At 42.7% G+C, this 72,089-nt stretch overlaps 1 protein-coding gene across 1 annotated transcript; it reads right to left on the bottom strand.

Moving 5' to 3' along the window:
• Window positions 1–32,679: 32,679 nt before the first annotated feature.
• On the bottom strand, window positions 32,680–71,282 carry LOC308331370 (uncharacterized protein). The gene is made up of 3 exons (XM_080786787.1): window positions 71,055–71,282; window positions 45,505–45,666; window positions 32,680–33,907 (listed from the first exon to the last, which is right to left on the bottom strand). The coding sequence occupies exons 1-3, from the start codon at window positions 71,167–71,169 to the stop codon at window positions 32,799–32,801; spliced, it is 1,386 nt and encodes a 461-aa protein (XP_080642913.1). The 5' UTR covers window positions 71,170–71,282; the 3' UTR covers window positions 32,680–32,798.
• Window positions 71,283–72,089: the final 807 nt, after the last annotated feature.

The following is a 72,089-nucleotide window of genomic DNA, read 5'->3' as shown; positions in this document are numbered from 1 at the left end:
AACAGTTTAAGCACCTTTTCCCTGAGAAAAATATTATCCCTAAGCAACATTACATGCTGCATATACCTGCTCAAATTATTTCTCTTGGCCCGTTGATGAGGCATATGTGCATGAGGTTTGAGTCAAAGCACTGTTTTTTCAAACAGTGGTCCTCTAAACTTAACTACAAAAATGTCTGTAAATCACTTGTAAACCATAATCAGCGTTATGAGTGTTGTCAAAATGCAATAGGCACTGAACATCCCATTTTTGTACACGAGAAGGAATTGGGCCCCGTCTCAGAAGTAAAAAATTTGGATTATATTAAAGTAAAAATTAGAGATTTTCTGGGGATTGATGGCCTACGACATGCAGTCAGCGTTAAGTGGCTTAGTCTTAACGGTAACAAGTACATCAGTGAAAAGTCTCTCATAATTGTAAGTGCAATTGAGACCATACCTGTCTTTGCTCTTACAAAAAAGATTTATTTGGTAGACAGTTCACTGTATTGTATGGAATATCAACTATATGAAACGCTTGGTTATAATAGAGATCTCTTGGCATATGAAGTTGCTGTGCCTAATCTTGCCCAGGCAACAGAGGTGATAGATGCTGAGAAGCTAATAGATTATACTTCATATTTTCCCATTAGTTTTAACAAAGGTGTGTATGTTTTGACAAAATATAACATTGATGATGTAATTGCATTGAGAAATGAAAATTAAGAACCCAGGAATGGGGGGATCCGCAGCCAAATCATTTTGGGGAACCTGCATGGCATACTACTGAATTCTAAGGCATTTAGTCAGGCTCATGTCGTAATGGGTTAATTACATGCCACTCATTATGAGCTGCATGGTGTAATTAACCCATTACGACATGAGCCTGACTAAATTCCTTAGAATTCAGTAGTATTCAAACATCATCATGCCATGGTCCCCCAAAATGATTTGGCTGCGGACCCCCCTCCCCATCTGAAGAGGATTTGTGAGAAGATTTGTGTTGAAATAATTAATGCTAATAGGACTGGTTGTTAAAGACAAGCTCCCAGTGTGAGCTTTGTCTGCCATGTATTAACCCATTTTGACCTGAGATCAGATTCTAGAAATGTCTTCTACATCCTGACAGGTTTCTGAAAAATGTTTCTATGTCAGTTGTTCTTCGATTTTTCAAAAATAGCAGATCTGCTATTTTTCAATAGCTAAAGCATAAGGTAATGCTAACACCAAAAGGGGTTCCCGCCCCAAAATGGGTTAATAGCCAACATGTATATGGATGAAGGGGTTAAAATGATTGTCATCTGTATGTTATTGTTTTGTTTTTTGTTTGTTTTTCAAGTTGGCTTTTCTGGAGCAGCATATCGCCTTGCTTCCCCAGGGCACCATCACCACACGGCAGCAGGTGCTGAAGATTCGGGCGTTTGCCAACATCATTACGCACATCTATGCAACATGGTGGCTGACCTGTGACCCGGCCGTAGATGCTGCATGGAATGACCTTACACTCTACCACAACCTGCACGCTTACAAGTCTGTTGACGAGGGCATTGCAACATCAGCCATGAAAGCACTGGAGAGGCACCTCTGGTACCTGACTCCTGAGATGCTGCCCCTGGCACTCTTCAGCACCAAGGTGCCAGCTGATGAGCGACGTGCACTTTCTGATGCCATCTTGGATCACAAGCCAGATGATCTTCCCATGCTAGTAGTGTGGTACGAGGCGTATTTCCGTAGGATTTTTTTGCTAAAAGTGATTTTTTTGCTTTTTTGGCTTTCATAGGGACCAAAAAGTCTGAAAATGATGGGGTTCAAATTTTCCCGACCCCCACCCCTTTTTTGGGGGGTCATATATTTTGGGACCTCCCATAATAGTACGCCAGACAATGAATGTCCGATTTTCATAATATTAGTGTTGTTTTATAGGTTTTTTTATATTCTGAGTTGATTTCTTACACTTTGAAAGTAGCCAGAATAATATTTTCTGACTTTTGGTTGGGGTCTTTCTTCACCCGGGACCCCCGGACTCATCTCAGTACTCATTACACATTACATTCCTCGCTCTGCTCCTGTTCCAGAACAATGTCAAATTAGATAATAATATAAGCATTACATTTTTTTGTAGCTGGTCACTGATTACAAAAATGAATGGTAGCTAATACCAGGGGTCTTCCACAGGGGGTCCGGGACCAGTTTTTACCCTATTAGTGTGGTACGAGGTGTATTTCCGTAGGATTTTTTTTTTGCTAAAAGTGCTTTTTTTGCTTTTTTGGCTTTCATAGGGACCAAACTGTCAGAAAATGATGGGGTTCAAATTTTCCCGACCCCCACCCCTTATTTGGGGGGGTCATATATTTTGGGACCTCCCATAATAGTACGCCAGACAATTAATGTCCGATTTTCATAATATTAGGGTTGTTTTATAGGTTTTTAAATATTCTGAGTTGATTTATTACACTTTGAAAGTAGCCAGAATAATCTTTTCTGACTTTAGGTTGGGGTCTTTCTTCACCGGGACCCCCCGGACTCATCTCAGTACTCATTACATTCCTCGCTCTGCTCCTGTTCCAGAACAATGTCAAATTAGATAATACTTAAAGCATTAAAAGCTTTTGTAGCTGGGCACTGATTACAAAAATGAGTAGTAGTTAATACCAGGGGTCTTCCACAGGGGGCCGGGACTAGTTTTTCCCCTATTCTTGCACCCATATATACAGATTTGCAAGTATTTCGAATAGTATTGGAATATCTTGCGTTTATGTAAAGTACTTTGATAGTTTATTAGTATTCTACCATTATTGTTGACAGATGTTACTGCAGGGAATAAAGGTATTGCAACTTCTCACTTTGGGCATGCAGAATGTGTCCATTTATTTCACACACTGCACTCACACTAACAACACAAAACACACACACACACACACACACACACACACACAACCACACACACACACCTATCCTCTTAAAGAGCCCATGGTCAATTATGCCTACAATACATTATTTGCAGGATCTATTCATCTTCGTCATCATCATCTTGAATGTCCTCCCTAATAGTGTTGACACAGTCTCCACCATAGCATTTGCAGAGAGGAGTGCAAGGCAGGTTATTGTTTGAGCAGCTGCACCGTCCCTTGCAACCTGCTTTGCAACCACATTTGATGAGCTCAAGTATTGCTTTTGGAGTAGGGAGGGCAAGACACCTGACTGGAACATTCCCTCCACTATCTGAATTCCATCCATTATGTTCGATTGGTGGAAGCTCAGGGCAATTTGGCAGGTATGAATGACTTATCCCGCATTGTGACGTAGTTGGCACAGAGGATATGTGGTAGCAGTGCAGCACGAGTTGGAGGTAGCATCTCACCCTCCAAGTTCTTTGACCGAAATAGTTCCAATCTGAGTAATGGCAAGGTTGTTGGACCTTTTGGACTATAAACACGGCATGCAAAATGCTCCAATGACTCCAATGGTGATGGAAGCTTGCCGTTAACAAGCTCAGGAGGAATGGAACCCATTCCAAGGTCCTTGAAGCAATTAATGGCAGGATCATCATCATCATCAAGCCTCAAGTAGGCATTGACCCATGTCTTCTTGGAGATTCCAACTAAGTTTCCTCCCCAGTCAGCACCAGAAAAATTGTGTAAGCCCAGGAAAATTGTGTAGGCCCAGGAAGAATGTCATTTCTTGCCCCATCTGACACAAGCGCTGATGAAACCAGACTCTTCAATGGTGTGTTGTCTTTGATCAGATTGCCTCCACAGTGCAACTCAATCAATTTACATTGCTTGAGAGCATTTTCTCTTGACCACAATGCAATCTCTCCTGAGAGCTGATAATGTTCTTTCCTTGAAGACCTGGAAGCTTTTGGGAAGCTGTTGAGGTACTGATTCACTAGACCAGAAAGATGAGGTGTGGTAGTGACTAGTCGGTCCAGAGCTGCTTCATCTCTACTGAGTCCAACCATCCACCCCATGTTCCTTTAGCTTCTTGATTTCCTGCTCAAGGGCTTGATCTGTGAAGAGATGAGTGAACGGTATCTCTGACTTGGCCAGTTGCCACCACAAATTCACCTGACTTCAGTGCGTTCCATGTTTCTGGGTCATCCTGTTCAAGAGCGTTCATTTGGGCAAGATAGTCGAGCATATTTAAGGAGATCACGAGCAAAGAAATACTTGATGAGTTCCTCTAAGGATGACAAGTAGCCCTCCCAGTCACCTGACCGACAACAGAAAGACAAAGAGAAAAGAGAAAGACAGCAGCAGCCTGGCTGATGTTGGCTGATCTTTATTTAGCAGCAATATTTGCTACACTTGGGTCTGAGGCACCTTACTTTGAAAATAGCTGATCTACAAGCTCAAACTACAACCTTGTAGATCAGCTATTGTTGGCTAAAGTTCTCCTTGGAAAAGGGATGCTATGGTTCAAGTGGTTTAATGTAAAAAAAGAAAAAAAGTTCCTATCCCACAATGATTTGGTGGGCCCCTGTATAGTAACTCTGAGGACCCCCTAGGGGTCATGGGCCCCCTGTGGAAGACCCCTCGTATTGGCTACTACCATTGTTTTATATCAGAGCCCAGCTACAAATACTTTTATGCTTCATTTATGATCTAATTTGACAATATTCTGGAGCAGGAGCAGAGCGAGGAATGTAATGAGAACTGGAATAGGCCCAGGGGTCAGTACGGGAGGTCCCAGGTGAGGAAACACCCCTACCAAAAGTCAAAAAAGATTCTTCTGACCACTTTAAAAGTTTAAGAAATCAACTCAGAATGTTTTAAAACATACAAAACTATTCTAATATTATGAAAATCGGACATTAACTGGCTGGCATACTGTTCTGGGAGGTCCCAAATAGATGACCCCCCCAGAAACGGGGTGGGGGTCGGGAAAATTTGAACCCCATCATTTTCTCATAGTTTGGACTCTATAGAACCAAGATCTGCAAAAAAAACAATTTTAGCACAAAAATCCTACGGGAGCTGTTTTTTTGACGCCTCGTACCACACTATAGCCCCATGAGCAGCGCTTTGGCACTGGTTTCGGCAAGCCAAAGTTTCCAGTCCTCTCACTGACCACCAGGTTGGCTGACCTTGCCAACCCAGACTGCTGGTTTGGTATGCACCAGCTGCAGATCGATCCAGCATTTATGTCACTCAATGTCTAGGATTGGGCTACCAGTGCATCATTCCAGGCAGGTGTGATGAATGTGCGTGCTATCAACGTCGTCAATGACTGCGCTGAGCGTGGGGTCAAACTCACAACAGACTTTGTGGCAGCAGCGAAGAGTGAGCAACATCTGCAGAATGTGCTGCAAGCAGTTGAGCATGATCGCTGTAAGCAGCCCAATCTTCGCTGCAAGCGCAAGCTGAACATGAACACAGTGAAGGACTAAGAGTCCATTTTTCAGTGATGATTTAAATGACAATGTAATGTTTATTGTTAAATAAACACATTTTTCTCTTTCCAATAACATCTTCTATTTGTTGTAATTTTGATAAATGGACACAGAAAATGGGAGTCCAAAAAGTACAGAAAATGGCACTTTTACTCAAATTTGACATGCTGCGTTGGACCAGTAAATCTGAATGAATTTTCCCCAAACTTTGCAAAGATCATTTTTATAGCCATTGTAACAAAATTCCAAAAGAACAGATTGATATTTGGTCGTTAAATATTTTGCATTTAATTTAAAAAAAAAAAATGCACTTTTACCCAAATTTGACATGCTGCATTGGACCTGTAAATCACCATATATTGAAAAAATATTTTGCACATGTTCTTACAACATGAAGTGGCATCTTTTTAGCCTGGTTTCCAGCCCATAGACCCCGCCCACTCGACTGAGCGCACTGGTTCTTTGGTCTGGTGTTGTTGTGAGAAGCTGCAGTTTATCCCGTCCGAAAAAGCAGTCCATCCAATGAGCGCAGGGGCTGGAGGTGGGTCTAAAAAAGAACCAATCAGCGCCGAGGCCCCTTTTCAAGGCACGTCATCAATCTGCGCGACACAGCTCAGCCAGTTCACTTTTCAGTTCACAACATTGCAACAACAATGGCTGAGGCTGAGGCTCTAGATTTAGACACTGCTATCGACGCGGTTTTTAAACGATTAAATTTGACAATAACTTTAAAACCCGAACAATACTCTGCTTTGAAGGCGTTCATTGAAAAGAGAGATGTTTTTTGCATTCTTCCGACGTCGTTTGGTAAGTCTCTCATTTACCAACTCGTCCCTCTCATTCTGGAGGAGATGGGTCTGGGGAAGAAACTGCTCATCGTTATCTCTCCATTGCTCGCTTTAATGGAGGACCAGATCAAGGAAGCGGCTCGGTTTGGATTAACGGCGATGCAGCTCGGTGTCCATGACGACACAGACATTTCAAACGGGCAATGCTCGCTTGTTTTTGGCACCCCCGAGGCATGGATTCTGAAGGAGAAATGGAGGAACATGCTCAACACCGACATCTACAAAGAGAAGCTATTCGTCATTGTTGTGGACGAAGTCCATATGACATACAAATGGTAAGTAACATGGACATTTACAGTGTAGTGTCGTTTCTGGGCAATAATTCTGTACTATATCATGCATGTGTAATTTGGGTCAACTACATTTCTGTGCTAAGTCAATCCTCATGGAGTCTGTCTGACTACAGGTGTGAAAGGGATCACACAGTCAAGTACCCTGGCTCTGCTAGGTGTGGGAGAAGTTTAGCATTCTTTTGTTTCACGGAGAGACCACTTGTTTACCAAGTGGCAGTATGTTGATGTAGCCATTTGACATGTAAAGTTGCAAACCCCACCCAGACTTCAACCGTTTGATGTGAATAGTATATCTTGTCATGTTGTCAAGGAAAGAGGGAGGCTTATAAGCTAACTATTCGAATTTTCGATGATCAATTGCACAATATCTGCACATTTATCTAACTACTGCATCTGCATGTCTATTTGCTAAAGGGGAGAGGGGAAGAATGGAGATCCAGCCTTCAGAGAGGCCTTTGGAAGACTTGAAGAACTCCGGTCTCTTACCAAAGAAGGTATGTTAACACCATGTAAAACATGTCTAGAATCAATAGCTATGTATTTCAGTCGCTGCTGCCTTAATATGTATCTGATTGAGAAGTATTTATTAACAGTATTGCACAATGGATTCATTTCAACATGAAAGCACAAGACTTGTATACAAAAACTGTTAGTGTGGACGACACACTGGTAAAGCATTACACAATTTATCAGAACATTTAGAGACATAGCCTACAAATAAACACTTCTATATAGCTATATATAGAAAAAAAGAAAATCGTCATATAAGCAGGTAAAAAGGAGAAAAAACCCCCAATATACAGTAAGGTGGTGGGGGGTGGAATACCTACCTAGCTCTGGTCCATAGCCTTAAGGACTTCTCTATCCTTAGGCTATGGACGAGAGCTACTACCTACTCAATGTCAACTAATTTGTTAGATTACATGGCCTGCCCTATATATAATGGAACAAATAATACTGTTTATAATACTGTTTATATTCTCATGTATTGTCTGTTAAGAAGCAGAAGCTATTGAAGCAGCAGCTATTGTTGCAGATCTACAAGCTTTTGAGCTTGTCTATAGCGTATTTTCACAATGTTTGCCTCCTTATGTAAGCCTCTGTGGAGTGGACCAAGATATATTATATATTATATATATTATACTAACACTTGAGTGTACTTGTATTAGAGGCTAAAACAATGTTCTTTTCTGATTTTTGTCAGGTACACCAGTGCTGGCATTAACGGCATCTGCAGATTTGGAGTCCCGGCGTCACGTCAGAGAGAAACTCAACATGACAGGAGTAAAAGAAGTGGCTGTTAGCCCAAATCGGCCAAATATCAGACTAGGACTTTCTCGTGTGCCAGCAAAAACGAACCTTAAGTGCCTTCATTGGGTGGTAAAGGAGGTGTTGGATAAAGGACAGTCGATGTCACCAATCATTATTTACTGCCGGACACTGAAAGCCATTGGTAAAGTTTATGGTTACCTCAGAAAAGAGCTCGGAGACAATGCTTGGGTTGACAAAGACAAACAGCCAGATAACCTTATACCTGAAATATTCCACACTAATACACCGGAAGAAAACAAAAAAAGAGTGTTATCATCTTTGAATGGTGACGGGAACTGTAGAGTTGTTGTTGCCACAACTTCATTAGGAATGGGTTTGAACTTCCCCAATATTTCACCTGTTGTGATGTTTGGTGCCCCAGAAGATGCTGAAGATCTGGTCCAGCAAATAGGCAGAGCAGGCAGAAATGGTTGTAATGCACATGCAGTACTTTACTGTACCAAGCAGCACGTTCATGTTGACCAATCGGTCAGAGAAATTGTTAATTTAAAACGTGATCAATGTATTCGTAAAGCACTGTATGGCTACTTTGAAAACAATGCAACCAACATTGAGCCTGGCCATATGTGTTGTACACATTGTCATGCTACTTGTAAATGTACCTCAGGGGAATGTCCAGTGCCTCAGCCTATCTATGAAACACCTGTACAAATAATTGCCACTCCTACAAAGAGTAGACGGGTAGAGCCAGCTGAAAAAACCTTGATCAGGGACTTGTTAGAGGACTTCATGTCATCACTAGTCAAAGACACAAGTCTGTACACTGACAAAGCAGCATGCACTGGTTTCAGTAAAGAACTGATAGAGGATGTCTTAGAACAATGTCCGTATATCTTTGATATTGAGTACATAAAGGACAACCTTCCAGTTTTTAAATTGCAGCATGCCGAAGCGATATTAGAGATAATTGCTGATGTTTTTGGTGACATAGACATAGATCAGGTCAGTGTCCAGGAGGAGAGTGTTTTTGAGCCTGAGCTCGATTTCATGGGTTACTTTGACAGTGCAGATGATGTTCCTGAGATGCTTGACTACAACTATGACTCTGATGGTTAGTGTATATAAAGTTTCCCTCACTTATTTGTATAGTTTATTATCTGCTTTAATTGGATGTTTCTGAGATTCCCAGTGACTATTGACACAAAAAAGGTTTAGTAAATGTTCTCAATATAAATCAATGTCAGAGCTGCTGAAAACTGATTTGTATATACCCGTATGCAGTTTAATAAATGATGAAGAAAATGGATTGCTGTAGATATGCCTGCATTTATTGATCATTGCTGAAGACAAGGTTTCTGCAAGACAGTGACAAATTTACATATATATGAATTAAAACATTTGGATGATTCTTTGTTTCTTTTGAATAAATAATTCAATAATAATTTTGAATATAATGAGAGCGCCCATCACTTCACACAAGTGTTTTTTTTTTACTCATCTTAGATGTGTACCATGCTAAATTCATTTAGCTTGCTCTTCATCCAGTCCCATAACTCACTGTAATTTAACTTAGCAAATAGATTTTTCTGGAACGCAGGGAAGGCTGTGTGCCCTCTACCAGGACACTTACTGAAAAGCCTTGTCTCCTTGAAAACCTTGACCAGTTCTAAGATGTCTTCATCCTCTCTGGAATTTTTGTGATAACCAGACGGGTCAGAGAGACCTAATTCTTGGTCTACTTGTTGCATTAGGTCTCTCAGTACTGCAAGGGACTTACTGATCCGTAAGGCAGTGACCTCAGTCATGTTTGGACCCACACCTTTTAAGAAGGATTTTAAAAAATTGTTGAGGTGCTCAAGGTGAAGATCTAACGGGATGTTCCTGCCCATTCCTCCCTTACCATTAAAAAAACGGTTCCACGTCACTGAATGTGCCAACTGAGGAGACAAGGTGGCTTTAAGCTGCACTGTGAGAAGCAGGGTACTGTAAGCATAATGAGTATGCTTGTAGGTTTTGTAGTAAAGCAGAGCCACCTTGTAGGGGAGAGCCGCCTTGGATGTAACGCGTCACGGTTGTAACATGGACGTTATCTCTTGATTGGTCAACGCCACCATGACGCCATCGCGTCAGTAAGTGTACAGCAACGTACTCTACGTGCCCAGGAAGTTTGAAGTGTTTATCTTCATCCTGCGGGGAGCTATTGGCGAAAAACTGACTTTTTTCAAAATGCGTATAATTTTACACCTGGAGTATTTGTGTGCTACAAGTTTTTTCTTTGGTGTTGGTGAATAAAAATCCACATGGATGTCTTCATGCTTATGTTCTTCATTAGTTTGCATCGTGTTTAGACGGAATTCACGTTCATTCTGGTCTGTAAGCAACGGCAAAGAAAACTTCGGAGGGAGGGTCAATTGTAACATGTGTTACAAATGGTCCGCTTCCATTCAATGCCATTATAAGTAATATTTACATATTTGACATATTGGCCAATATTATATGTTCTAAAATTGTATTGTATTGTGTAGTGTATTCTAAAATTAGTTTAGGGTTGTATAACATTGTACAACTCAATCAATCAAACGTTTGTTTAATCAATGTATTTCCCCATTGAACTGAAAAAAAAGCCCAAACTGCACACCCGATACTATTTAATATTTCCCAATATGTTTGATACATTTTCTTATCACATCCATGGTATGAAAACAATGCTAAGGAGTTGCTTCAATGAAATATAATTGCTTTAAGATGAAAACGATATGTTTAATGGTGTTTTTTAGCGTTGTTACATTTATACTCCATGCTGTTACAATTAATCCGATATGCGCAGCAAATGTAACACTGAAACAGCGTCCACGTTCGGTTTAATAACTCCCGACCTGTTTTATCAAAAAAATAACTTGAAGTGGTTTATGGTAGCTGACATGTGTAGGTCCGTTGCCTGAAAATATTACATGTGTAGCTAAACGGATCTCCGAGTAAAAAAATGAAACGTGCAAAATGTTACATCCAAGGCGGCTCTCCCCTACAGTTGCATGAGCCTTTCCCCATCTCCCTCTTTAATAGCATCCTGCATGGCAGCTAAGAACAAACCAAACCCTAGCCTGGCTTCTGAGTGTTCCCTTACATGGTCTGAATCACTCTGAGACTGAGTCTGAGTATTCGTCTCTGTCATGGTGTCATCATCATGTGTTAGGCCATGTTTCGTCTTTTCGTGGTATGACCTTGTCTTGGCAAAGATGTATAGCTTAGTACAACCTGCAGCTCGACATGGAAACTTGTTCTTCTCTGGAGGCTCTCTGACAATATCTGTTACACCAAAGTCTTTAAACAGAGCAAAAGAGTCTATAACCTCTCCAACTGTCTTGTGCAGCCAGCTCCGCTTATCCTCATCCGTGCCCTTTAACACCTCGTCAGGTATCAGACCATCAGGAACATCTGGGGCAAGTGCAAAGAAGAAAATTGTGTCATAGTCTGCCCTAGGTATTGTGCTTCTTTTGACAAACAAGAGTTTAAGTGAAAGGGGCACTTCAGCCATAATGCATTTAAAATTAATTAAAATTTAAAATTCGGTGTAATTTCTTTACAGAATATTATCCTCATATCTAAGTGGCTATGTTTAGTTTTGTTGACATTATGTCAACACATTAGTTTCCTTGCGACAAAAAGAAAATCAACCAGGTGCTCGATGGAGATGCAAAAATGTAATGTAAAGTAGGGCTGGTGCTTCAAGGATCAGTGGGACTGGAATAATAAAGAAAAGGCGGCGATCCGAGCACTCAAAATGTTAGTGTGGATAAAAATAAATGTACTTTATTTAGAAAAGCTGAAATAAGCAAACATGTTTCAACTCAAACAGAGTCTTCATGAGGGCAAGTATGAGGAGTATCATCAGGCCTACTTGCCCTGATGAACACTCTGTTGGAGTCGAAACATGCAATTATTTTAGCTTTTCTAAATAAAGTACATTTATTTTTTTACCTTTTGAGTGCTCGGATCAACGCCTTTTCTTTAGTACATTATTTTCCTTACCCTCAGCGTCTGTGAGCCCTAAATGCTCCATTGTGGCTGCCAGCAAGAGCGCCGCCGTGTCCTTCTTGACCACCTCCTTATACGGGTTGTATGCTTTGTGTGGTCCCGCTTTTGCATTGCTGCACTTCATCTTATTCATGTTGGCACACAGTGTGCCGTGGTCCCGTGCAGATTCCTTAAAGAATATACTATGGTATATCTGAACAATCACAACATACAGTATTAGACTACTTATATAGGTTGTGTTGTAGACATCATGGGAAAAATCTTTACGTCATAATGTGCAATATTGCTATTAAAAACATACCACTGATAGATTGTGTCGGTGCTGTCAGGAAGACGCCTTGTATCTCCATATTAAAATAATATATACATATATATATATAAGTTGAGCTTGTTACGTAGATCAGCCATTTTGGGTATTTTAAATAATAAGTAAAAAGGAACGGTTTGGGACTTAAAAGGTTTCCACCTGACAGCAATGACAAACTTTTATTTCATTGAAAACACATGCAGCATGCATAAAACAGTTATTACTTCTCTAATTCAACTTGGAACACGTTGAACTTGAACCAGAACTTGTTTACCCCCAAGCTGTCCAACACGAACTTGTTGGACAGAACACAGCACTCCATATCCTGAAAAGTCTGGACATGAAAACATCATTACAATTTATATGGACATTTTGCCTTCACTTATTTCCAATACTATGCCCTAATTGTCTACCGCTCACTTCATACAAGTTTCGGACAGCATGCCAGTCAAGGAACATGAATTGCAGGTCTTCCAGCCTGTCTTTTTTACTTCCCCCGTTTGCGAAGGCCCACTGGATATTTCGACTATTGGCCTCAGTTAGCCTGTCACCTCCAACTAAAATTGGAGTGGAACCATCAGGGGTGTTTGGCACATACCTATGCCAGCCAGGCACATAATAAAATGTACATATTATTTTATATAGTATTTATATTAGTTTATATTTCATGCTACATTTATGTGTACCATTGTACCATAGTTAATCAAATGAATCAATGTATTTAAAAAGAAAATCACTTTTAATAACATGATTAAAATTAGCAAAGATGGCATATGTAGCTCTACAATCTCAACAATTGTAAAAATGTGATGGGGTCTGGGCTTATAGATGGCCAATTCGATTTCTGCATGACAACCTTGTATAATGAATTATAAAACAAGCCTTGGGGTTACTCATACCATTCAATTTCAGCAATCACATTAAAACAAACTTACATTTGGTGATTGTGAAATTGTTCATATATACGTGTGTGTGTGTGTGTGTGTGTGTGTGTGTGTGTGTTTGTGTGTATATAAAAAAAACTTACTCTTTCTGTATGTGCTGCAGAATTTGAGCCAGATCTGATGTAAGGTTCTCATTCTTTAGAAGGAGTCCCACTGGATGCTTATATCAGAGAGGAAACGGGAGGGGAGATGAGGAGTGTAGAGAGAAAAACATATCAGAATCATCCAACATCAGCCAGAATTTTGGCTTAGTAAAAGTCTGTAGTTAGTTAAAGTTGGATAGTTGCTCCCCCCCCCCCCCCCACACAAGTAGTTCCCTTGGGGGATTTGGAAGAGTCTATGCCAGTGGTAACCAACCTTTTCAAGCCCAAGAGCCCATTTTATTCCCAATTGTAAGCCAAGATCTACCACTAAAACGTGTTAGAAAAAACACTTGTTTTTTTGCTATTTCTGACAGGCTCAATGCATGTGCACACATCCACACAAAGACTAAAGCTTAAATTACTTACTAATCCAATAATCTCCATTTAAATATCTGAAGTTAATGCAAACACATCCTGCATTTTATCGGACAGCAGTTCAATGACGTAGGCTCAGTAAAGAGGAAAGGGTTTGATACAAAAGCAGCTACTTGACTCATGCGTTGTACTTCAACAAGTTTTCATATTTATCATATTTTTTGCTCTATGTGTGCATGTGTACAGAATTCAAACTGTAGCATTGATTATTGTCACGGACAGAAGTCATTCTTTCCCTTTGCATATGCCCTGGAGTGCACTCGCCTATTAGTTTGCATTGCAGACTGGTATATTCAGTATATTTTTCTCATTTATATTTTTGTTGTTGCTACGCACAGTGCGCAGCAGTTGAGGAGAACGCAACTATGCATTCCTTTAAGCAACACAACTTCTGCAGCTGCATCCATATGTTTAGAATTTGCATCAATGATCAAATCCCAATAATAAAAAATATTATAACAACGAACAACGAAAACTGAAGGAGCAGCGGCGCTATCTATCTATCTGTGTCTGCAGCCTGTCACGAGCCCCGTAATGAACGCACGTTGTTCCGTATTTTAATGTCGGGTCGGAGAATAAATACAGTATGAATGACGGCGGGATTTATTTGACAACTCTGTCCTGCTTTCTTCACGAGAAGAGAAGAGCGCTCACAGCTGCTAATATGGTAGCAGCCCTGTGGCTGACCTGTCAGTTCTCTTTAGGCTTGTGTAGTGTAGTATGTGAACCTGGGTCTGGGAAGCTCAGAGCTGCAGCCATTGGCTCATGATACGAGCACACGACCAATGGGACAGGTCATTCAGTGTTGCTAAGATACCACCCCTCCCACCACACACGCACACACACCCTTGGACGATGGGGTCTATTCTCAAACTCAGAGCCACAGCGCTCTGCTCAAAATTTATTTGCATGTGACGAGCGGCACTGACATTATTCCAATGGGTCTAACACTTCGCGATCGACTGGAAACGTTCCCGCGATCGACAGGTAGATCGCGAACCCCTGGTTGGTTACCCCTGGTCTATGGTCTCTACTCTTTACACAAGCTTGCCTGATATCAGACTCAATAACTTGAAGTGAAGTGAGCAAATTCAAAGGTCTGGACCTAGGCATGTTTTACGCAGATAGATATTCTATTACAACTTACTGAGGTGGATGGCTTTGACATCTGGTCAGAATACTGATGGGGGATGTGGTGGAGTACAACTGAGGAGAAAGGCTTGAATGCTGATAGATGTTTGCAGATAATCCTGCTGGCAAGTACTATGAAGTCCCGACGCAAGACCTTCTGGGTATCAACATTAGGCAGGGAGTTGGAAAGGTCATAGTCCTTAAGACTGGTGACTGGCTTTTCGCCACTGAGGTGACGCAAAGGAACTCTGTCCTCCACTACAGTATGGTGGGTCCAGTGAATGGATTTATTAGGGTTTGTGGCTGTTTGGTGGTGTACAGGTACAAAGAAATCGAGGTTGTCCATTATTACAGAATATGAGGGTGGTATTGTGTGCTGGAGAGTAGACAATGGGAGGGTTGGTAGTGTGGCTGTGTTGCCCTCTGCACAGACAGCAGGTGGAGGAGAGAACAGGGCAGGTGGTGTGGCTGTGTTGCCCTCTGAACAGACAGCAGGTGGAGGAGAAAACAGGGCAGGTGGTGTGGCTGTGTTGCCCTCTGCACAGACAGCAGGTGGAGGAGAGAACAGGGCAGGTGGTGTGGCTGTGTTGCCCTCTGAACAGACAGCAGGTTGAGGAGAGAACAGGAGGGTTTTTCTTGCTGTGTTGCCCTCTGCACAGACAGTGGGTGGAGGAGAGAACAGGAGGGTTTTTCTTGCTGTGTTGCCCTCTGCACAGACAGTGGGTGGGGAAGAAGACCTTGGAGGAGACATTGGGAGGGTTGGTGTTATATCATCATTTAACATGATTTCTAGCAAACCTACCCCCAGGTCTGACATCTCAGATTCAGACATGTCTGACTGAAAACTGAAACGTGGAGTAGTTGGCTCTCCTATGCTCTCCTGTGAAGTGCCGCCATTTTCTATCAGAGCTTTTAATTTATGTACGTCTGCTCCACAGAGTGCTGACATAGCATGTTGTTTGAGGACAGCATTTGCATGTGTGGTGGTGATCCCCATCCTGCTCAGACGTTCAAATACTGCTTTCTTGGCACCACCGTACTGCAGTACACTGTTGACATAGTATGCAAATGCTGACAGGTGATTCTCTCTTCCTCGAAGGGCAATTGCAGCAGCAGCACAGGCATGATTAGTTTTCATTCCAGATATGGTGCAGATCAGAGAGAACGTGAATGGTGCCATTCTCTCCAAATCCTCCCTGAGTTTGTGCAAGGAGAAATGCTTTAATTCCTCGGGGGAACACTTCCACAACATGAAACCCTCCCTTCGATGACACAGACGTTGGCACTCCTTGTCAATAACCGCTTCTATCACAGGTTTAAGCTCTGCCATTAGACCATCATGCTGCACCATCAGTCCAGCTGCTGTGGTCAAGTTGCCCTTTGCCAGGTGGTTAACGACTCCACTGATGTCAGTGTCACATCTATATTTCTCTGGGTAGGGCTTACTTGGGTAATTGATGTACACCTAAAAATGGTTAAATAAAACAAAATTACCAAGATTATTACGGTCAGTAATCTTTCAGTAACAGAAACATAATAGCATTTAATCGGGGAAATATTGCCATGACGCTTACAGATTACTCATAATTTTGTATACATCAATCAATTAAGTCAGCCCTGCCTAATACCAATGGCAATTCTATACTACAGTTATTTAACTTTATTTTTTGGGGGGTGCTTTGCACTAGCCCCTCCTACATATGGCTTTCTGAAATTACAGTTATGATGTTTGCCAGTCAAGTCTATGGCACCAAACAACAACGTGAGAAGACGTAAACTGGCTGATATAAATAATGCTCTCACTGTGCCCCTCACTTCACATGCGTGTGATTTAAAATAGTTATAACAAAATTGGAGAGGGCTGGGGGATAATGTCATATATATGGCACTGTCTGAATATAGAGAGGGAGACAGCAAATTCAACAAATCATTTTAACTTCAATATTGGTAACTAAGCTTAACCAATATGAATCTATTTGAAATTATTCAACACAAAGTTGTATTGGCTCTTCAAAAGGTTAGAGGAAAACAATTGTAATAATTATAATATTCACACAAATAATGCATCTGATCAACTTTAACTAAACAATGGAATAAGTCAGATAAATACTAAATTATAAACTAAATGACAAACATTACACAGAAATGATTAAATGTCTATAATATCAGATATAGATAGACGTTTAAAGTGACACCACACAGCCTTTAGACAAGGACTTGAGGAAGGGTGCTAAATGCTACCTTAACAGCAATATGTTTATGTTGGCTTGTAGACAGTGTGTTAGTTTACCTCTGTCGTGCTGACACGGGATCCAGTGTTTAGTCTTTGACAAAACTTCTTTTTCCGAGGCATCTTTATGGGCGTAGTACGTTCCCTCTTCTCCTCTCGACTCGAGCATCCCTCGTCTTCTTCCGTCACATTATGCTCAGCCTCAGACTGCCATTTATTTACAATACTCTGGGATTTTTCAACATTCTCAAGTAGTCTGAAACATTTCATGCAAATCCTCCCAGAATATACACCGGGTATACACGCGAGAACGACACCGATATCTCTGAAACGATCACTCAATAGTCTTTCTTTTCCACTGAATAAAACTCGTGAATGAGTTATGACGTTCTTGTCATTCAACAAACTATGTTTGCAAAGACGGCAAGTCGTCTCAATGCTGTCAGCAGACATGGTATTTACAGTAGCAGATAAACTTATGCGTTGTATTTCGCTAACAAATGCTGCTCAAAAAATCCCTCTCCAATACTGTTGACAGGCTCTGTGTCGACTGAAAATGACGTCACGGGAAGGCAGATTCGCTGATCCCCAGTGATTGGTTGAGGGGAAATCAAATGCCCTCCTCCTCGTAAATCGCTCAGACAGGAGCCAATGTCAGACTCAAGAGCAGCTGGAAGCTCTCTGAGTCTGACAATCAGGCTAGCATCTTTTAGCAAAAGAACAGATCAGGAGGTTAAAATTGCATTTTTTGATGCACCCTAATATATATATATATATATGTCTGTGTGTGTGAAGCTTTTGTTGGGCAAATTCAAATGGATGATTTCATATTATGTGGATTAGTTCATTTCCTTACTGCTTATTTGTAATACTTATTTGTATACTTTGTTTGCAATTAAATTACACACACACCACACACTGTAACACCTTGAGGTTTCTTTCTTGAAGATTTGGGGATGGGAAATTAGCTTTATTCATAGGCATGAGCAAAGCATTCCAGAGGGAGTGACTTGACACATCCAGGAGGATGTCAGCTGGACTACTGGGGGGGGGGGGGGGGGCTTGAACTTGTATGTTGAGTGGCAGACAGGCAGAGTGCTTTGTAGGTGATGAGAATCAACTCAAAACTTTGCTATTTGCACAAGCATGTCCTAATGTAACAACGTTGTTTATGTTTGTTTGTTTTTATTCTCTGCATGTAAAGCATTTTGTGAGTTCCCTTTGTGAGAAGTGCTATATAAATAAAATGTACTTACCGGTACTTACTTACACAGCAACTCATTTAACAAAACATAGCTCATTATTTTCATATAATCATCTAGGCCTAACTCAAATAAATCACTGCTGTCCCTTCTTAGACATTAATTCAAACCATGTGACACACACACGTGTGTGCATGTTATGTAGACAGCACTATAATTGCATTGCATGTAGTCATAGCACGTCATAGTACATATGTATAGAATAGTAGTATATATGTATAGTTTATATGTATAGTTTAATTATATAGATATTCCACTGTTACTTTCTTAGCTTATACGCATGTTTCATGATAAATGTTTTTGTTATGTATTCACATCCTTTTTTGTTCTTGCCTAAATGCCTAAATTGTAAATTGTAGTGTGTGTAGTACCTGTAGGCCTTAACTTCATTTCCTTAAATTCCTTACTGTAGGCCTTACCTTGAAAAAGGAGGACTAACCCATTATTAGTTAGGTAATAATGCACTACTCAGATAAGGTGCACTACTCAGTGAAAGTTTGGGAACCCCCTCTTTTATTTGGTATGTCCCCATTGTCCCATTGTCCTCAGGTCATCCCAGGGGGCAGGGGCTAAGGCCCCCTAGGGCTATATAACACCTATCTCCCAATAAGTCATTCTCATTCAGTCAGTAAAGAGACAAGACACGATGGAAGGATCAAGGAAAAGAAGTGCTGTGTGGAATCATTTTGACCAAGCTACAGATAACAAAGCAAAATGCAAGATTTGCAAAAAATCTTATTCTTTCAAAGGTGGATCGACAGGTAACCTGAAGCGGCATCTTAGAGATCAGCACGTCACAGTGCGGTTGGAAGAGGTCAGACATGAGGAAGGCGTCACCAGTACCACTGGTCCAGGGACTCCAGGCCAGAGTAGCACTGCAGATTCTCCAGCTACAGCCAGCAGCTCTACAGGACCAGCTGCTGAAACAACAACCACCACTGCAGCTGCTGTTGCTACAGGTATCAGGCCCATGCAATTGAGGCAAAGGAGAGCCCCTCAAACAAACCTGACCCATTTTGTGTCAAGGCCTCTTGGCCCATTGGGACAAAAGCTAATAGACGATGGGTTGGGAAGGATGGTTGCACTAGATTTCCAACCATATTCGATTGTTGATGACGTAGGATTCCGTGCTTTTGTAAAGTTACTGAACCCAAATTACATATTACCAAGCCGGAAAACGCTGTCAAAGAAAATCGTTTTTGATATCTACCAGATGACATTTATGAAGGTGCAAGACAGTGTGGACAAAGCAGAGTCAGTGTGCCTAACCACAGACTGCTGGACTTGGTTACGCACCGCCATTCAGAACCACCGCCATTCCGAAGTTACTTCCATGTTTCGGAATGGCGATGTTTCCCCATGGAAAAATTCGCCCCGCCATTCAGAAAGGTATAATTCGCCCGCCATTCCGAAAGGTATAATTCTCCGGAGCGCACAAAGCGCACCAACTGCACAGGTTAATTATTTCCCTCTCCCCCCTCCCTCCCTCTCTCTGTCTCTCTCTCATTCCCCTGAGTGACCGGCTGCCGCCACCACGCAATCAATCAATCAATCGCTCGCTCACTCACTCACTCCGCACCGATCCCAAACAATAATATAAATAAACAACCCCCCCTCTCCCTTCTCTCTCTCTTCTCTGTCTCTCTCTCGATCTATCCTCTCCTCTTCTTGCTGTCCCTCTCCGTCTCTCTCTCTCTCTCTCTCTCTCTCTCTCTCATAGTCATAATAATAATAATACTAATATAGTCCTCACCTTGGACATTGGCATAGCTGCAGCCGTACGTCATTTCTTGAAAGCAAACAGCACTGCTTTTTTTGTCTCCAATTAATTTAGACAGTTTTAACCCAGAATTTACTTCTCTCCATATCCGAAGTGTATTATGGTACTTGTGTGTATCGATTTCACAACAGCGCGATAACTTGTGAACTAGGAGATTAGATATCTTCGAAGAAATTAGCATTTAGAACCGCAGGACAAATAACAAAATAAGCATCTGTGCGCAACTTCAGAAGGCTTTTTCCTCAACTAATTCACAATTGAGACATTAGATTTTAATGTCTCCGTCACCACCAGAAGTATATGCAATGATGAAACTTTCATCTCATTATTCCTTGGCATGCATTTGATTTTATGTATCAAATATTACCGGTATATTAACTCAAGGCAATTAATGTTACAGCTTTGAATACAAATGGAAAATAAGACTGTGCCTGTTGCTCACTGCGCAATTGGAAAGAAAACCAGCATGAGCATGGGGTGTTTATGTTAATATGTCCATAATAGTCCACATATGCCCATAATTGAAGTCTTCAGAAGGAATCCATGTGATGAGATCGCACAGCTGTCCAGTCTGGTCTGGACTAATATCAAACCAAAACGAGGCTGTGCGTAAATACTGCACTGTTATTAATAACAGCGTAAATAAATGATTAATGCCATTGGTAGCACAATGCAAATCTTTAAAGAAAATGCGTCTTCCTAATGGATACATTTGGATTGGATATTTCACAATATGATAACGGCAACAATATGCGGGGGTTTCGCCGTCCACCGAGGAACAAGAGGCGTGCAGAAGAGGGTGCTTTAAACGTCATCATATGCAGCCAAACCAGAGTCATGTGCGCTTCTTTGGGGCGCTATGCTACAGCTATACACAATATTCAGCTCTTAAATTCAGTACAAAAGTAGCCTATACTCTCAGTCTCAACATTAGTGCCCATTCAAAGGGTGGACACATATCCAAATTAACCCATAGCCTATACCTTCAGAACGATGTGCACAGTGGTGGAAAAGTTTTGTAAAGTAGTAGTTTCAATATTGCAATGAAGAAATAACTCCGGTAATCAACATTTGAGAAAGGCCTTTACTGTTCCTTGCATGACACATCGTGTGTTATGTTACACTTACACATCGTTATAATAAAATAAAAAACATGTTATGCAGAAAGTCTGAACGTTTTTTTTAACTTAAATAGGCCATATTAAAACAGAAAGGTATCCACAAAGAAAAAAATACAGACAGACAGACAGACAGACAGACAGACAGACTACACAAAGTTGTGGATGCAGTGCTGGACTGCATTCCAGTACTGGTCCAGGGTTCTTTGTCCTTGGCGGTACTGGCGCCTGAGCCTCTGAAGCCTGTTGGAGAAAACCATTATAGTTCATAATACTGAATGAATATAGTATAACATTAATGTTGGTAGGTAAACACATTTTTGTTGTGCACAATAAGTTCTATAATAACAAGCCTTGAACCCCATGCCTGCAGCCTTTTATTATTTATTTTTTCTATATGAATAAACTCTCAAACCTCTCCTCCAACCGGTGCCACTTCGGTCGCTGGAGTGGTGGTCGATCCCCGCGTTCAAGCTGAGCGCACACCGTCTCCACCAGCCTCTGTTCATCTTTCATCATCCTGATGAATACCCAGAGGGACGGGTGGCGCCTGCCTACCCGGACATTCCATCTGTGATGGAAACCTGTAATAATCATAGAACTATTAGGATACACGCAGGAGTCAGGACACATGGCACATTGGCACATGGTCCATTGGCATTTCATTCCCACGTTGCGCAGAGATATTGAAGCAACTACAACAGATTTAGAATGAGACATTTATAATTAGGGTAATAATAATAATATTAAAGTAAATAAATAAGTTCTCACCCTCCACCGCGTTGTTGCTGCGGTTGTCCGAGTGACGGCGATGAACGCACCAGATTTGAGGTTTGAACAGTGCCCGCTCCCCTATGTAGGTCTCCTCCATGTAGCGGAGGAAATCACCTATCGCGGGGTAGCGGCGGAGCTGGCGGCGGGTCTCTCTGCTCCCTGTAAAGGCCCTGAAATTCTGCCTCAGGATGGGAAGAGGCAAGTAACCCGTGGCCATCACCTTCCTGACCCATGCTCGCAGGGGCCTGTCCTGCCTGTATGGACCTGCAAAAGTTGAGTGAAGAAATAAAAGTTACTTATTAATTTCACAAGCACTCAACACTCAATATAGTAATATCTTTTACAAAAGAAAAAAAAGCTTCTACCCGAATGAATGGTAATATAAAAATAATAATGGTAACAATTATAATTATAATTGTCTACATTATCTGCATATTATTAATGTTAAATGTATTTATTTATTATGTAACCTACAACACCTATACATTTTGAAGAAATCACACAAAATTACTTTTTTATTTTTAACTTAATACACCATGCGACACTGACCTGCCAAGCCAACGTCCTGCACCTTACGCCAAAGGCTCTGGCACAGGTGGAAAAAGCATCCTGTAATCCTGGTGTCTGGCAGCTCCTCCCTGAAGGCATTCATCAGGCCCATCTCGTAGTCCGTCAGGACTTTGTCAGGGCTCCATCTTGTAAATTAATGGGGGGATGGATGGATGGACGGACAGGTGTTAAAAAAGAAGAAAAAAATGATTACTCCAGTTTCCATAAAATATTAAAAAGCCAGGTGCAGTGACATTATCTTATGGGCTATGAGCGTCGACACACACACACACACACACACACACACACACACACACACTTACCGTTCTTCTGTGACCCGCTGCACCCTCCTCTTAACATGGCGGAGGACTGCCCGATACATGGCCTCGGTCTTGCCACTCATGAGGACCATAACAAATGGCACCACCCTGCCCATGTAGAGGCCATGTATTGTGGCAAACTGGTAGTAGGACCTCGGGCACGATTTGAACGTGGCGTCCATGTATATCTAAAACAACATTCAAATGCATTTTATTAATACTGATATAAACTATAGACCTGTATCATATTATTTTGCGGAAAACCCTTATTAAAAATATTTGCTTGATCAAGCATGGTTCGGATTGGCGGGGCGACGCACCGCCGGTTAAAGCCAATTAAGGTTAACCTTTTACATATTACGCATGCGGTGCGTAATTTATGCACCGCGTGTGTAATATGTTAAAGGTTTGGTTTGGCTTATTGGCTACATTTCATTTCACTTACACAACGTTTTATGGAAGAGGGGTTCTCACCTGGTCACATTGACTCAGTTTCTGGATGTTGTCGTCGGTCCCAAACACCAAAAAATGGTGCTGCAGGTTGTGTCTGGTGAGGAAGGCCTCCCCTCCCCAGGCGAAGGCCCATTCCCCATCCACGGCGACGTCCTCTACTCTGCGGGGGATGGGAGGCATTAGCCCGGCCCGCCGTCTCTCCAGACGGGTTTTCACAGCATTAAAGGGGGGGATGTTTTTCACATCCGCTGTTTGGGCAACGACCTGGTCATATACCCGCTTTACGGGGATTGTTGGGTCGGCTGCCACCAGGTTGAGCATCTGCTCAATTATAGCCGTGGTGGCGACCAAATCCGCCTCTCCCGCGTGGTCATGGTCACCTGGCGGCATTAGGATGGTGATGGCTGGATTGTCCTCATGGACGTCAAGCCACCGTGTGTGGACGGTAACGTTGCACCCAGGGTGGGCACAACGCCAATATATTTTGGCTAGGGTGGTTTTATTTCGGAGGTAACGAAATGGTTCGATTACCAGGGTTTTCCCTCCGCGACTGTTGGCCACATGTATGTATGCCATGATGTTTTGTAAAAGAGAATTATCACATGGTGGGCCGCTCTTTTATAGACGTAAACTTGATTGATTAACATGTGATTCCAATAAATTACGATTTCCTCAAACTCATTGGCCTAGGCAAATTTAATGCTTTATTGGTATGTCAAATTGACATTGTCAATTTTAACGCGCCCACCTGTCTGTCTGGTGATGAGGAGCTGTCTGTGGTGCTGAACGTGGGGACCTGTCGGTCTATCTGTCTATCTGTCTGTCCACAAGTTTTGGACAAAACTTGTGGACGAAACCTGGGCTCACATTTTCGTTAAAAAAAGAGAAATTACCGGTAGTGTTTCCTCCCGTCTTGGTTAGCACCGATGACACATTTTATTTTGCAGGCCGTCACTTTTGAGATACTGTATAATGGACGTCAATATAATCTTTTTTTGTCCATAATGTCCTCACCGTTGGAGAATAATGAGAATGCACTTTTACCCTCATTTTCACTCTGTTTTTTCACTTCAAAGTAAACATTCATTGTAGCCTAAGCATAGTAGCCATACCTGGCAGGTGAAAACAAGTTTGCATTTGAATGCCTGAATGCCTGATCTGCATGTGTACAAGAGGACAGGGAACGTGGTATATTTGACTGGACTTGCGCTGTTACGATTGTGGTTGTATTTTTATTTTATTTGTGTTAGATTTTTTTGGATGTGTCTGTGTGCTCTGAACAATGGCAGTTTGTCTGCATGCCTAGTATAGCCTGTCTATTTCACCTAACCATAAATAGCGTCTGCGAATGTGGTTTTTATTTTATTTGTGTCTGTGTGCTCTGAACAATGGCAGCTAGTTTCGAGACATATGGCAGTAGCTTACAGTAGGTTATGAGTGAGTATACGTTGCGGGACTGTGCGCTCCGGCCAGGTGGAGCTTCCTTTCCCATTCTACACCTGCAGTTCCGACATCTGTATTCGGTATGCGGTGGTGTTTTTAGTGAAGTTGTGAGAATGTATGTAGAATATATAACATAATTAAAGCAGGATAAACTAACTAATTCTATTAATCAACAAAAAGGAAAACTGAAAGAAGTATTGGAGATCAAATGGTCCATGTCATGAATGATCAGTGTTGCCAGATTGGGCGGTTTTCCGCACAATTGGGCTATTTTAAAACGTATTGTGCGGGAAAAAATAGCCTTGGGCGGGCACATCAAAGTTGGGCTGGTTTTTAACATGTAGGCGGGTTATTTATGTCCTAGGCGGGTGCACAATATTAAGCCTGGTATGAGTAGTTTCCTTCAATGCTGGGACTGAGGCTAGGTTTCTATCTACTGCTCAGAGCTCGGATCCTGTCTAAATAAAACGCGCCTACCGTATCACAAACATAACCATGCAGTGTTTCTGTATCCGCTGAAGAAAAGACCGGGGCACTGGGCATTTATTTCACCCAATAACAGCTCTAGCATAGTAGGATGGGCAGGGGGTGGCCTCGTCCAGTTATGGGTGCGCAGTCGTATTGGGTCCTCCCAATACGACTGCGCCGGGCGCACCCATAACAAATCAACATGGGAGGTTGTCAGGAGGAAGACAGCAGGTGTTGTTGTTTTTGCTTGTCGTTTTGAAGTACCAGTAGTATATTCCGTTTCAAAGTTGTAATGCAGAATGGGGAAATGCCTCTAAGGCGGCTGTTGGGGAGATTTGATTCATCCATGCATTAGCCAGCTAACCTGGCTCACAGTGACTGTATATAGTTTTAAGTTCGTTTTATAAAACAAAATAACAAAAAAGGGAGTAAAAAAAGAATAAATGACATTGATTCGATTCATTCTGCATAAGGGTAATATAACTTAAATGTAACCATATTGCAGTAGGCCGTGTGTGTGTGTGTGTGTGTGTGTGTGTGTGTGTGTGTGAGAGCGAGTGCTGAGCGCTCAACCCGCCGTTGGGAGAGAGAGAGAGAGATATGTTTTAAAGATGTTGGATTCATGCTGCTATTTTTGATTGTTTATTTATTTGTACTCTGTGGTTAGTTTCTTTATCTATGTTATCTTTGGTTATTTGGTGGAGATATGAAGCTGTGTATGCTTACAGTTACACACTATACAGTGTTTTCTGTTATTATGCAATGGTTTTGCGCTGTTACATGGGTTTGGCCGATTTGGGCTGGTTTTTATTGAATTGGGCGGGTTTTAAGTTGTGCTTGGGCTGGAAACTGTCATTCTGATCTGGCAACCCTGGTCATGATGGACCATTTCTGAGTCAATGGGCGCTCATTAGACACGTTGGGTTTATGGACGCACGCGTATTGGGCTCATTAAATAACCCTTTCGGAATGGCGGTGTTTCTGAATGGCGGTGTTAACCCTTTCTGGTTGGCGGTGTTTCTGAATGGCGGTGTTTTCGGCCGGGTTTCTGAATGGCGGTGTTTCTGAATGGCGGTGTTTCGGAATGGGGGGCTGTTCCCGCTGGACTTCCAGGACCTCAGATTTGTTCATGGCTGTAACATGTAATTTTGTTAATGAGGACTTTGAGATGGTCTCCTATCTCCTGGACTGCATTTTGCTGAAAGAGAGTCACACAGGTCTCTACCTGGCAAAACTACTTCTGCAGTGTGCTGTGGAGTGGAACATTGAGGACAAAGTTGCGGCCTGTGTTACAGTTGGGGGTTCCAACATTGTGAAAGCCATGGACAGAAAGACTAATGGGGGAACAGGATGGCCCCATGCATTTTGCTTTGCCCACGTACTGAACCTCATTGTCCAAAATGGCATTAAAGAAATCAAGAATTCAGTGGACAAAGTGAAAGACATTGTGACATTTTTCCACAAAAGCAGCACAGCAACAGCCAGACTCCTTGAGATACAGGTTGAAAAAAGGATTCAAATCCCCCTGCGTCTTAAGCAAGAGTGCCCAACGCGTTGGAATTCCCTGTACCTCATGCTAACAAGGATTCTGGAGCTTAGGGAACCCGTGGTCACCTGCATGGCTTTGTCACATTCAGGCCTGCCCATCCCAACACCAGACGAGTGGGAGGATATGCAGATTGTCTGTGACATCCTGAAGCCCTTCGAGGAAGCTACAGTGGAGCTGAGCGCAGAGCGGTATGTGTTTTTAAATATTATTGTATTGTAATGTTCTATATAATAATAATAATAATAGTAATAACAATAATAATATAGTAATAAGATACACAGGCAGACTGACTGACTACTGCCTAGTTGCTTAAATATTGTACAACTTCTGCTACTGCTAATAAAAACATTAATAATGTTGTTTAATTAATGTCGTATAAATCTATAAATGAACCACACATTTAAAGGTGTTATCCTCAACAAAAGGCGCTCCTTTCAACGTCTCAGACAGGCATTCACACGTCGCAGTTGCCATTGTCTTAAAAACCCTTTGAGGCTCGGTCTCCTGGGGAGAGCTGGAATGTTCTAATTTATGTGAGAAACCAGTGAGCTAAACTTGCAATAAAGGAAACAACCTACAGTTTAAAACTTCGACTGTGGACGAAGTATGGCCCTATTAATGGTTATAGAAGTATGAGAAAGTTATAACTATTAATAGGGAGTGCAATTGATGCGGAGTTGAAAATATATTATGAGATTATAAGATTATAGCTTTAAAACTGTTTTTAATCACCTTAAAGATAATATGTTCAGATTCATGCTTAGTTCCGTTTTAAAACATTGCTTAGATATGAACTATGGTCATAGTATGTTTAGTTTTGCATTTAAGTTGTTTAATTACATTTGTCAGTGTAACAATTACCGGTAGTCACTTTTGTATAAAGTTAGGCCTGTTTAGTAAAACAGGAGATCCGTTTGTGGTCCCGCCTCTCTCTAAACCAGAAATAAACAGATCCCAGATCTCATTGGTCAAAAAAGTCAGGACTATGTCAAAACTATGTTTTGTGACTATGTCAAAGGTGGTCGTCTTGATGAGAACCCTGCAGAAGTTGACTGGACAATACCGTCATTAGGAGCAACTAAGAAGTCAAGTTCAGAACCTGGTGGACACCTTGAATAAAGAAATGGAGACCAGATTCACCAGAATCGAAAGAAATGATTTGTATCATCAGGCAGGAGCATTAGACCCCAGGTTCAAGCAGAAGGTCTTCACGCGGCCACAGGATGCTGACAGAACCTTTATGCACATCTCGAATCTGGCAGGTTCGGTGACATTGCCTGGAGAGGAGGAACAGCTGGCTGAAGAGGCACATGGGAGCTCCACACAGGGCAGCAGCAGCCTCTGGAGAGAATTTGATGAGGACATCACTGGACTTCAGACCAGTAGGAACCCAACGGCCGATGCAATTGCGGAGGTCCGTGCATATAGGTCGGAGCCTCGGCTGCCCAGGACCTCAGACCCTCTCAAGTGGTGGCAACAGCGAAAGGACTCCTACCCAAGGCTATGTAAAGTCATGAAGACTAGATTTTGCATTGTGGCAACATCAGTGCCATCAGAGAGGGTCTTTAGCAAGACAGGGCAGCTGTTAGCGGCTAGGAGGAGTCGGCTCAGTGCAGACAAAGTGACCCAGCTGGCATTCCTCAATTTCAACCTGAGATCTGCTAAATAGGCTATATTGTTTAGTTGCATTTATGTAAATATTGTTTTTTTTCATTTCATATTTGTTTGCACTGAAGTTGTGTATTTTCTTTTTTATTGCACAATGCACTAATTGCACATTTAATATTAGTTTTTGTTTTAATTTAGGCTCAATTCTTTATTTTTTACCTTAATTTGTTTGCACTGGAGTTGTGTATTTTCTTTTTTATTGCACAATGCACATTTAATATTAGTTTTTGTTTTTATTTAGGCTCAAGTCTTTATTGTTTACCTTAATTTGTTTGCACTGGAGTTGTGTATTTCTTTTTTATTGCACAATGCACATTTAATATTAGTTTCTGTTTTTATTTAGGCTCAAGTCTTTATTGTTTACCTTAATTTGTTTGCACTGGAGTTGACATTGTTCATTTCTTTGATGCTGTCAACGTTATTTGTTGTTGTTTGATATTGGTTTTGGAAAAAAATAAAATACATTAAAAAGTAAACCTGGCAAGTTATTTTAGTATTTATATAATAGGCCTATATACTATAACATCTTCATCAGGACGTTGTCTTTTTTACTAATTTACTTTCACTTTAAACTATTTCCCCTCAAATATCTTAGTTTTACAAACATTGTTAATGTGAAATAGTTTCAATATGCTTATTTATTTAAATTGTGATAATTGCTATAGGTATTGGAGCTCTGGTGGTCCCAGACAGACAGGGGACGTAAGGAGGAAATTATGCCCGGGTAGAAGGCATCATGACTGGGGGTGACTGGGAGGAGTGACTGGTGTTGACATCGCGGATCATCTGACTCTGCCAAAACGGAACAGTTACCCTCCAAAAAAACACCTCCATTCAGTTTCATTGTAACTGAGATTTTCGATCATAATTCATAATTTTTTAATACCGTATTGAGCTATAACGAGTGCAAATGTTCGATGCTAATTGACAGTGCTATTCTGTTACTACCATAGACCGCAGGGGAAAAAATGGCTACTCTCAGCCCGCACAAGAGGAGATTAGACCCCATCCCTCCCAGAGAAAATCCCATAGCCTGGAAGGACGATCGGCCTGGCTCGGCCAATGATATTGATTGAACGACTCGTTCAAGTGACTGGTGGGTCCGTGCCATAGAGTATGGTCCGTGCGGGAGATCCTATAGGCTAGGGACATGACCGAAATGAACGAATCATTTTAGTGAACGAACGAACGACCGAACCGTTCACTGAAAAGAACGAAAGTTCCCACCACTAATCAAATGCTATCTAAGTCTACACTAGGATTGCTATCTAAGGGGGTGGGGTAAGTGCTATGGGCCATGATGGAGTCTGAAAAGGTGGGTTTTCAAACTACGGCGGAAGATTGGGAGTGATGCTGCAGTTCTGACTGCAATGGGAAGTGCATTCCACAGTTTTGGAGCCAGAAGGGAGAAGAGTTTGGGACGTGTGGAGCATTGTCCCGGCGTTTTTAGTGAGGGTACTTCCAGCTTCCCTGCGTTGGTTGATCTGAGTGAGCGGGAGGGTTTGTAGGGTTCGATCATACTTGCAAGATATGGGGGAGCCATACCTTTGGTTGCTTTGAATGCCAGCATCAGAGTTTTGTATTCTGTGCGGGCAGCGACCGGGAGCCATAATATAAATAACCAAAAGTATATGTGCATATTGTTTTTGGGCTTATTTGCACTTTGCATGGACATGGTTGCTTATTTCTATCACAAAGTCAAAGAACTGGCAATCTTCGCAGCTTGCAGAACATTTTGCAAAAATAATAACAAACCTCACATTGACTCATACGTCCACTTTTTGCTAGCTTTTTTGGAGTGGATGACTGAAAAACACGACATGAAGCCCTTTCTTGTACAACGTGTCTGCTTCTCCTTTTTCTTGAACCAGTAAACGGTTGGATTTGTTTTGGAAGAAAGTATTCACTCTTCAGGAATTAGACAGAGCCGCTGCAGAAACGTCTTGCTTTTCATGCATTGTCAAATTGTCATGTAGCTTTTTATAGCAAAGCAAACTAAATATATATAAATTAGCATAGTATCACTAAACAAACGTGTTTTTCCTCAGAATTGATTCGTCATTCCCACACCATAAAGAAAGTCTGTGATTGACATTGAATTAGTGTATATGGTAACATAATGTTTTACTGTACGTAGTTCAACTGTATAGTAAGCAATCCCCAGCTAAATTATTACATGAAGAGAATGTACAACACGTTATGCAATAACGCATTTTAATCGCAATATTTTTTTCACCACGGGACGTTGTCACTGGACAGTTTTCAGATGGACCTGCGCAGTGCGTACCACCCAGTTCAGTTCACTGAGTGAAGTGTCCGTGTCCTCTCAGACAATAACACCACCAGACAGTTCACCAGACCGGGGGAAGCCGCTGAGATCACTTTGCTTGTCCCCGTGGATTGGAAATAGGATTTAAAAGGCTATCCGATGATAGCGTGGATTACAGCACAGTTGTTTGTAATTATTCAATAAAGAATTCACATATCACCGCACCTCGTCAAGCGTCCAGTATCGGCTCGATGCGAAACATGTTGCACCAAGCCTACCCTGGAAGCTAACGTCAACAACAGTAGCTCTGGTCGATAGCGTAGTTAAGACTCAGGAGGAGTTATATGGTACTTAAACTCTTTCAGCGCCACCTGGTGGTCACCAGTTTAGGCTTTGAGTGCCAATTCTCCCATTATAAAGAAATAAATAATTTGCAATTATATTATGCATGTAATGTGCATGTCATCACCTGTACACCAGATTAGAGAAATTTTCAAAATATGGATGAAAAAAATAATATATATATATATTTTTTTAAATTCACAATGTAAGACGTCTTGACGCCCGTGGCATCCATTACTTAATAGGCAATTAGACGTATTGACATTTATGGCTACTAAACAGTAGTTTTCCCTCACACCCGCGGAAGTGCAGGCTGTGCAGCCCCTCATTTTTAGCACAAAAAAGATGTGAAAGCCTACTTTCCTCCTTCTAAAGCTAACGTTATTCCAACTCCCAGCAGCAGTTCAAGGACCCGTCCAGATGACATGGTTTCTAACTAAACGGTTGTGGCCAAATAAAATGTTAAATCTTTAAATCTGCTATGGTTGTTACTGTATGTCCACGGAAGAAACAGAGGTGTTTTCTTATGGTCATGTCACATATTTGCTGCACCAAGCCCCCCCAACCCTGTGGAATACATTCCCCAAAACTCTCAGAGACTTGCCCCCACCATCCAAACCTTCACTATTGCTTTCCCCAGCTAATTAATTTATTTACTTAGTGTTTTTCCCCTAATAAAGTTGTTTTTGAATTATCATGTCCCCCTTGTAAAGCATTTTTGGGTACTCAGAAGCTCTATATACATTATTAATTTTGAGATTATTACCCCTAGTATTACTACAAAAACAATGTTTTATTGCTTAACGTATGTATTCACTATTCATTGATTCACTAGTATACCAAAATCCATTTGAAAAAATGGCTTTCTCACTGTTCTCGGGTCAAATAATGATATGCGATTAAAATGTGATTAATCGAGATTAATTATTTACAAAGCCTCCGATTAATTAGATTAATTTGTTTTGTTTTGTTTTGTTCACAATTCAATTTAAATGAGCTTCAGTAGAAATAGCATTAGCAAGATATTATGGGTAGCATACTTGTCTATCAACACCTGTTGAGCAGTGAGAAACTTACAATCTCTGCTGTTTGGATACCTAAATAAAATTATGTAGTGTACATTGAAAAACAAGAAAGTAATGTGTGATGTCTTCTGATATGTTACAGAGGTGATTATTTTACAATGGTCTCAATCATTCAGAAAGTGTTTATTTATAAGCTTGTCCACGCAGTCTATGTCTGCTTCAGTCACCCATTGTGACGAATCTGCCAGCTGGAATTGCAGACAGTCTTCACGTTCAGACACGTATTTGTTTAGCACCTGTTCCTTCCACGCGCTACGTCCAACCAGGGAAACTCCCCCCTGTCAGGTGTAATGGAGCAACCTGGACACTCAGGCATGAAGGAAGCATGAGTTCAAGTCCGTTGCTCTCCCCTTGTCCCCCATATATGGAGACTAGGTTGGTGGAGGGTGTGTAGAGCCCAGGATCACATTAGATGATTGACACAGGGGTGAAAAATGGGTTACAAAATCATGGGATGAAAAAAATATATATATATAAAAAAATAAAAACTTATTTGTGCTCTTATAGCTCGGATAGCTCTATAAAATCACACAGTGTACACATCAAAAAGCAACACAGTAGACAATAATGTGTTATATGTTTTCTTTTAGTTTCCAGAAGTGATTATTTTACAAGGGTTCAGCATGGTTTGTGTGCTTGTCCACTCGACTCCATTGACACCAATGTATTCCCCGCAGTTTCGGCAGCATATTGCCATCGACTGTGACAGAGAAAATTGTGTTGGCGTCTTTTCCTTCTCTAGCTTTCTTGTATTAGACTGATCATATGTCTTAAACTAAAGGCTTTCCCGCTGTATGAGCTGTATGTATGTGTACTTTTAAATTACCCATATGAGTAAAGCCTTTACCACAAACTGTACAAGAAACTGGCTTTTCGCCTGTATGAGTCGTCATGTGTATTTTTAGATGACCCGTCTGGGTAAAGCCTCTACCACATACTGTACAAGAAAAGGGCTTTTCACCTGTATGAGACATCATGTGTGTTTTTAGATGACTTGTGCTAACACAGCCTTTACCACATACTGTACAAGAAAAGGGCGTTTCGCCTGTATGAGTCATCATGTGTGTTTTTAGACGACTTGTGCTAACAAAGCCTTTACCACATACTGTACAAGTAAAGGGCTTTTCACCTGTATGAGTCATCATGTGTGTTTTTAGACTACTTGTGCCAACATAGCCTTTACCACATACTGTACAAGAAAATGGCTTTTCCCCTGTATGAGTCAACATGTGTGTTTTTAGACTACTGGTGCTAACATAGCCTTTACCACATACTGTACAAGAAAATGGCTTTTCCCCTGTATGAGACATCATGTGTATTTTTAGATGAGCCGTCTGAGTAAAGCCTGTACCACATACTGTACAAGAAAATGGCTTTTCGCCTGTATGAATCCTCATGTGTGTGTTTAGATTTCCCTTCTGATTAAACATTTTGGCACAATATGTACAGCTAAAACTTTTCTTCCCTGTGTGACTCCTCATGGAGTCAGTTTGTAATTTCAGTGTGTTTGAAGCTGACAGATCTCCCCTGGTCTCGTCCCACTCATCACTGTCTTCAGTGTCAGATTCAGAATAGTGTGAAGATACGAGCTGGTCATCACTAGTTGGTTGTGATGTTCCACAGTCCTCTACATCAGCTTGTGTTGTCATGTGTTCAGTTGAGGTGCCGGCTATAGGTTCTGTCTCTCTGTTTTCTTCATCATCTTCACTTTTCACTGCTAGTAATGTCAACGTTGACCCACCAGCCATGTTTGGTCTTTGAAGTAGCTCCTCTTGTTCCTCTTTAATATGTGGAGGTTGTGGTTCCTCCTGGACCAGACTGGAGCTCCTCTCCTCTTCAGGTGGAACCTCCTCTTTACACACAGGGATGTGCAGCAAGTCTAGGAAAAACAATACAAATATACTATAAACGGTTTGAATCTTGTACCTCAAAGCAGAGTAGTGGCTGGACAAAGTATCAACAGATTACGCTTTGTCCACAAACAACTGTAGCCTAGAACGATGATAATTGTTTAATATGGTGAACTTTACATTACATATCACACAATATAAAGGCACATAACTTTGAACTGCCCCTCCTTCCCCCAAAAAGAGTTCGACAAGGTTTGGGCAAAATCCCCTCAAAATGGCAAAACTTTCTGAGAGAAAATGACAACAAAGCCAAGCTATTCAACTTTCTAGCTAGCATGTGTGGCCACACCAAATGTGGTAATTGTGACCAAGGAAGAAGATGCTATCAGTAACAGCACTATCAATGCCGCTGGGGTGGCACCATGCAGTCATGAAGCTGACACACGGATCTTTGTGCATGCCAGGCATGCCACAGAAGCAGGCAGCAAGGTCATCATGGTCAAAGCAAACGACACAGATGTTGTCGTCATTGCAGTCAGTGTTCTGCAGGCACTTCAGGAGCTCGGTCTGCAGCAACTGTGGGTTGCTTTTGGCCAAAGACAGAACTTAAAGTGGCCTGCATCTGGAATCAGTCAACAGTATGTCAACCAGAAATGCAGACTCCTGAAAACTGGGGCTGGACCAAGAAAGGAGATCTGTGGCAGATTGTTTGGACAGAGATCCCACCCATTGCAGAGAGTTTCCAGCAGCTGACAAAGTGTGGATGCAAATCGGAATGCTGCAGTCGATGCAAATGCTACTCCTTTGGTCTGACCTGCACGGCACTGTGCAGCTGCAGGTGCGAGGTTTAGAAGCGTTGCAGTATAGGCCTACTCATCCAAGCACCAAGACAGTACGTGAAAAACAAGTATAGGCCTACTGCACCTACTTGTACAAATAATAATAATAATAATAATAATACAAAAATAAATAAAAATAAAAGCCTAATCCAGTTTGCGTGTCTCCATGACCCCTAGAGCTATGTCGGCAGGAGTCTTGTACCCAAGTCGAACAGGTCAAAGATGATCCCACAGTGCCATGTACCATGCATTTTAGCCGAGTCATACGTAACATGAACCTCAAATTTAGCAAAATATTAGGATTCCGGTATGGATATATGGTACAAGGTACAAGCTAACTGATGGTACAAGCTAACTGATGCAGGGCTTATTAGACAACATTTGGGGCACTGAAGTCAATATTCAGCTACACCAAGCTAATTACTCAACTGATACTGAACCCCATGCTGAGTTTCACAGCAGCGGTGCCACCAGTGTACCATGGCTGTGCGTTGACATCCACTCTTTTGAGCTACCCCCCCCCCCCCCACACACACACACACACACACACACACACACACACTAAACATCTAATTATAACAAGATATAAACTGCCATCCATTTTACCGGAGTCAGACATAACACAACCCTCTAATTTAGCAGAATATTAGGGTTACGGGACTGATATATGGTACAAGGAAGCCAGTGAGTAAGTCCATGGGTCCAAATTTGGAATCTACATAGTGAAAAATGTATTATTTGACACCAAGATCATTCAAATAGAACAAGTCTATGGGACTTTATTGCAAAATGCAATATTACTGTATATTCAATGTCAGACATCTTGAAAAATGGCCGCCATCTTTGCTTTTTTTTGGCACAATGCTTTTTTCAAAAGAGCAACCCCTAAGGAGTATGTGTGCCAATTTTGGTGCTTGTATCCGCAAGTGAACGATTATTACCGTCATCTGCCCCACTATCCCCATCGTCTCAACCCTGTCCGTCATGAACGCAGATATCTCCTCTCTATCCAAGGAGGAATGGAATATAGTGGAGGAGATGTGCGCCATATTGAAGCCATTTGAAGAGGTTCAGCTGGTCAGTGGTAATTTCTATAGCATGCATGCAAATTACATGGTACAAAATTATAGTACTGTAATAATAAATAACAAATGAATAATATAAATAATAAAGTATTATACATTTCATATTTATTTATTTCATTTCAGTAATGTTTTTACATGATTATTTTTTTTTACTTTGTAATTTTTTTTTTTTTACATATTCCATAGCAGAAAAGAAAAGGAGCAGGAAGAAGATAAATCTTATTTATACCTGCCCCTATCATAAAAAAAAAAACATCTAATTGATGCTGCTACCAACCATACATTTTATATATCACCATGATTACGTCAAATAAAAAAGAAAGAAAAGAAAGAAAAACAAAGGACAAAAGAACATAGAGCTCAACAACGCTGAGGGAACAAAATAACACTTATGTCTAATCTTCCAATTCATATTTTATCATTTTTTCCTTTTTAAACCCTTTCTTAAACTGAAACACTGTTGTACAACTCTTCAACTTCTGGTTTTGTGAATTCCATAACTTTATACCTGTAACAGAAGTGCACATTATTTTGTTTTAGTGTAGTCTGAGCGAACAGATGTTTAAAATCATGTCTTCTTCTATGGTCCTCATCCTCTGAGCTAAACACAAATGACTTCTGTAACTGTGTTGGTAATGATCTGTTTTTCGCTCTGAACACCACCAATAATGTTCGTAATTCAACAAAATCCATGATTTTCAAAATACCTGATAACATAAAAAGCCTATTGGTGTGTGCTCTGAAATCTTCTTTATATATGATTCTTAACGCTCTTTTTTTGTAACATAATCAAAGGAGTCATATTACTCTTGAATGAGTTGCCCCATACTTCCAAACAGTAAATAAAATATGGTAAAACCAGTGTACAATACAACATCCTCAATAAATTCGTATCCAAATCATATTTTACTTTGTTCAAAATAAAAATAATTTTTTTATATATGCTATATGATTTTTCCATGATCATTTCTCATCTAATATAACACCCAAAAACCTAAATTCATTCACTCTTTCATATTCACTCCATCTATAGAGAGAATAATTTCATCCTTTTTCAAATTAGAGAAAATCATAAACTTTTTTTTTTTTTTTAATTCAATGATAACTTATTTATATTAAACCATCTTTTTAATTTAACCATTTAATTTGTAATACTTTCTGCTACACTTTTTAAGTTATCCCCTGAACAAAATAATTTGTGTCGTCTGCGAACAAAACAAACATTAACTTTGACACTTGACAATTATCATTAATATACAAAATAAAAAGTTTAGGTCCCAAGACCGAACCTTGTGGTACCCCACACTCAAGCTTCATAGAATCAGATGTATGACCCCCCAACTGTACATAGTTTTTTTGTAGATTTTGTAACCAGCCTTTCTGGTTGTCGAGTCTGATAGCAACGGAGTCACCCGGGTTGAGCTGAGGCAACGGGCGGCTGGAATGACGTCTGTCATAGTTTCGCTTGTAGGCTGCTTTGGCTCTGGAGTCAGCTGCTTTCACCAGAGCGATGTCCGGCCACTGAGGATTTTGCTTTTCCTCCGGTGTAGGAATGGGGGTCCGCAACTGGCGGCCTAGCAGCAGTTGGGCTGGACTGTAGCCCGTGGCTTGAATGGGGGTGGCTCTGTAGATGAGAAGAGCAAGCGAGGGATCTTTTTGTTTCAGGATATGCTTAGCGATCTTCACAGCATGTTCAGCTTTTCCGTTTCCTTGGGGAAAATGTGGGCTTGTGGTGACGTGACGAAAGTCATACAGTTTGGCAAACTCTTGAAACTGGCGCCCACTGAAACAAGTGCCGTTGTCGCTCACGAAAAGAGACGGGTAACCCCACCTGGCGAAGATAGCACTGAGGCGAGATCTCACAGTGGCACTTGTCATGTCAGGTAAGTAGGCTATCTCCAGGTATCTGGAAAAGTAGTCGACTACCACTAGGTAGTGTTTCTTGTCAACTTCGCAGAGATCTGCGGCCACCATCTGCCAGGGTCTGTCGGGCAACGGGGTTGGCATGAGCGGCTCGCTGGACTGAGTAGGCTTCGCCACTTGGCACTGTTTGCAGCTCTCTATCCAACGTTGTAGCGCCTTGCCAATGCCTGGCCACCATACGCTCTGTTTGGCACGCTCACGGCACTTTACGATGCCCATGTGCCCATCATGCAGGCGCTCCACCATTTCTGACCTCAGGCTTCCGGGAATGGCAATCCTGTCTCCGTAGAGGAGCATGTCGTGACATGTCGAGAGAGAATCTCTCACTGTATAGTACGGCTTGATATTTTCTGGGACTTGAGATGCACGTTTAGGCCAGCCGCATCACTGCCTGTAGCTCCGGGTCGTTCTTTGTCTGCTCTTTGACCTCGTCCAGACGTGAACTTGACATTGGCCACGCTGCCTGTGTGGCCTCCTCCTCCTTGATGTTGAACAGCGGGACTAATGGCTTGTGATCTGTGTGAACAATGAAGCCGTCTAAGCCATACAGGTATTTTGAGAACTTTTCACATGCCCAGACCACAGCCAAACACTCCTTCTCTATCTGCACATACCTGGTCTCAGCGTCTGACAGGGTACGAGAACAGTATGCGACAGGCCTTAGGTGTCTCCCACTTTCTTGAAGCAGAACCCCTCCCAACCCATAGCTGCTGGCATCTGCACTCACAGTTGTTGTTTTTTTTTACATCATAAAAGGCTAGAACTGGTGCTTCTGTCAGCATCTGCTTCACTTGAATGAAAGCCTTTTCTTGTGCTGGGCCCCAGACCCATGCGCTGTCAGCCCTAAGCAGGTCGTTGAGAGGGCGTGTGACGTCGGCCAGATGTGGTAGGAAACGGCCTAAGTAGTGGACCATGCCCAGAATGCGCTTAAGCTCTGTGGTGTTCCTCGGTGGCTGCATGTTTCCTATGGCCTCCACTTTTCCTGTGTCAGGTCTGACACCATGCTTGTCGACAATGTGACCTAGGAATTTTATCTGTGTTTGCCTGAGCTTGCATTTTTCTTCATTGAGCTTCAGCCCAGCTTCTTTCAGTGTCTGTAACACTCTCTCCAGCCTTCGGTCATGCACCTCGGGGGTCTCTCCATAGATTATCACGTCATCCATAAAGGCTGCTGTACCTTCATGGTCTTTGAGAATGTTGTTCATCTCCCTCTGGAAGATTTCGGGAGCACTGGAGATGCCAAATGGAAGGCGGTGGAAGAAATACCTTCCAAACGGTGTGATGAAAGTTGTAATGTGTTGGTTTTTTCGTTGCGATGTACTGTAATGCTTTAATATTTAGACTTTACAAAAACGAACATTGTAGAATTTCAAGGAACAATTCTTAAAAAAGATTTAAAAAGTTGAGGGGATTCACACGCAAACACAAATATTTTGGTATCAACAGAAAATGTATTAATGTTTGTTATCCTATATGTCCTTACAGCCTGGTGAGACTAGCACGGCGGAATCTTCAGACTCCTCTACAGAATCGTCTGACTAAAATAAAAAGAACAGAAAATTATTGGAAAATGACATGGAACTGACTGAAAAAAACAACTAAAATGGACGGTCATTGTATATATAAAGGAAAAGAAGACTGATTACGCAAAAATAAATATACATTCCTAAACGTCAACTTGTCCTGATTTTAAACTTGAGTCATTTGTCATGTTTGAACATTTGTGTATTTTACATTAATTTATTCTCACATAAACTATAACTGTATAATTTATCATAGAAAATATATGAATAAATATTAACACAATTTTGCCTTGACATTTAGTCTAAATTAACTTTAAGAGGATTTGATTTTTAAAATGCTGTTATACAAATTAAATGCATCATAATTAAATATATGACAATTTGAATTGAATGTCAATATCATTACAATGAAAATTATGAGTGAGGAAGTGCAACAAGCTAACCCCCACGTCCAAAAAAGTAGATAAATGACAGAGTTACAATTTGGGGATCCCTGGGGGTCCCCCAACTTTGAGACCCCCAAGGATGCCCCCGGGGGGGCGACACGATTCAAATGAGACCACCCCCGTCCAAAACGGTTGAGAAATGACAGAGTTACCATTTGGGGGTCCTGGGGGGTCCCCCAACTTTGAGACCCCCAATGATGCCCCCGGGGGGGCGACACGATTCAAATGAGACCACCCCCGTCCAAAACGGTTGAGAAAGGACAGAGTTACCATTTGGGGGTTCCTGGGGGTCCCTGCCCCCCCCCCAAAATAAATAAAAATTAAATTAAATTAAATTAACTTTAAATAAAAAATAAAAAATCCGGCCGGCCGGCCCTTTTAACAACCGGCCCTTGTAACAACCGGCCGGCCCTTTTAACAACCGGCCGGCAGGCCGGCCCTTAAAACGACCGGCCGACGCTGTTTACCGGCCGGAAAGTGGATTCTGCCCTCCCTCCAACATCAACATTTTTAAAAGCACGTTTTTTCTCACGAATGCAACCCTTCAGATCACTAGACATCCATAAATTGTTATTTGGGAATATTTTGACAGATTTAGTTCGCATGATTTTACTTTCATTAAACAAAACAGATGTGTCAATCAGTTCGTGTGGGGTGTCACATGAGTTAAGAAATAGCCAGTCAGTCGTTTCCAACTCGCATCTCATTTCCTCCTTACAGTCCTCTGTCCAGGTCACTATTTCCTTGGTCACTGTTTTTTCCAGTCTCAGCCCTGTAGCGTGGGAGTAGGTGTATGACATTATGGTCAGACTTCCCCAGGGCAGGCCTGCAGGTGGATTTGTAGGCGTCTGGTATGTTGCCATAACACTTATCCAGGGTGCGTGCCAGGCGGGTCGGACAGTCCACGTACTGGTGTAGAGTGGGCAGGTGATCGGACAGTTCAGAGTTAAAGTCCCCTAGCAGCAGAACGGGTTGGTTAACTACGCGGGACAGAGCGTTGTTGTAGCACTCTGCTATACTGGGTAGCCCAACGTGTGTCAACATAGACACACAAGCCACCACCAATAGATTTCTGTGACGTATTGGTGTCTCTGTCAGCCCGTATTATTGTGTAACCTGGCAGATTTGGGTCTGACATCTCCTTTAACCAACTCTCTGTAAAACAGATGAGGTTGCTCTGTCTGAATTCGTTGTCGTATTTAACTTTAGCGACCAGTTCATTCATTTTGTTACTCAAAGAGCGGAAATTAGAAAAAGTTATTATCGGCAAAGGATGTCTGCTGCCGCGCCTCCTTAATCTGGCTCTCACTCCACCTCTTGATCCTCGTTTCTTATCTTTATTCCATTTTTGCGTCCCGGTATTTTTAAGTTGTGGATACTTGTCCAGTGAATCCATAACAGTGTCTCCTGGTTTGTCTGGGTGCCTGAGCGATAACAGCTGATCGCGAGTATAGGCGAGGACGCCGACTTTTCCGTGTAAACTCCATACTTCAGTGATTAAACAACTGGGGTGCGATTGCTTAAAACGACATAAAATACATAAAAGAACAGCAGACGAGACAGACAGATGAGACACTGGGTCAGCAGCAGAACCGCGCCCCCAATATTGATTTGTTTTCTACTTTACTGCTATTACTGCTGGTTTTTTAATGCCGTTGCCTTGCTTTTCTTTTTTTTCTCCATTGCTCTGTAAAGCACTAGCTGCATTTCATGTCATGAAAGGTGCTATACAAATAAAGTTTTATTATTATTATTATTATTATTATAACGAACAAAACTTTTCCCCATCCTAAACGGTTTATATACACCGTGGTGGTGTCTGGTGTGTTCTGTGGATGCGCTCTTTTTTTCTTGTTTTTTTTCTCTTCTTGCCGTACATCATCACTGCCGGTTATCTACATGCCCAGACATGTACAGATGGATAAGTACTAGGCCTAATGACAACGCTGGATAGTGGGACTTTGATCAAGATTTTGATGTCCCCTGTTAGTGCGATCGAGGGAATGAAAGCAATCTGTGAGATGGATTCGGCGAGGCGCTCATCATCATCGTCATCCTCCTCCTCATCGGGTAAGAAAGCAGACTTATGGAAGGTTTAAAGTCACAGACATTGACAGGCAGATATAAAAAAGAACACAGTACACATTGATGCCATGTACAGTTTGTCAGAAATTGGTTATTGAATGCAGCTTGCGCCCACCAGAGATAACTTGGTGGCTTTTACTGCAGTAAACGCCACTGATAATGTGGGCACCACAGACAAACTGTAATAAAAAGGTTTACATGACTTTCTGCCTCAGTCCGTATATAGCGAGCTGTATTGAATAAGTAAAGAACAGAATTTGGGACAGAGTTCACCACTCACTTCACAGGTTGTGATTTTTATTATTACAGTAGAAGTTTACAGACCAAACTGAAAATAAAAGGTTTACATGACTTTCTGCCTCAGTCCATATATAGCGAGCTGTATTGAATAAGTAGAGAACAGAATATGGGACAGAGTTGCACCACTCACTTCACAGGGGTGTGATTTTTATTATTACAGTAGAAGTTTACAGACCAAACTGTAAATAAAAGGTTTACATGACTTTCTGCCTCAGTCCGTATATAGTGAGCTGTATTGAATAAGTAGAGAACAGAATATGGGACAGAGTTGCACCACTCACTTCACAGGGGTGTGATTTTTATTATTATTACAGTAGAAGTTTTTTTCTTATGATATCAGATAGTCTTCTGTTTCACACGGTATATATTATTTATATGTCACTATAGGCCTTATTTTGTTCCTCTCTGAAGTTATCTCTGGTGGGCACAAGCTGCATTCAATAACCAATTACTGACAAACTGTAGATGGGATCAATGTGTACTGTTTTCCTCGTAAAATTACACATTCAGGGCTTTCATTTGGTGTATAGGATGTAGGCATATTTATTGTGTTCATTTTTTATATCTGCCTGTCAATGTCTGTGACTTTAAACCTTCCATAACTCTGCTTGCTGTTCCAAGATAATCACTTTCAGTCAAAAGCAGGTGTTGCAAAAAGGTCAATATCTCCAGAATGGAAGATGGTAAAATCTAAATGTATTCTCGCTATAAGAGAACATTTTGCTGTGGGCCCCGAAAAAAATCCTTCCTTCAATGTTAAGTCCATAGCACCAGAAGAATAGGCCTGACTGGATTCTGTAGCAGCCAATGTGTTTTAACTCTTGAGTGTAGAAATTGACCAGTTAGGGTCCATTTGGTTTCATTTGTACACTGAGTTACAAAACCTAATATTCCATTTGGTTTGTGACTATAATTTAGCTGTTGGGTCTTTTTTAATATAATACTACCATAGGGCTAGCTGTCACATTGCTGCTGCTCTGCTCTGCATTCTGCTTCGAGGAGGAGCAGCAACACTGCTATGACCACGCTGTTTGGAACGAAGTGCTGAAGCGGAGTCCTGGAATGGAGTGCTTGGATCGGAGTGTTTGATCGGTCATTTTAGCTGTAAAAACAATAATACTAATTTAGAAATGAGATTGCACGTGGGTGTGATCTACCCATAGGCATATTGCAGGATGTCTTCTATCAATTGAAATGATGAGTAAGCATCTATGACAAAGGGCCATGAAAATATGACCTTTTAAAAACAAGTGGTCATGTGGCTCAATTTGTCCCAAATGATGAGTAAGCATCTATGACAAAGGGCCATGAAAATATGACCTTTTAAAAACAAGTGGTCATGTGGCTCAATTTGTCCCAGGTAAGGGGTAAGTTGATCCAAGTCGAGGGGTAAGTTGAACCACATGATATTTTAATGTTAGAAGCTTAAAGTTGAACAGATAATGTATTCATTTATCGATAATAATATAATAACAGTTTTCCCTTTTGCAAATAGCCTTATTTATTTGTTTATGTATTATTTAAACAATATTAGGACAATTAAATAAAGTGTGTTATTCAGAACCTTATATTTGCAATATTGTTAATATTCAGTATAATTTGAGTAGCAAAGACTTAATTAAAAAAATATGAATAATGATTCCCATTGACTCAATTTACCCCCGGACATTGGTTCATTTTACCCCAGCCACCATTTTAGAAAACAATGACTAAGAATAAGCTACTTCAGACAATTTATTTGCTAAATGATTCACATGGTTCTATTAGGGTTGCCACCTTTGAGATCTTGAAATAAGGAACACTTATACGACCACGCGGCGAAGCAGCGCCGTTATCGGGTTATCGACTAACTGGCCTTGGAAGGCCTCAGGATCCCCCAGGAGGAAGTTACTAATGTTGCTCTGGAGAGGGAAGTCTGGGGCTCTCTGGTGGAGCTGTTTCCCCTGTGACCCGACTACGGATAAGCGGTTGAATCAGGGACGGATTAACCCCCATGAGGGCTCCTGAGCCGGTAATGTGTTGGGGGGCCCCATAGCGTGCATGCGTGCACATTCTTTGTGTTTTTATGTTTTTATCATCTTTTTGACCTAAATTTAACAAAATGAATGGCCAATTCCAGGGCCTCAGACCCAGTACCATGCGGTCCAGTTTCCTCAAACAATAATAATAACAATAAACAATCCACCATAATAGTCTACTGAAATAGTTTGGCTATTATTCCCACATCAGCAGCCATTGGCTATTGCATGGGCAGGACAATAGACCAAATCGATCTCAGGGGCAGTTTCAGTCATGAAGAACTGTGACACTTCTTGTTGGGTGTTCTGTGATCATACTGTTGATCCCTGAAGCATGCTGTTTGCTATCAAACAGTTCCCCATGCGCCACAGAAAACATACGCCGACATACTTTGCAATTTGCTTTATATTAATCTCCCGTGACGCTGTCAAGCCAGGGGTTTGCCTCTTCCCTGCACTCACGTCTATATTTTTAAGGCGTTTTCTTTTTTGAGACGGTGGAGAATCTGCTGTTGTAGAACTTCTAGTACTAGACATTTTAAACAGCGTGGTGTGGCCGGCCGGCGAGACACGCACTGGATTCGGCACGTCGCCACAGCGCAATTGAGAGCAGAGCACACCGCACACAAGCAGATCAGCAGCCACGGGGAGGTTTTTGTTTATGCTCGTGGGAGGTCCTGCGTGACCAGAACAATCGTGCTGTCTTTAATATTTCCTGTTTTATTTTGTTCATTATTGTTAAATTCAGTGATGACGTTGTGTGACAGATCGCGCAGGGGGCATTTAGGAAAATACGGAACAAACCGCGTTCCGTATTGATTCAATACGGGACGCATCATTTAATGCTCAAATAAAGGACGAATCCGTATTTTACGGAACGGGTGGCAACCCTAGGTTCTATCCATTGGCAATTCATCAACGTATATGATATTATATTTTAGACCTAGGTACATTTTGCTTAGTATAACAGTCATTTTACATGTGTCGAAATTTTACTTTGACCGACAAAAACAGTTTTTTGTGTAAAATAATGCTTTGTACTTTCCAACGTCACAGCCAGGTGTAAATGATGGATGCTTACTAGATTTAAGGTCACATGGCAACACAGTTTTCTAGTTTTCTAGATAAAGGGGGTGGTTCAACATACCCGCTGGCTCATCTTACCCCGTTCTCCCCTACCTACCTGTTCACCTACCTGCTCGACTGACACTTTCCTGTGAAAAGTGTGGGTTTACCTTGAATACTGCCTCTTGTGTCTTGTTGTTGGTTCAGACCTCACAATAGACACAAAGTCAAAGAGATACTGCTTTGTGACATAAACAACAGTCAACGACTTATGTAGAAACATGTTGGTCAATTCAGTATACTTGTTCAGTGTGTTTACATTTGTAGTAATGCAGTTCTTACCTGAGGGAGTATCAACCCCATCAGCCTCCTCTGGTATTAAAAGTAGCTCCTCTTGTTCCTCTTTAATCTGTGGAGGTTGTGGTTCCTCCTGGACTAGGCTGGAGCTCCTCTCCTGCCGTTCAGGAGAAAGCTCCTCTTTACACACAGGGAGGAGCGGGAGGTCTAGAAGGAAGAGGCAACATCAGCAACCTGTACATACTGCATCAGTCTCTCACGATCCACTGTTGGCAGCCTGTACAATTCAGGGCTGCATATAACTATTTTGGGCTATGGAGCACCTGGAGATGTGGCTCGGTATGCACAGCGGCGGTGTGGGGCAGGGGAAGGGGAGGTGCGGATGTCTCTACTCTACCACGTGATGCTGTGCTCACACGGGCAGATGCAAAAGATACAAAGATGCAAAGCTACACAGACAGTGTATTTGTAGCTGTATCTTTTAAGCAGCAAGAGGATGTTTGTTGCAGCTCAACCACTGAAACGTTCTAAAACAGACACAACTTGCCTAATGCTGCAGGTTCCATGTTTAACAACAAATTAACACGTCGCAGATATGACACAACTTCATTGCACACATATGTGCTTTCATCCACGCTTCCATAACCTTTTAAATCTTATTTCCCATCCACGGGCACAAGCAAAGTGATATCAGCAGCTTCCACCCGATCTGGGTGGTGGTGTTTTTTTCTTACGAGGGTAGCTACTAGCTAGCATGGGAGCTAAGTTAGCTAACATTAGTTTAACTCTGGCCCATAGCGTTAGGAGGAGTTCTCCTTAAAACTGTTTAGGTGCCCTAGACGTAATCCCGTAACCAATTTAACTATGCACTGGTAGCCAAAGACGTGATCCCGAAATTAATCACTTTTAATTGGATTTCAATAGACGGGACTGTTGCGCAACTTGTGACTGCGACTTTAACTCGCATATATGGTAGGAACACTCTGAAATCATGTGCTAAAAAAACCCAACCCCAAATGGTTGCTTTTCTGCCGCCCCCTTGTCGTTGGTGGTAGGAAAAGCACCAAGACGAAAGACAGGTTGATTTGTGAGAGCGAGCGAGAGAGACAGACGAGAGGCTTTCTGTTCCCTCTCACAACAAGCTGATTTCGTGTGTGTGTGTGTGTGTGTCTTCCATGTGTGTGTGTGTGTGTGTGTGTGTGTGTGTGTGTGTGTGTGTGAACGAAGAGAATCATACTAGCGATAACATAAACGGGGCAAGTGTTCTTGTCACGTAAGACGTGACTAGCAAGCTCGTAAGACGTAACAAGAACACTTGCCCCGTTTCTGTTATCGCTAGTATGATTCTCTTCGCACACCCCGTGTGTGTGTGTGTGTGTGTGTGTGTGTGTGTGTTCAGTTTCAGTTACATATCAATCAAATGAGTCGCTCGTATATTATCACAAGCTGCCGTATGCAAAGCAACACCCGACGTCTAGAGCTTGCTCCCGTCCCCTTCAATCTTAGCTCAAAGTTTAGCCAAAAGAGATGTCAGTGGGTGGAAAGAGAGACCCACGCAAATGATATTGTCAACGGGAGATTACGCAGTGTGATAAATGTAAATCCACTGTAGGCGACTGGCCGATTACAGTTTATGTCTTGTAAGAATGATGCCAGCGAAAAAAGAAACGCATGCTGCTCCCCGTCCTCCCTCTCTCTCTCTCTCTCACACACACACTCTCTCTCTCGCTCTATCTCTCTCTCACAGTCAATGTGTTTTATACTGTCATCTATGCATGTAAAATATTTCATGTATGATTATTGTACTCAAACAGAGCAATCACTAAAGGCCGCTGAGCCTCGATCTCTTCTCCCTCTCCCCAAATGTAGCAATCACTCCATGCAAACACTAGTCTACTTGTACGGTGCTGAGCGTCACAATGTTACAGTCACTCACTTCTCTCTCTCTCTCTCTCTCTCTCACACACACACACACACACACACACACACACACACACACACACACACACACACACACACACACACACTTTCCCAAACATGGAAGATCCCCCCCCCCCTCGTGTGCGTGTGTGTGTGCTTTGGCAATGTAAACGTATGTTTTCTCATGCCAATAAAGCCCTTTGAATTGAATTGTGTGTGTGGGGGGTAAATTGAAACGAAACAAAACTACAACCTAAATTTGATAGAGGGCTGTGTACAGGCTGTGTACGACACTAGCTCTATGATTGAGTCCTCAAGCAGAAACAACAAAAGAAACCTTCCCGTCAAACATCGATGTGTGTGTGCGACGGTGTGCGTAGCTCACCTCACGACCACCATGAACTAGTGAAGAAAAGTATATAATTCCAATCGGACATTGACTCACTCCCAGTCCCAACAACCCGAGAGTACTCGACACGCGTTGCCCGTGCATGCGCACGCGCGTGCATGCGTGTGCACGTGTGCGCGCGTGCATGCGTGCGTGTGCTGCCACTTTGCAACCAGCATGCAGCGCCAGCTGGTGCCACAGGGTGGTGCACCAACTCTGTCAAAACGATATTTTTATCCAGGGCCAGATTGGGTACTTGGGTACCCCTGGCCTGGAGCCAGGGGGCCCCTGTATAAACGGGGGACCCCGTTTTTTTTATTTTTTTATTTTTTTTCCTAGCTTTATATATTTTTTTATGTTTTTCAGTAAAAAAAAAAAATCTTTTTTTTTTTTTTTTTTTCCTTCTTTTTTTTTTGAGAACAAGTACTGTGTGATATCACTGAAATCAAAAATAAAAGTCTTTAGTGAGAATTCTGAGTGAGAAAGTACCTCACACTAAAATGCAGTTTTCTCAGCTTCCAGTTTCCAAGATGGCCGTTTTTATAAAACCAAGCTTCATTCAAAGGTCAATAACTTCAGAACGGTGAAAGCAAACGACTCACTTATTTTTTCTGGGCAAAGTAGAGTAGTAGATCTTTCATTTGAGATATGTGACATCATATTTTGGTATAGCACAACATATTCTGTGGGTCTTCAAAGATTTCTATATCTGTACGAAAAACTGGCACTGGTGACAAAGAGGGCTGACTGACTGTGGCACTGAAGGAGTTTTAATAACACTATGGTACTTTCCATCCTTTCCCCAAACCCTCACAACCGATGTGGCGTTCACACGAGCAGACGAATGGGAATATCATTTGGAGCAGCTACACGTCTTTGTAGCTACTCCTAATGTTGCAGGCTTCCTTTAACAATAAATGATACTGTATCCTTGCATATGCCCGTGTTTAATGGTCAGGGTTTCACTGGGAAAGTTGACTACACTGGCAACCATATACTGCTGACTACTTCTGATTGCTGATTGGCTGCCTTGACTCCAGCAACTCCAGCGACTATGAGATAACATCCCATAGTCTGCACGCCATGAAGAAGACTCCCGTCATACTAGCCATGTGGAAATTGACGCCAGCAACCAGGCATATAAGTGGCAAATAAATCACACGCAGCAATTAGACCGGCATGACGACACGCATCGCAGCCTACCGCGGGGGCCGCGACAGTCTGTGTGGGGGTCCGCGACAAATGGCGGTCCCCGCGGACGTCAGCAAGGAAACAACCAACAGTCCATGTGTACAGTGTATTTCGTTTTTTTTTTACACAGACTGAGACAACAAGCGCCCACACTGGTTAAATTGCTTATCTGTCATGCAAACTCTATCTGTACAGCCTACAATGTTCAATGTCAGATTATCAACTCCCCCTTGTGCCATTATCATCTGCCAGTAAACACAACACAGATAGCACATGGCTAACTTGTTAGCTGGCGCAGCCAAGGAGGAGGCATGACAACTGTTTGAAAGTATTGTACAGTCACTACAGTGACAACTATTGAAACTGTATTGGAAACAAACAACACTGCATGGTCCACCTAGCTCAACCCCTCTGCCCTTATTCACTTGACATCTCGGCCCCTTTCCCACCGGTTGGGTTCTTTTTGGTTCTTACTCCATGAGCCAGAGCTCCAAAATTGGACGTTAATTAGGAAATGAGTGTGCAAAACCATATCTATATATATATATATATATATATATATATATATATATTACATTGGTAACACCATGACACTTGAGTACTTACACGAAGACAATGATTTATTTTAGTACAAATTTCACATTTTTCAATATACAAATGAAACATTATGTAACATATGCAAAATAATCACACATACATACTACTACTGTGAACCATGCATTAATTTACTTGTATTGATCCTAGAAACAATTTATTATAGGTCTAGTTTTCACTCAGAACACAATAGTTCCACATTAGAGAACTTTTGTTCCTACCTAAACTACTGCGTTGAAACTGACACAGAGGCAGTTACAGCGGTAACAATCAGCAGGTAAATAATTGATTTAATCAATTCTTGTTTTGAATCTGCCGCATAGCAAACATTTTGACGACACATGCACACTGGCGCACCTGTTATGTGCATATATCATAAAATTATTTTTATGCATTTATTTTGAAAATAAACATATTCCTATACATGTAGGAATATAGGCCACAACAGACCAAGTGCAGATGTCTAGGGTCAGGCTATTTATTGATTTAATTTAATTATGTTATTATCTATATCTTAACTGTACCTCTCCTGTGTTTCTTATCTTATCTTAACTCACTCATAGCTAAATGGCAGTAGCAATAGTTCAGCACAGGCCAACATAGATTTTTTTTAAGATAAAGAAAAAAAGTCATAAAACTTATTTGGCCTAGAATGAGTTTAAAGATGGAGTGCCGTGTTTTGTATGCGTTTATGGAGTTAACGTTACTCTAATAGACCCCCAGGTGTGGTTTAGGGATGCTGCCGATTAATCGATTTTCCGATTAATCGTCAAAATATTTTAATAGCCAAAATATAGGGGGCACGGTGGCACAGTTGGTAGTGTTGTCGCCTCACAACTAGAATAATTCCCGCTCGGGGCGCTGTGGGCGCTGGCGGCGTGTTTCCTCCTCCGCGTCATCAGTGCCCATACCCGAAGGCGGGGTTGGCGAAAGGGCCTTTCTGTGTGGAGTTTGCATGCTCTCCCCGTGTCCCCTAGGGTACGTACCCTCACAAAAAATGCCCCCATCAGGCGCCCCCTGGCCAGCCGGGGCGCCTGATGGAGCGGAAAGGAACTGGTTGGAATAACGTGTTCCTTCCATGCGCTATGTCCAACCAGGGAAACTCCCCCCTGTCAGGCGTAAAGGAGCAACTTGGACACTCAGACACAGTTAACGATTGCTTGTTAAGTGCCTGCCATACAGACAATCAGATGAAATGAAGGCAGGTGTAGAGTAGAGTGTAGACTAGTAAACTGAACATGTTCTCTTTATATCAAGTACTTCATACCAGCCCCTTATGAAACTACTTCTCCCCAAATCCAAATGGATTTCATTTTCCATCCTAAATGGCAGTAACTAGCATACAATGAGAACTGAGAAGATCTCCACAAAGGTTTACTCATCAAAACTGATTTTAAAACTGTGACCATCAAAGCATGCACTCAACATATAATGGTTATGTGACCATGGCATGTGCATAATATAAAATTTTAAAAGTTTTATCTGATATATTTTTTTTTTTTTTGGGTGTTCAATTAATCGATTATTAATCGGCAGAGCTGTCGACTATTCAATTTGGGCTGATGGTCACTTTGTGGCATCCCTAGTGTGGTTAGAATATTCAAATATGTCTTCCCTGTGTATTTTTGATTTCTTCCTAGAAAACCTTTGAGTCAAAAGGCTCAATCAAAATACACCACTTTTGTGTCATCAAGAAATAGACGCAACAGCAACAACCCAACTGGACGACACCCGACGACACGTCGTCCAGCAACTGGACGACACCCGGAAGGCTAGGTGGACTGAAGTAGTGGAATCTATCGACTTCACCCACTCCAGCCGGAAGGCATGGCAGACCATCAACTTGCTGCAGTAGGGCTGGGGCGGTATGGGATTTTTATTACCGGGGATATTGTCGGCCCCCATACCCGCCGGTATGGCGGTAATTACCGCACCCACCCCCGTGCGTAAAAAAACCCTCCGGTTTTATGGTGTTATTTAGTCCGGTGGAACACCGTATATGGAGATGTATAGAGCAGGTCTGCAAAATCCGGTAAGCTATCAGGAGCAGGAGGAGGCAACAGGGAGTGCAGCCCAACAGAGTTTTGGAACGGATATTATGGACTACAGTTTTATTAAGGAAGGATTGGCATGTCAACGCCGCAACATGTGTTCGGGTGTCAATCAAATCAACTGCGTCAGACATCTCCCGCAGCCCGCCGTTAAAAAAAGAAATAAAAAAGCGGATCATTTCAGATCAAGACAAGTTGTGTTGAGCGTCTTTTTCCTGCGATCCCATTGATGTCACAACAGACAACATGTATAATAATAATTTAATTTGTACACTATAGGCTACAATTCTATAAAGCCAAAAACAGGAAATCATCATAAAGGAGGTAAAAAGGGGGTGGAAACATATAGTGAGGGGGGGGAAAGGGGTGGGTGGATTCAAGGGATTTGCATGTCTTAATGACAGTTGGTAGGGCTTTCCACATTTTTGTGGCAGGAGTGAAATTAATTTAGGTGGACCCTCTTGTAAACAAGTGTAATGCTTTATTGGGTCGTCCACTCACAGTTAACAGTCTTTGTATTGAGTTGTGCAAACTGTTAATAATATTTCAATCAATCAATCAATCCTTGTTTGTGCTGAATCTGGGTTGCACATGGTTTGTTGAACTCCCTCTGGTGTTGTTGTGTTGCTGGCATGATTAGTCTGACTGAGCCTCACTGTTTATTATGATACACTTTTCATTTCATATCACACCATATGCACTTAGGCCTAGAACCAGAACACTATGGACAAAAAAGAGTTTAAAAAAGAAAAACTTTTATTTTTTTACCGCGGTAATGAACCCGATACCGCGGTATGCGTTACATACCGGCGGTATGGCGGTATTGCGGTTATTGCACCCAGCCCTACCCTGCAGGTGTCCAGTGACGGCAGATTGCTTCCCAGCTCCTGAAAAATGGTCGCTTCCATGGCGCTGATAGAAACTCCACACGACTGACATCATGCGAGGTGTCATTTCTCTCCAGGGCAGCCAGTGCCGATGCTAACCTCTCGGGAGACTTCACAGCGGCCAAACTAAGGGTAGCAATCAAAAAGCTGAAGCCAGGCATGCTTCCGGAGGTCCATGCTACCAAAGACCTGGCGTCGTGCTTCCGTCATGCCAAAGCCAAACAAACCCGCCGAAGACCAGAAGTCCTACAGGCCCATCTCTAGTGTTCCATATAAGAACAGCTGCATCAAGCCAGTGGTGGACACACAACTCCCACCGGAACAAGCTGGCTTCCGCCGAGGCAGGTCTGCCAAGGCTACTTTCACTGCAATATGCTTCCATAGTAGACATGCAATTCTGGCTTCTACACTGAATCCAAATAAGTCGTGGCGACTGAGAACTTTAATCCAACGGGTTCCCAAGATGACAGTCAAGAAACAATTGAAAGTGCCACTTCATCCCTTTTGCAACCAGATCTTATTCTAATGATGTTTGGGAGACAAGAAACACTTTCCTGGGGTTTGTATTTGGGGAATTTGTGTTTTTAGATATTTTAGTATTTCAAAGTGTCCATGATGTCATGGACACTGGGGCCACTTCCCTTCTGGACTACAATTCCCATAATGCTTTGGTGATGTAAAACAAACGGTGCAAACACAAACATATAACGACATTATGACATAAATTTTCCCTTCATTTGCGTTACAAACATTGAACTAAAGACCAACATTAAACCTGTGTATAGGAGGGGCTAGTGCCCCTCAAAAATCAGACCTGTCTGAAGTGAGTGGTGCAACAGCGCTCCCTGTTGTTACCCTAAACCTACATAGGCACACAGCCAGGGACGGACAAAGATGGTCAATGGAGTGGCTGCACCCTATGGTTGCGCCACAAAAAAAAAGACCATTACTGCATCAAAAGTAATCAAACCGATTCAAACTAAATGTAATGCCTCAACTCCTTCATTCCACATTCCGCATATGAGACGGCTCGCCCCTTTGCCAACTCGCCCCAAGCGGTGAAGATAGGTCGCCCCCAAAAGTCCGGACAAGTCGCCCCGTAAAACTGTTGTATTTTCGAGGTAACAGCCGAGAAGAGAGAGATTTTTACCTGTGCTTTTAAACAGAGAGAGAGAGAGATTTTTACATGTACAGTAGCTGTTATGTCTCACTGACAGCTGTTTGATTGTGCTGCGCTCGTTGCATATTCCTGTGTTGCCTTTGTGATGATTTTTCAGTATTCACCTGAAGTGAAGATAATAAAAATAAATATAAGATAAGATTACTTTTTATGCATACGGGTATATAAAACAAGAATGATGTTCATTCTGTGGGCGGGGTCAGGGCAGGGGCTCTAGCCTATATTAATAAACCTGTTTTCTGATCCAGAATTGTCTCTTTCCAAAACCGCTCCAGTTCCTCAAGCAGACCTTCTCCTGGCTCCTCTGCCTGTTGGCTCAGCAGCATGTCGTCATACAGGCCGTCTAACATACGCTGACTCCGAGACGGGCCCTCACTGATGGTGGATGCTGTGTTTGTAGTCGTGGGTGCAGTGCTGCTGCTTGCGTCTGCGGAGGAGCTTACAACTGTGCTGGTGGATGCAGTGCTGCTGCTTGCTTCGGTGGAGTGGCTTGCTGCAGTGCTTGGTCTGGTTGCCTCTTCCTGGAGCCACATTTTGGCCCTATTTGTTGTTGTGTATGACAGAGGGGGTTGCTTGTATCGAGGATCCAATATGCAGGCCAAAAGCACCTCTCTTATTTTCTCCATGTTTGCAAATCTCCTGTTCAAGCTGTCCAGCATTTCCTTTCTGAAGGTTTGTATTCCCCTTGTGTCTTCTCCAAGTGTCTCCAGGTAGGTACGTAGTACTCGAACTGTGGGTATGATGCATGATATGGAAGCATCTTCTGCGCTCATCTCCTTTGTGATGTCTTCTATAGGAGTCAAGGTCTTGATGAGTTTGCCCACTATGTTCTACTCATTAGCATATGGGCATGTAATTTGCCCATGATCCGCAGCATACAGTGTGAGTGCTGGTTTCTGCTCCAGCATTCTACCGGGCATGGTCAAGGCCAAATTCCATGTTGTTGGTGTTGCCTGAAGGATGGCATGAGCAGGGACACCAACCTGCTTCTGGATTACTTCAAGCCTCTGTTTAGCAAGGATGGAGTGGTTGAAGTGTGTGGCACACCTCTTCAGCTTAGCAATGACATCGCCTAAAACTCTCTGTGATCCAATAGCATCCTGTACTACCAGTTGGAGTGTGTGGGCACAACAGCTGAGATCTGGCTTCTCCATTACTCGCATCGATTTCACCACGTTGGCACCACTGTCACGTAGTAGGTTCAATCCTTTCAGCATACAGTATGTGTATGAAATGGTAACATTCTATGCTTTTTTTGCAAACTGTTAGTATTACATTTGATCAAAGATTAGATACTAGTGTGGCAAGCCTGTAGTGGAGGTGGAGGGGGGGGGGTGTAACGTGTTTAGCGTTTATATTTTAGGCACCACGTTGCTTCACAAACAGACCATGGCATTGGGCATGTCGTTTGTGCTGGGCTGTTTAATTTTTTTTGCTGCTTTACATGAACTGTACGCTTCATTCTGCTAACGTCACTCATGTAATGTTACAGAGACAATCTGCGATGATATGATAAAGTTGCCTTGGGACGGTCCGTCGGGGGACACTTTTAAGATGAAAGTAGCAATGAAATGCGCGGCCAATATTTGTTCCAATGATGTTAACAGTTACTTATTTCATGAACCAAGTCATGATTACTAGATTGAACTTACCCCGCTGCATGTAGAAACTTATCTCCAAACTGGTCCGGTTCACTCGTTGCAGTTTGTTGTTGACTGACTCAGTATGAGGAACTCAGAGGGAGGAACTGAATTGTGAGCTGACTGCTCAGCGCCCGGCGCACTCTGCTGGGCAAAACATATCACTGCACCAGTAGTAGTCTATTTCACCAGCAACGTGCTTTAATTCATAATTAATAAATAAATTGCACGCTGCCTTCATGATTTGAGTCATTTTCAAAAATCCACCTGTTGGTGGCGCTGTAAGTCTGACTCCAGGTCCCGTGCTAAATATTTATATCTAACAAGTACTGTACTTTTAGGCAGACATAGAATTGTACAACAATAGTACAACAACAACAATTAATTTCAGTAATGGAGGAATGGAACACCTTTCCATAATGGAATTTCAAATACTGTAGGCTACTTTTAGGCAGACATAGCAGAATAGTACAACAACTAGAACTGCACTCTGTCGAGTGCATACTTGCTTGTTGCACACTAGTAGGCCATAAATGGCCAACTAGTGCGCAAGCAGAGCGCGCAAGTACTTTCGACCACTGTAAACTGTCAAATCTCAGTATCTCTGTGAAGGAACGTTTGAAATGTATAATTATTAGGTGTAACTATTTGCTACCTACCTACTTTATGCATATAAACACCTAGTATTATTAAGTATGGTTCAAGTTTCTATCTATATAAGAAATCCCTTTTTAGTTTTTTAAAGGTAGAGTCAGTGATTTCACTTAATTCAAATATCACTTATTTTTTTGTTTTGTTGTGATAATCCTCTCTACTATAGAGTGTGCTGACCATATAAGGAGTTCCTCCCTGTCCCCAGTTAACCCCTGGGGGTCAAAAAACCTTAGGTTTCGTTTTTGTTCTCTATCCTGATTGGATGAAAGCTTGTGTCCCAAGGCAAAAACGAAACCTAAGGGTTTTTGACTGAAATCACTGACACCCCCTTTAAAGAAAAATAAATCATTGATATGTGATGAAAAAAAAGGTATATAAACTGAATTAAAATATGTTATACAGTATAATTATTCTGTAAATGTGGAATCTCAATATCTCTGTGAAAGAACGTTTGAAATGTCTAATTATTAGGTGTAACTATTTGCTACCTATCTACTTTATGCATGTAAACACCTATTATTAAGTATGGTTAAAGTTTATATCTATATAATAAATACAGTTTTATCGATGTAGATATATTCTAGATCCCTTTTTAGTTTTTCAAAGAAAAATAAATCATTGATATGCATGAAAAAAAAATGTATATAAACTGAATTAAAATATATTATACAGTATAATTATTTTATTACTTATGTTTAAAGAAAAACAGCAAATCTGTGCCTGGTTTGCTGGGACCAGATTACACAAATGACCATATTTCTTACGTCATCATTGAGAGCTAGTCATACATATACACACCACGTACTCTGGTCCCAGCAGATCAGGCACAATTTGCTATTTTATTTTTCCTGATTATGTATATAGTATACGTATGACTAGCTCTAAATGATGACGTAAGACATACGTATACATATACATATACTATATAGAGTATGTAGTTGTAAGTTGATTAGCGGTATACTGTGGTTACTTTGCGCCAAAACATGACAGCTGTCCCGCCATTTGATGCGTATGCAAGAAAAACAGCAAATCTGTGCCTGGTTTGCTGGGACCAGATTACACAAATGACCATATTTCTTACGTCATCATTGAGAGCTAGTCATACATATACACACCACGTACTCTGGTCCCAGCAGATCAGGCACAATTTGCTATTTTATTTTTACTGATTATTTATAGTATACGTATGACTAGCTCTAAATGATGACGTAAGACATATGGTCATTTATGTAATCTGGTCCCAGCAAACCAGGCACAGATTTGCTGTTTTTCTTGCATACACATCAAATGGCGGGACAGCTGACACGGTGAGGAGACCGGGCGAAATTATTACTTACGCGCTCTGCTTGCACAAGTAACAACAACTAATTTCAGTAACAATGGAGGAATGGAATTTCCAGAACAATGGAGGGGGGTGAGCCATTCATTACCCATGCATAATTTTCATTTGACCAACAACAAACTGGTTCTAAATGTTCTCCTTTGACAAACAACATTGATTCTAAATGTTCTAATATAAGGTTTATATAAGGTAAAATAAACATGGGGCGAGATAGCCATGCTTTAGGGCGAGATATCCACACTGTGGGGCGAGATATCCATGCTTTGGGGCGAGCTATCCACGGCTTGGGGTGAGCCGTCTTCACTTTTCGAAAATCCAGGGCGAGCCGTCAAAGGGGCAGTGTTGGGGAAGTTACTTTTAAAAAGTAAGGCGTTATAGTTATCGTTACTTATCTAAAAAAGTAATTTGTTACTTTACTTTACATGAAATTATGAAAGTAACTACTTTACTTTACTTTACTTTAGAAAATAATAATATAAAAAACGGCCGAAACCGAATACCGAATATAGGAACTTTTTTTTTTAAGCTAGATCTATAAAGAATAGGGTTGGGAGACTTGGGACTTGATTAAAAAACATCTAATTAATTGGAGGCTTTGTGATGAATTCATCTCAATTAATCACATTTTAATCGCATATCAATAGGCATATTTGACCTGAGCAGTGAGCTTTTTTTCTACATAAGCATAGGCAATAAAACAAGTAGTAATAATTATAGTGATAATATTATCATTCATTGTTAAAGCTCCAAATGATATTCCCATTCGTCTTTGTGTCTGCCCGTGTGCTCGCAGCAGCGAGTGTGAGGGGTTGGGGAACGGGGTTGTATATAGTGAAACTAACGTTAGCTCCCATGCTAGCTAATGGCTTCCCTCGTCAACAGAACACCACCACAGATCGGGTGGAAGCTGCTGATATCACGTTGCTTGTGCCCGTGGATGGGAAATAAGATTTAAAAGGCTATGGAAGCGTGGATGAAAGGCAAAGCACAGATGTGTGCAAAGTTTTGTCGGATCTGCCTGTGCATTCCGTCTGCTGCAGTGCGTGTGTGTTCTGTCAACTTCTTTGTTGACTGGCTGAATGCATAGTAAAGAGCGTCATCATAAGCATGCACCCTTCCTGCGCTGGAAGTAGCAGATCTACAAGGTATCTACCCGTCGCAATGCACAGCACGTTGGGCTTGTACATCTGTGTTTCTCCCGCAGTTTAGTTGAATTATATCGATTCACAACTTTATTTGCCCCCTTCACTTCAGCAGCACAGAGACGCCTGTATGATGATAGACTCACGGAGCTACATGGCCAGACTTTTTTCTCTGATCACATAAGTTGACATAGCGCCATAACGCGGGTAGCGCTCGCACAATAACTATAGCGCCGTTATGGATTGGGCAAATGTAAAGCGTTAGGTTACAAGTTACTGGAAATAGTAGTTACGTTATGTAACGTAACGCATGTAAGGGCGTTAGTCACAACACTGCAAAGGGGCGAGTTGGCAAAGGGGCGAGATGACCTGTTACCGGGGTCCCCAGCTCAAATATGACTATTTCTTTTTTGGGGGGGGGTCTCCAGATCAAATATGATTATTTTGGGGGTCACGGCCTGAATGGGTTAGAGTACTGTTTCCCAAACAGTGGGACCAATGTGTGGGTAACCCTTTTTTCTATTTCCTACAAATGTATGACCTAGCTAGGCCTAGGCTATATATTATTTCAAAATATTTCCCAGCCTAAAATCTAAACATTTTCAAAATGATTGCATGAATAAATACAAGAAATTCCGAAATAACGAAATAAATAAATATAAACACAGATCTATAAGCCCGGGAGGACGCGTTATGAGCTTGCAGATTGATATTTTCACTAGTTTGGATCACGGGGAGACATCATACATACGTGCCAAATTGCCAATGTAAAAATAAAGGGAGGCTCTGCACACTCAAATCTGTGCAAAATCGGGCATGTTTTTAGACCTAGAATGCCTGTGATCATTTAATTATACTTTGTACATTTTCATGTATCATAGGCATAGATACGTCTCACTGAAATCCTGTTCGGGCTTAAAACCGGCAGCCTAAATGTGATAAATGCTCCGTTTGTACACACCCATTAAATAATTCCAAAGACGTGGAGTGAAATATGGTCCTCTAGTTTTATATTCATGTGAAAGTTCTGGCACAAAACGTGTATTTAGTCAATTATCTCCACTTTTTCACGAGATGCATTGCACCCCCTGGTGGCCGGGGGTGATTTCTTTTTTTAGAAAGTAAAAAAAAAAAGTTCAAGATTATTTTTATTTTAATAAAAATTATAATAATTGTGAGAAACAAATCTGAATTATATTATGTTTTGTTTTACAATACATTCATTTTAGAGTAGTAATCATGTCACATTATTTTATTTTCGTAATGACTTGCGACGGAATTGAGTCAGTCAGTCAGAGAGGGTGGAGGTGGCTTCTGCACCTCGGTTTTGAAAGGAAAACCTCCCCTTACTTAAAGAATGTAAGTATGTTTGGTACAGTAACGTGATCTAGTGGAGCAGCAATATACAGTACTTGCTGTGGTCTTTTTTATTCTAGTATTCCCTTCTTTATCTTTGTCACTGTCAATGATTAAGAGTAAGACGCGCAGCAGTTGGACTGTGTGCTGACGTCAGTTAAAAATGAAACCCCGTAGTGCTGTGTGTGTGTGTGTGCACAGCACTATGGGGTTTCATTAGTACAGCAGGTAGTTCATTAGTACAGCAGGTAGTACAGGTACTACCTAAATAACATTTTTTTAGGAGTTTCATTGTAAAAGGAGGGCATTGTAAAAACGCTAAAATAATTCGACATGCATCGTACCCGATGGCGTCAAGTTCAAGCTATGCCCATGACCTATCACAAAGCACCTGCCAATTGTGCGACCCAAACTTTTGTGTTTCCCTGGTCAATTGGTGATGACGTCTGCGGTAAACAGGACGTATTTGTAAAACCTGTTCATCGATCATTCCGGCCCCCCCTCGCCCGGAGAGAAAGACGTCCGTGTGCATCTCTTGAAAAAGTGGAGATAATTGACTAAATACACGTTTTGTGCCAGAACTTTCAAATGGATATAAAACTAGAGGACCATATTTCACTCCACGTCTTTGGAATTATTTAATGGGTGAGTACAAACGGAGCATTTATCACATTTAGGCACATTTTAAAGTCCGACCAGAAATTAAGCCGGGTGTTCTATGGCTCTATGTGAAATACTGTACATACTGTATGTGTAGTGGGTTGAGCTTTTCCAATCATGTGACACCCCAATTACCCATATTCAGGACAGCTGATACACCTGGCTGCTCACTGAATAAGAGGGAGCCACACCCAGCTATCAGAGTAGCTAGCTGGCTTGTTATGTTTGCCTGGTGGTGTGTTGGGGTCGTATGTGCAAGAGAATGTCATTGACGGTATGTAAGGTCTCCATGTGTTTGTGCAATTGTAAAGTTATGAGCAAAATCTAAGTGTCTTATTCTACAGGCATCTGACAGTGGGAACCCCACCCTGGGATAGGCTGCTGTGTGTTGGTACAGTTGGTACTGTTCAACCAAGGCATCCAGATCTGTCCCCATGTCATGTCATATGCCGTCGTTTGCCTCGCAAGCGGAGACATTGTCCTGGGCCGTGGGCACGTCTGCCGTCGTTTGCCTCGCAAGCGGAGGCATTGTCATGTGCTGTGGGCACGTCTGCCCAATATGTGTTTGAACCGTTTAACAGAGGTAAGGCAGTTATGCTATACTAGACTATAGTTTGATTTCAGTTAATCATGTCCAGGTATTAATGGTATCCTTTTGTTTGTATTAGGAGAACTGAATCCAGTCTGCCTTGCCTCTGCTGTTTTTGTCCTCTTTAATTTTGTTTTGTTTTGTTTTGTTTTGTTTTGTTTAAGTTTACTTTGTTCTGTGCAAACCAGCTCACTCTAGCAGTTTATGAATATAGAATATATATATTATAGTATTAGGCTCTGGCTATACCAGCATTGCCCGTAGCTGGGAGGGCTAGGGTTGTAGTCCCGACAGGTGGTGGGTCACGTGGTACTAGAGGCTGTATGGGGATTTTACTTGCATGTTATACTTTTATACTGTGGCTTGCCTTTTATTGTGAAACCAGTGTTGTGTGTGTATATAACGGAGGGTTACACTGTAACCCAGGTTCTCTGAGTGGAGAGACTGGCTCTCCACTACATATTGTTCAATATGTACGGGAACTGACCCCACAGGGCAGTGTTCATGGATATCTCTTTAAGACACATCACCTATGGTGGCCCTGCCCAGATGCCAATCAGCGGGCTATTAAGCCCCATCTGTGCAGTGCCACTTCGATTAACTTGATTGACACGAATTTCGGAGCGGCTCTTTTGTGGAGAGCCAGTCTCTCCACTCAGAGAACCTGGGTTACAGTGTAACCCTCCGTTCTCTATCGTGTTCGAGACTGGCTCTCCACTACATATTGTTCAATATGTACGGGAACTCTATAAGACACACCGCGAGTAAAATAAGCAGACCAGCTGCCCCCGTGGCAGCCCGAGGCAGTTTAACCTGAATTCCATCCGAGCCTATAAGTGGTGAGCGCCATGAGTCACAGGCGCTTGCCAAAATGCTCCAAAACTTCAGTATTCATACCAAGTAAGTAATACTCGTGGCCTAGGCGCAAGACGCCACCTAGGCTCAGCTGGCCCAGCACGATGCTAGGCCAGTGACCACCGGGGTGAAGGGCTGCTCAAGCTAACCCGTCAGATGCACGGCTGACCTGACCGGTCAAGGTGCTGGTGACTCTACCGCTGAGTAGCACGCAGGAGCGACTCCCACAGGGGGAGCGGATGCCACCAGGTTCCATCGGTAGGACAGGGTGAATGTAGACAGAGTCGCCCATGTCACTGCTGTGTAGATCTCTGTCAGAGATACACCATTCTACAGCAACCAGGGGGCTGTCGTCCCATTGGCAGAGTGTGCTCGCCTTCCAGGCGACACTGGCACTCCTGCCTGCTTGTCCCTGTTGGATCGCCCCTGTTATCCGGTGGGACAGTCCAGCCTTCGACCATGGTCTACCCGAGCACCCCTGCTAAAACACACAAAGCGCTGGTCCGTCACGTTGTGGGCCTACGTGTGGCCCTGACATACAACCCCAACACTCTAGCGGGGCAGAGTGGGTGACCAGCTCTGTCTGCACACTTCATCCGTCTGCATGTAAAGAGAGGACAGAGCTCAGTCGCCTGATTGAGATGTGCCCCTGAGAGAACCTTGGGGAGAAGGTTGGGTCGAGGTGTAAAACTACTCCATCACCCGGCCGAGCGTGTTATGGGTTGACAGCGCTCGCAACTCCCACATTTCTCCTTGCAGACGTGACTATATAATACTGCTGTCTTGAGTGACAGCATGTCAGGCTCACTGACTAAACGATTTTAAGGGGGCTCATCATAGAGCCTCCAGGGCTAACGGCCTGGCCCCCAAACAGTACTGGTGGGGCCCTAACCTGAGCTCCTCTGAGCACCAGGGTGCCATTCGTGAAATGTGACCAGGTTACTGCAGTCTGCAGTCATGCACTCCCGCTCAAGTCAGCCCGTCGGACAGTAGGCCAACAGACTGTTGAAGCCGTGTCCTGATGCGGAACCCAGCACACTCAGTGAGGAGGGTGCTGGCTGCCACATGGATACCTGCTAAATGCGGACGGCATCGACACAGAGTCCGTCACACAGATCTCAGATAGAGGGACATCTCGTCATCAGTGCATGGGCCACAAGGCCCTGCACGGATTGTGCCCACATCCCTGCCTTGCTAGATATGCTTGCTAGATTGTTTCACAACCCAATGAGGGAGCCCAGTCTTGGAGACCATCTGCTTAAAACAGTTTGGCCCATTAGAGGCCCTGACAGGGCCCAACCGTGACTGCAATCCTGCTTCTCCACCCTGCTTAGGAGGGTGGGAAGGGTGCAACTCAACAGGCTGACTGGCTCGTACTCTGATCAGGCCGTATGGTATAGAATGCAGGGATTGGTGCCAGCACCACCTAACCATTGCCATGTAGGAAGTGGCAGCATCCTTCATGCACTGATATGGACATTCTTGTGGCTGACACTGCCAACAACAAGAATGCTGTCGTGCGAGAATCCACCCAAGTGTCCACGCTTAATTGGCTCATGCCACAAGGCAGACAGTAACACCTCCCGTGGGGGGACTGCCGACCTAATGTGCGAGCACCCTTCAGTAACTGGATGATCCTTGTGTTGCCCTTGTGTGGGACAGTGGTCCGCCGTGTCACAAGGTCACCGGCATAGCCCATTACCCCTGGACGAGGAGGGAGCTCACTCCGTGGCTCCGATAACCGGTTTCCCCCACACAATTACACCCAGGCGCTTAACGGCCATGCCGTAATACACCCTTCTGGTGGTTCTGCTCCCCCCTGACAGTCTCGTCACACTCTGCTGTGTGAACCGACGTAACTATACACGTTTACATACATGTAAACTGACATTGTCAGCAATACGCCTGCATAGTGCCTGACCGTAAAGGACAGATAATTCACTGGCCGCATGTTCAGGGGAGCCGGGGGGACACAGTGCACCGTGGCCGCTCCCTCAGCCCTAAGGGGCGGAGGCACCAGCTGTCTCAACTGTCAAGAGATGCCAGCCAGCAAACTGGTGCTGTGGGATCCAACAAATGGGCACCGGTCACGAGGATGTCCCACGCTAACATACGTGGATGTACTCAAGAACGACACAGGAGCGCAAGTTACCGACAAACTGGCCAGATGTATGGAGAACCAGGATGACTGGAAACGACGATGGAGGGCTTGTCTGAGGAGGACCTCGAGAGGGATACAACCCACCTAAGACATGGTGGAACCTACTCAGGGGTCCACCTGAATTGACCGCCACTGTCTCGAGAGACAGCAGGTGGGGGCTGGGTTCCCTGGACTGTCAGGACTGAGGAGTGGGCTCAGTGTGCTGAGCACATCTAGCCATACCCCGCCGGTTGGCCTTCAACCGGACCCGTAGGCCCCTGGAGCTGACAAACCTAACTGGGGTTGCGCAGCCTGATGAGCCGTTGAGGCAAGTTGCTCATGATGGAGCATTCCTGCCATCACCTCCTGCATCTGGTCATCTGCACAAGCCTTCTTAGCTTGTTGGAGCACTGCACTGACCTCCTGGCCTAACCAGGTCAATGGCTAACAAGGCAGCTTCATTGGACGGGCTCGGCCCTCCTGCTGCAGCTCGGACTGTGGCAACCGATGGCGCCACACCAGAATAGTCTTGCCCGCTGCTACTGCCTGGGAAGCTTGAAGCCAGTTGCTGTAGCTCCTCAATAAGGTCACAGAAGTGCCGTGTAAGCAGGTGCCGGTGGCATTGACAAAATCGCCCTGTGTTGGCTAGCTGCCTAGATAGCCATGACTTTGTGACTTCTCTGGATGAGAAGAGCTTTCTCTGTGGTTTCAGACCGGTAACCGGATTATACGCCGCAGAGTCACACCTAGGTGCGTGACCGGCTCCGCCGTGACACCCTGTATACTGTATAGTGTGCTCTGCCCGACAGCCACAGCACACTCTGCTGTGTTACTGAGCCCGGCTCCACCGTGAAACTACACCACGGACGCATGAGCTGACCCCGTCAGCAATACGCCCTATAGTGTGCCAATGGCAGACCCAGCACGGATTGTCTGTGTCACTGGGAACCAGATCCACAGACAGAACTACACCACGGTTGCGTAAGCAGGCGCCCCGCCAGCAATACGACAGTATAGTGTGCTATAATGCCTGCAAAATTTGCCTTCAACCAAACATCGGACAGACACAGCATGTCCTGTCTGTGATAGAACTACACCACTGTCGTGTGAGCTGACGCCTCGCCAGAAATATGACAGTATAGTGCGCTATGATGACTGTCCAACATAAAGGGAAACATTCGACTGACCCAGCACGTTCTGTTTGTGTCACTGAAGCCAGATCCACAATACCGAACTACATCAGAGGCGTGTAAGCTGGCGCAACACCAACAATACATGTATTCATGTACTTTTTGTATGTCTATTTTATATGGACCCCAGGAAGATTAGCTGTCGTCTCGGCATCAGCTAATGGGGATCCATTCAATAAACAATAAACCATACCCTGTATAGTAGGGCGGGTCATACTTTTTTTTTTTTTGAAAATCAAAATGCTTGGGTGTCTATTTTGTGTGTTTTTTTCTGGAGAATTCAAATATGAAATTATTTTTTGGATAGGACAACTCTTACCTACATGAATTTGCATTTTTAAATCGCTAATTGTACCCGTTCTACCTCATTTATAAGATTTAAAATCCAAAGGAAATTCTAACATGTGGGGTGTCTAAATTACTTGTTTTTTGATGGAGAATTCAAATATCACATTATTTGTTGGATAGAACAACTCTAACCTACATTATTTTGTACTTCTAAGTTGCATAATTTGCCCGTTTTAACCTCTTTTTAGGATTTTCAAAGACATAAAGGACATCATTTATATTGACAAAGTCAAATCAAATTTACATTTATTGACAATTCAAGTGCATGTATATATCACTGGATAAAAGTACAATGATCAATCATCACTTTCTGAACTTTACAAGGTTGAATAAGTCCTGCTTTGACTCAGCTTTAGACATCAGCCTCCTGCTGGTCTCCTGAGCCCTGATTCCTCCATCCCTCTTTTCCAGAGAAGTAAATAGCAGAAGCCTCAGTCACCATTTTGACCACCCTCTCAATGCTTTGAGTGTGGCAAGGCCAGTTGGGCACCTCCATGGGGGTGTCGATGAAGTTCTTAATCTCTGAGGTGCAGGTGAGAGGTGGCTCTGACACACCTTCTGACCAGCGAATCAATCCACCAATGCTGGAAGCATCATGATTGATCTCAGGTGTACTTCTGGATCTTACAGAGTTGTCTCCCAGCTGAGTGTCTGGGTCTCCTTCTCCCCTGATGGCCAGGATTCTCTCCACCCCCTCAATCCTCTCCTTTTGATCCTTCGAGCACAGTAGTGTTTGGAGGATGGCTTCACTGTGGGCATACCAAGCAGATCTTGTAACAGTTGGCATCACAATGTTCAATACCTGCTTCCTCTGGGACTTGAGACAGTCCAGCTGAAACAGTATGTGCCTAGGCCCTTCAATCCAGGACTCCTTGACCTTCACATTGAACCAACAGGGATAATACACTCCAATTATGTATTCAACAATGTCCTTCAGTTTTGTCAGATTTTTTCCTTTCAGTCCATGCTTTGACACCCAGATCCTGAGAAGTCTGTTTGCTGTGGTGAGCCAGCGGCTGTGGTTTACTGCCCCTACTACAGTACACACACTGAAGTCAACCTGCCACTGGCCTGGGGTCAGTCAGTCAGTACAGTACACACACTGACGTCAACCTGCCACTGGCCTGGGGTCAGTCAGTCAGTACAGTACACACACTGAAGTCAACCTGCCACTGGCCTGGGGTCAGTCAGTCAGTACAGTACACACACTGAAGTCAACCTGCCACTGGCCTGGGGTCAGTCAGTCAGTACAGTACACACACTGAAGTCAACCTGCCACTGGCCTGCCGGGCCAGTAAACCACAGCCGCTGGCTCACCACAGCAAACAGACTTCTCAGGATCTGGGTGTCAAAGCATGGACTGAAAGGAAAAAATCTGACAAAACTGAAGGACATTGTTGAATACATAATTGGAGTGTATTATCCCTGTTGGTTCAATGTGAAGGTCAAGGAGTCCTGGATTGAAGGGCCTAGGCACATACTGTTTCAGCTGGACTGTCTCAAGTCCCAGAGGAAGCAGGTATTGAACATTGTGATGCCAACTGTTACAAGATCTGCTTGGTATGCCCACAGTGAAGCCATCCTCCAAACACTACTGTGCTCGAAGGATCAGAAGGAGAGGATTGAGGGGGTGGAGAGAATCCTGGCCATCAGGGGAGAAGGAGACCCAGACACTCAGCTGGGAGACAACTCTGTAAGATCCAGAAGTACACCTGAGATCAATCATGATGCTTCCAGCATTGGTGGATTGATTCGCTGGTCAGAACTTAGAAGGTGTGTCAGAGCCACCTCTCACCTGCACCTCAGAGATTAAGAACTTCATCGACACCCCCATGGAGGTGCCCAACTGGCCTTGCCACACTCAAAGCATTGAGAGGGTGGTCAAAATGGTGACTGAGGCTTCTGCTATTTACTTCTCTGGAAAAGAGGGATGGAGGAATCAGGGCTCAGGAGACCAGCAGGAGGCTGATGTCTAAAGCTGAGTCAAAGCAGGACTTATTCAACCTTGTAAAGTTCATAAAGTGATGATTGATCATTGTACTTTTATCCAGTGATATATACATGCACTTGAATTGTCAATAAATGTAAATTTGATTTGACTTTGTCAATATAAATGATGTCCTTTATGTCTTTGAAAATCCTAAAAAGGTTAAAACGGGCAAATTATGCAACTTAGAAGTACAAAATAATGTAGGTTAGAGTTGTTCTATCCAACAAATAATGTGATATTTGAATTCTCCATCAAAAAACAAGTAATTTAGACACCCCACATGTTAGAATTTCCTTTGGATTTTAAATCTTATAAATGAGGTAGAACGGGTACAATTAGTGATTTAAAAATGCAAATTCATGTAGGTAAGAGTTGTCCTATCCAAAAAATAATTTCATATTTGAATTCTCCAGAAAAAAACACACAAAATAGACACCCAAGCATTTTGATTTTCAAAAATAAAAAAAGTATGCCCCGCCCTACTGTATAGTGTGCTCAAATGGCAAAGGAATTTTGTTAGTCTCACCTACAAACGAGGCAACAGCTAACCCGAGAGGGCGAGTCAACGCTCGCTCCCTAAACTGCACACTGTAGTGCATTAATAGGCTGCTGACACTCGTAAGTATAGTCTCACAGAAGCTTTCACTAAATCCTTCTTTACAGAACTGTCCATACCAGGCAGGGCAGGAAAGAGGTGGAGCCATAGCCTGAGCTTTGCTCACCCAGCTCTGCCAACCTGGGACAAGGTTCAAGGTAGTCTGCATTTGTCTCCCTTGAGAAAAAAAAAAGTCTTGGAGACAGAGTCACAGCTGTATACAAATAGCATACACGTTCAAATAAAAATGACATTTTTATGGGACATTTTAGTCTGTCAGTGGAAACGACTGGTCTTTTGCCTCTAAAAACAGGCCCCCATGGCCCCTCCAGCTTCAGCTGGAAGGATGAGACCATTCCTACAGGGGGCGGGGTCCTCATACCAGGGCCCCCGCAGGACACACACTGGTCATGGCCATCCTCTGTGGGCATGTGAGCTCCACATGCAGCCTGAGAAACCCCTGCTGTTTCCATCTCCTCTTGTCTCTATATAGATATATTCATATGTATACCTATATTATTTATTATATGTGTACTTATATATACACATATGTTATGTATACATCTTGTATTGTACACCATATTTTAACTGTTCGGACTGTGCTCAACAGGGAGCGGGCACATAGTAATTGCTTGAACGTGAGGGGTCATAATCTACCCTTTGCAGAATCTCACAGTGCTGCATAAACGAATCAAGGTAACATGGTAAGACATCTAAGACATCCCCATGACACGGACTCTCAGTGTGCTCTCTCTTTGTTAGAACAGAGTTCATACCAAATCAATGTCCACAGCTTGTTTTGTGTCACCAGCAGAGTTATGGACCTCTGGAAGAGGTTGTAAATAAACTGCTCAGCCGCTCTGAGGCGCTCTAGCACAAAACAATCTGACATTAAGCACACTGGAGGCCTCCAAACTTTTGTATATCATTCAAGTCGGCCTACAAGTCCACCTGCATAGTGTGTTGTTGTAGCCATTATCATACTTATAAGCATATAAGTATATATTACCCAGAACCAATTGTGACAGAGTAAGCGATTTAATTGCAGCGCATGACACGGATCAGGAGTTTTTGTCTCCTGATCTTTGAGCCACACCGCCCTCTTGTGAACCATAAGGCACAATGCAGTCTGGGCAGCCGTCCCTGACGCATACCTCCTACACTATGACGCTCATGTCAACCTGTCAATGAGGAAGTTGGAACACGCTGGAATTGTTTGTTTACACTCTCTGCCGTGTGGTCTGGCCGCGGCGGCAACGATCAGCGACCGTAGATGGCCTCAGAGCACGCCGACTAGGTCAGCTCCTCTGGGTTCTACCCCGCTACCCGCCGCAACGGTGTACAGCCGCGATGATCAACCAGGAGGTTCACCGACGAGGTCGGTATCACTCGGGGTCTCACAGCGCTTCTGCAGCCAGGGAGCCAAGGCTCCACCAACGAGGTCGGCTTCGCACTTGGGACCCTTTGGCCACACCGAACGCCGTCTCAAGGTTTACCCCAACGAGCAGGTTTCACCAGGGAACGGACGCACGGACCGAACGCCGCCTCAACAAGGTTTCCCCCAACGAGCAGGTTTCACCAAGGAGCGGTCGCACGGACCTTCCTCCGCAAGACAGATTCGGCACTCAGCTTGTTGCTGTTGTTGTTGTTGAGTGGAGCTACGCGGCGCCCTGAGAGGAGTCGTCGAGACGACCGGCTCTCTTCTTACCTTCGGTAAGCGGACTGTGTGCCACGCAGCTTTATGTTCTAAATATATATATATTGTTTAATAAGTGTCAAAACTGCTGAGATACACAAAACATCTGCTCTTGTGGAAATCAAAAAATCGAAGTGGCACTGCACAGATGGGGCTTAAATAGCCCGCTGATTGGCATCTGGGCAGGGCCACCATAGGTGATGTGTCTTAAAGAGATATCCATGAACACTGCCGTGTGGGGTCAGTTCCCGTACATATTGAACAATATGTAGTGGAGAGCCAGTCTCGAACACGATAGAGAACTCCTTTTCTGTTTTCTTGCAGTGCGAACGTGTTTGAAGTGTGTGCGTCCTTGGTGGCGGTGATTCTTTCCCCTCACTCCCTCACTCCCTGCCTTCCCCTTGTCAGTAAGGACACCCCTGGTACCCCCGGCTACTGGTATTTATTGTATAGGTTATTGCCATTTTAGACCCCTTTCGATATTGACCTAAGGATTAAAGTCTCTTTTAATTAACCTTTTGTATTCAACATAATAAAACAATATGTCAAACTGGAACTACACGTCTCTGCTCCCCTTATCTTCATTGACTTGCCCAGTGGGCGTGTGTATTATATTATCTGGGTGAAATTCCCATTGTGGCGTAGTCTGGTTCTGTTTCCGGGCCTTAGTGCCCAGGTTACATATGTAACAACAAGAGCCGTTCTAGGGCTAGCATTTTTTAAGCAAGCTTTCAGTCTATATTGACCTTCAGGCCTTTTGTTGCAATTTACTTTAAAAGGCTCTACGAACAACCATCACCTATGTACTAAAGAACCATTTTATTGGGGCACCCACTGGCCTCCTTGCCAAGCCCAATAACTATCACAATTAATCTATTAAGCATGTTATTCTTTTAATTTTAGTTGTGGTGTGGACTATGCCATTAATTATCTTCAGCTGAAAATATGTATAAAATGATAGATTACAGTAGCCTACTTGGTAATTAAACACTTTATTTTGGTCACGTCATTAGGCAATTTAGGCTTATAGGCTCAAATGTGTACTTGCAGTGAGTAGTTTGGTGTTGTGTGTAACACACATACCTGCAGTGTGTAGTTTGGTGTTGTGTGTGTGTGTGTGTGTGTGTGTGTGTGTGTGTGTGTGTGTGTGTGTGTGTGTGTGTGTGTGTGTGTGTAGGTACACATACCTGCAGTGTTTAGATCGAGGTCCATATCAACATCAATGTCCATCACTTTGCTTTGATGAGTTCCTAGTGTCTCAATCTCTCGCTGAAAGAGGCTGCACATGACCTCTGCGGCCATACGGAGGCGCTCCAACACAAACACTCTGACATCAAGCTTCACACAACAAACATCAGCAACACCACTCTGCTGCTGTTTGTCCAAAACACATAATATGTCCTCTCCCACCGACATCAGCTGTTCATTTATCTTCAGCCATACAGACTCCATTTGACACGTTTTGATGTTGTTTTTAGCACCACTCCGTTTTTACTTCACACCACACAATGAAAAAACAACCATAGAGCTAAAAGCTAAAACCTCTGTGCCCCTAACGGGGACAACACACACATACTTCCGCTTCCATCCACAACAAAGGATCATACAGGCCGTTTGTTCAATGCAAGGCTCTGTCGCCCCCTGGTGGAGGAGGTGTGTAACTGGACGGACATATTTAATACTTTGCGAAATAAGGCAGGCGCAGGCAGGCAGGCAGGCAGGCATAATCTGTAAAATATCTGATTTGATGGGACCAGAGTACATGGTGTGTATATGTATGACTAGCTCTCAATGATAACGTAAGAAATATGGTCATTGCGAACGCAATGAGCACTAACTATGAGACCCTGCAGATCATGTCTGTCTGTGTGTCTGTCTGTCTGTCTGTCCCGCTGTTACAGATAGATAGATATGTAACAGTGTTAAGAAATACTTTCTTTATAGTTCAATTATGTTAAACTTGGGACATAGCCAGGCTAATTTATTTCGTTTTGTATGAAATACATTTTATCTTGAAGATGTTGTGTTGCATTGTGGGTACTCCTCAGTACAGAGGAACTCCATACTGAGGGTAAGATGGTCTCCTGTTTGCTCAGGCACAAACAACTTAATTACAAACATCTATGCTTCATATAAGTGGCCAGATATGCACTCATGTTTACATAAAGTTATTCAGTAACACTCGTTTTTGTATTTCATGATATGACATTTCTTATTTCATT

Source organism: Protomyctophum bolini (assembly GCF_963924005.1).
Source record: "Protomyctophum bolini genome assembly, chromosome: 17".
NCBI lineage: Eukaryota > Metazoa > Chordata > Actinopteri > Myctophiformes > Myctophidae > Protomyctophum > Protomyctophum bolini.
The sequence above is the reverse complement of the archived record's forward strand: the minus strand, read 5'-3'. Positions and strand labels throughout refer to the sequence as shown.

Coding starts and splice junctions, on each gene's coding strand:
- LOC308331370 (XM_080786787.1), bottom strand. CDS start 71,169: ATGGCCGCAGAGGTCATGTGCAGCCTCTTTCAGCGAGAGATTGAGACA. Junction 45,667..71,054: donor CCTCGATCTAAACACTGCAG/GTATGTGTACCT, acceptor TCTTCCTTCTAG/ACCTCCCGCTCCTCCCTGTG. Junction 33,908..45,504: donor TGGGGTTGATACTCCCTCAG/GTAAGAACTGCA, acceptor TGTTTTTCCTAG/ACTTGCTGCACATCCCTGTG.